We start from the raw sequence: 72089 nt of genomic DNA, 5'->3' as shown, positions 1-72089 counted from the left end.
AGGATGCATTTGTAAACAGACAAGACAAACAAGACAGGAGCAGTGCATCACACATGAGGGGGTGAACACCTTGGACAGGGAGGATGTTGTGGAAACTAAGTCCCATGTGTCTCCACAAGGCAGCAGCGTTTCTCACATCTCCACCCATGGAACTGTCTGCACTTCTTTGTCACTGCCCTTGGAGTGGCAGTGGTGAAGGTTGGGCACCTGGAAGAAGCCCCCCCCCAGGTTGAGCAGCATGTCCTCAGACCGGTGCAGGTGGTGATCAAACCCATGGTAGACTACCCTGTGCACAAAAACCAGCAGCTCGCCTCACGTGACAACTACTCCTACACCACCGCTCCCAGAGGGGGGGCCTGACCCCATCCCTTAGGGTGGTACTACCCTACACCCAGGTAATGCAGGGCCAGCAGGGAGGTCACCACCAGTCTGGGACCCAGATGTGCTGGGACCTGGTGCCACAGCCGGATGAGGTAAAGCAGGCAGATCAGCCAGAATCAGCCTACCTTTACGTGCTGTAGTAAATGAGGTATAGCAATAAGGTTAGTAATAACCAAACCATTGTTAGTATCATCAGAATGGAATATCATATTTATCAATCCAAATGTATATTAATGTATATTATGTATAACACAACATTAAGTAACCTAACAGTCAGTATAACAGCATGCCTGTAAGAATTAAACCATGAGACCAACAAAACAGTTAAAGAAAATATGTTAATATTAAATCATAATAAAACATAACAATAATAAATCACAGTTTACCAAAATATAGTTAAACAAAATATGTTGATATTAATTCATAATAATAAACAATAATAAATAAATGAAGATAAGGGGTGGGGAGAGTGTGAGAGAAAAACATTCCATTAATGACAATGCAGGTTATATCCCTGAAAACAGTGATATTAAATACTCTACTGGTGTGTAGTGTCAGTTTTGAGTACAGTGAGTATGATTCTCCTATAGCTGATGTAGCGCATACATACCTCTCAAGCTGTTAGCATGGGTCAGTATGGGCCAAGCAATAACAAATGCAAGTACACAACTACACAGAACACTTTCACATAATGTGGACTTATATAACTACCAAGGCATTCTGTAAGTGGATTCGGTAATGCATTGCATTCCAGGTAATTATATTTCTGGTAATCCTGTGACAGATGGATTAGGCAGTTTTAATTACATTATGAGAACTATTGACACTTGAGATGCGTGTATTCTACATAAACTAGACACCCATCATGCCTTAGTTGGTTGGCATGGGAATAGAACCTAATAGCTGTGACTGCAGGGGACATCTGCAAAAAATGTAACAAACTGACTGCAGCGACTAAGTACAGGCATGCAAGGAATACAGCCGTACTGGAAATATTTAGACAGCATTATTTAGGAATCAACAATGCTGTTTAATACTTTATTCCTATTGCTGATAAGTGTGAAATGAAACCACAATCATATCTTCTCATAACATGACAACCACAACCATATGCCTTTTGTTCCTGGAGTGGAAGAAAATGAAAGCATTATGTTACTGAATTCATTTTGCATTCTAGAACTATTACAGTGTTATACTTGACTGCAGTGACAGTAGAACACACATGCATGGAATACAGCCATACTGCATTTATTAAAACAGATTATCAATTTATTGATATTGTTTATAAGTATCTCATTCAAAACTAGGGCTCCTTTACCATAACAAGAAATTCCTTACCTCTGAAGCCAAGATTACTCTATCTCTTACTTACATTCTACCCAGTCTAATGTACAGTTCTCAAATTCTCACAAATCTTAACTCAGCATTCCTGACCAAACTCGAATCTACCTACAACAAGGTAACTAGATTTGCTGCCCAACAAACCTACAAATTCAATCACTGTCTATCTCTGAAACACCTAAACTGGCTTGAATTACCCACCCAGCTTCTTCTCTCTCAGCTCCAGATCATCCATTCTATCCTATATCAGCCTTCCTACTGCCCAGCATTATCCCCTCTCATCTCCCATTATTCTCCCTCCAGACCTCTCCGAAGCTCTAACCAAGACCTACTACAAATCTACAAACCCAAGTCTAAATTTGGACACAACATGTACAGCTATCACCCCACTACTGCCTGGAATAGGCTCCCACTAGAAATCAGGACCCTAACATATCCTAAACAATTTAAGACAGCCACCAAAGAGCACTTTAGAAGTCACTGGTCCTGCCGCTGCACTCTCCCTCCTTAAACATCCCCTACTTCTCATACCTTAATCTACTTTCTGCCCTCATCTCACTCTTCTCACTAGCTCTCTCTAATCTTCCTTGACTACTCTTTCTACTGTTTTCTAAAGTCTATTAAGCAAATTGCCCCAGAGAAACATTTTATTGTAACTGTCTTGCCTTAATGCAACTACATCATGATAAAACTGGGTTTTTGTAACCACTTAACCCAACAACTATACTCATCTTAATGATATATTTCTTTTTATACATCTTGAAATAGTTATGCTATACTCCTGATTATTTATAATGTATAACATTGTATTGCTACTGAATGCCTTGTAATAATCATGTAACATTGCAGTTTAATGCTAATTTAAAATGAAAATTGTATAATATGTTGGAGCTTTTCTCCCTGGGCCTCCACTGAAAAAGAGCTCTTCAGCTCAGTTGGACAATCCTGGTCAACAAATGTAAAATAAATAAATAAAGTAAAATAAATCTGTGAACTGTAAACACAATCATATCCGGTCATAACATGGGCTACCTCAACCATATACCTTTTGTTCCTGAAGTGGGAGAAATGAGAGCATTATATCACTGAATTTGTTTTGCATTCTAGAACTATTACAGTGTTATACTTTACTGCAGTTACAGTAGAACGCACATGCATGGAATACAACCATACTGCATTTATTAAAACAGGTTTCTTTAGGAATCAACAATGCTCCTTAACACTTTGTTGGTATTGCTGATAATTGTCTGTGAAGTGCACACACACAGTATCTGCCCATAGAGTGGGCTACCTCACCCATACACCTTTATTACCTGGAGTAGGAGGAACAGAGAGCATTATGTGACTAATATCGGCCTGGAGACAGTGTTACACTTAACTGCAGCAATCTTATCATAGACAAGCAATGCATACAGCTCTACTGCAATGGTTATGGCAACACAATTCTGCTCTGCACCGTTTTGCTTGCTGTTACTAGTATTGTTTATTCTTTATTGCAATACAGTTGTTATTGCACTACAGCTCTAATTGGCCATGTATTGCACTACAGTTCTACTCACCCATTTATTGCACTATAGTTTTATTGTGTATACTTTATTGCAGTAAATGCTTTACTCTTTCTTGCTTATTGCACTACAGTTAGCATTATAAATTTGTACCTAATACACTCAAGGTGCGACCTGGCCAGGCACCTGGCATGGGACTCAACATTGTGAGGCCTCTTAGCTGCAGCTGTTGAAAAAGAAGCACACCATTATGCATACCAGTTTTGCAGCCATTCAGCTTGCAGTTTGATAAAATAGTGGAAAACATACTTACATATCTGTGGGGCACTCCCAGCCCATGCCTCATGAACCTGATGTCCAAGGTTCCCCTCTTTCTCCTCTTCAGATCATCCTAATGGTGACGACACTGCTCACCAGTGTGAGGGATGCCAGTAGCACTGGTAAGTTCCCTGACCAACCAGTCCCAGGCCTCTGCCTTACATTTTGAGCCCTGGAAGCTGCCCTGCATCAGCCTGGGTTCATATTTTTTTTACCAGAAGCCCAACAAAGATCCTGGACTCCTGAACACCCCATCTCTGCACCCAAACTATGCACTTTCACCAGCACTGCCTGCCATATCAACAGCTGGTTAGACTCTTAGGAACAGTGCAAAATTCCTAATTCCTGCCTACTGGCCTTAATATAGGCTGTTTTACCACCCTTACACATCATTGAGCATTCAAAAAAGTGTCATACTGCTTAGCATCTCACAATCCAGCTAAGCAGAGCTAAGTAACTTGAAAACGTGCACAACTGAGGTTTTAGCTAAGCTTAGCACCACAGAAACAGCAGTAGCTGTTAGCATAATTAAGCAGTGCTCAGCACAAACCAACAGTGCCATATTTCACAAATTTGCTTTTAAAATTAAACAGATATAATAAATTAAATTGCAGACATCTTATGACTGCTATGGACTTGAACCTAGGACCTACTAAGTAATAGGCTGGAACTCTATCAATTTAGCTACTTGGATATTATGAAAACTAGTATACCTTCACATATACTACTGGGTTACCTGTCAGCATTGCTAAACACTGCAGTGCACTGCACAAATATTCTTAAATAAACCCAGACATAGATAATTAATTATATCCTGTTTCTATTTTTAGATGTCTGGCAGCTGTTGATTATGTATGTATGAGCGCTGCTTGGCTCTGCAGTGCTGTTCACCATGCAAACAGCAATTTAAAAAATATATATGTAATTATGATAATTAATTACATCTAGTTTCTATTTTTATATGTGTACCAGCTGTCAGCTGTCTATATGTCAGCACAGTTTGGCATTGCTGAGCTCCATGCCATGCAAATATACAGAGAGGGAAAATAATTCATAAAAATATAATATTGCTCATTTGAAACAATTCACAGCATTTCAACAGTAGCAGAGAGCATTACAGGGAGCCTCAACCTATACATAACATCTGACCAGATATCCACAACAATGGGTAGCCTTTACACTTCTCCCTACATAGATTCTATATCCCTGTTCCTATGCTCTCCCTTAGCAGTGCACCATGATTAATATGCATGCTGCACTGCCAAGGGGGGACCTTGGCTGCGTACATGGATACATTCCATGTAGGCTCTACATGGTGCCTACACAGATTTTATTAAATCCTGGGGATGATGTTAATTTTTCTTCTACCATATCAAATACTCCTATGGTTTAAATCTTGAATCCAGTAGAAATGAGACTGAAGGAGTACAGTTATGAGATAGGATACTAATGGACGTCTTTGTCTAGTCCCACATGAAATATTGATTGGAGGGGAAATATTCCATTGACTGCTTAGCAAGTAGTGGTAGATTTATGGAAAGCTTAATAGCACTGATATATTTATCAAGAAAGTTGAATTTTAAGCACTTCATAAAAAAGAATCATGAATTGAATTAAATGTTTTCCTATTATTTATTGAAAATACAATCATCAGACTATTTTATGATATAAAATCAGTTGTACTATAACTTTGAAAATGTTGAAACACAGGTGCCCAGTAAGAAGGTAGCTGGAATAAAGAAGATGAACCACAACATAAGATGTTCTTTTTAATATAAAATGGTGAGCATTATCACTGTGAAAGCGCTCACCGTTTTGTATTAAAATGAAGATCTTATGTTGTGGTTCAGCTTCTTTATTCCAGCTACCTTCCTACTGGGCACCCGTGTTTCAACATTTTCAATGTTTGGGTTGGTTTGGATTTATTTGTTTGCTGCTTGTGTACTATAACATTGTTCATTTGGGTTTGTCTCCTTTCTATGAATTCAAATTGAAATTTTGAATATGTTTTTTGACCTTTGTCTTAAAACACTTAGCTAGGATTGTAGTGTGAAGTTTTACATCAAAGGTAATCAATGATATTGGGCAATAATTTTAATTGAGATAAGGTCAATGTGATGCTTATAGATAAAGATTGTCCTACACCGTTCATATATTTATCTCATAAACCAAAACTAATTTATTTTAATAACATGAAATAGTTTCTGGAGGGTAGGAAGTAGCAGTATTATATATTTCTGTAAAACAAAACATCAAAATAGTTTGGACAAAGGATATTGATCTGTATTTTAAGGAGTTAAAAGCTTCAGAAACTCCCAAGGAAGGAAAGGGCGTGGCCAAGGATGAACACAGGATAGCAGCAGATTTCTTCAGCTCCACCAACATAACTACATTAACAGGAAATTATTACTTCAAAATTCAACTAATGGAATAATTTTCTTTCTAATAACGTTTGGAATATCAGTATCTTGAATAATATCTAAAAAAGAAAGAAAATTTAACTAATTTTCCTGTCAGAAATCTTTTTGGAAATTTCTCTCTCATCACTTTTGTTCAGAATGAGTTCCAGCAAAGCTAACAGCCCGGATTCCAGCATTAAGAAAGAACTTCATACTTTACTATCAACTACTCAGCAACTAACAACTAAAATGGACAGACTGGATGTTAAAATTGATAACTTTATAGAGAAAACCACAAAACAAATGGATGTGCTGCACCAAGATCTACAACATCAGAAAGCTCAGATTACAGGTATAGAAGAGACACTTAATGATATGGACAACAGAATTAAGGAAGAAGAAATAAACATTGAATTCTTATTGAAACAAAACACACACCTTCAATTCAAACTAGATGACTTGGAAAACAGATCCAGATGCAATAATATAAGAATTTTTGGACTGCCAGAAAATATAGAAGGTAATAACATTACATCTTTTTTAAATACTTGGCTTCCCAAAACTTTAGATCTGTCAGATGCATTTTCTTTTGGTATTGAAAGAGCCCATAGGTCTTTATCTAATTCTAATACAAATAAAAAGTATCCTAGATCAGTTATTGTAAGATTTTTATCATCTTATGACAAGGAGATGGTATTAAAATCTGCATGGGCTAAAGCAAATCAAATTAATGAAGCAACTGTGCGCTTTGACAATGACTATTCTTCTTTAGTAATATCAAAAAGAAAGGTCTTTTTACCATTAATAAGAGAGCTTAAGAAAGCACAGTTCAAAACTCATCTTTTATTTCCTTCCAAACTAAAAATCTTTTTACCTGATGGCCCTAGAATTTTTGAAGACTTGGACTCTGCTTTGCTACATATTAAAAAAAAATAAAATACTAGATAAAATAGAGGATATGGAATGGGCAAGTCCTTCGTTAAAGAGAATGGCAACAGGAACTTCTTGGAAGACATCAGAGAAACAAAAAAGACTAAAAAACAAATGACATGTTTTATATTTCTTTGAACTCTTTAATTACAGTTACTGCATTTACAAGAAAACAACACATATTTTAATGATTTGTTCAAAGTTATTTCAATGTGCAAGAACTGAATTTTGTTTTATAAATAATCAAACTTTCTGAGGAACAAATAACCTGATATGAATCAACTTGTTTCTCTTTTGTGACAAAGAGACCTAAGGTTAGTAATTTGATACATTTCCTTTCTTTTCTTGTTTTAAATAATGGCATTCTCTTTAAACTAAACATCTAGAAAAGGGTGGGGGAGAGCAGGGAGAGGGGAAGGATGAAAAGAAGGAAATAAGGGGAAAAATAATCTATTATCTCTTTAAAATTATTTATGCTGTTTAAATATTACTGCTATTTATTACACCATGACTAAATTGCTTAAATATATGATATCAAATAATATGTCATGATATAACTGCAGTTGACTAGAACTAAAAGTGTCTGAAAGTAATATGTCTCAGGTTTTACTTTATTAAAACAAACAGCAAGTAAATATCTTTGTAGGTACTTTTTTTCTCTCTCTCTCTCTTACTTATAAGGTAATAAGGTTCTGATAATAATGATATGTGCATGTAACAAACTCTGAATGAGAAAATGAAATGGGGCATATAAAAATAAGTTATGTTTATGTTAAACAATTGAAGGCTTGGTTTCACTGCCATAGAGACTGCAATGACTTGTGAAGTGCTTTGAGAAGGTTTTACACTGCATAGATCCATTTGTACTACAAAATGAATGTCTGTCACTTACTTTTATTAAAATTCCCGCCAGAATGTTATGGGAGACAATTTGGGTGTGGGTATCCTCGTGAATAGTGTCCTTGAGTCGTTTTTAAAGCTTCAACATCCAGAAAATATGCAGAGAAGCTGAAAGCAGCCATTTTGAACTTTGACCCCTGATTTCACAAGACTCATCGCAAATTCAAGAAGTAAACTGTTTCAGGAAGTAGAACTGCTGTAAATGCGGTATTGTGATGAAAAACGAACTTTATGACAACAAAATGTGAGTGTTTCTTTATAATAATTTACTTATTTAAGATGTAACTTATAAAATATAAAAGTTATAATGATTTTAAATGACTTAATATGCCATAGTAAACAAATGAGATAATTTAGAAGGCATAGAAGGTAAAACTCATGCACATATGTTTTTGAAAGCTTATATGACTGCTGCACCTTAAAACATATAGATGCATATGATTTAAAGATATGTAATGTCATAATGCATCTGCCTTGACTAAAAGACAAGTATGTGCATTATTATGATTATATTTCAGAAGAAAATGTCATGTGATACATTTTAAAGCTGCAGTGCAGATATATAGGATACAGATGGCTTTCATCAAATGATTTATGTATAACTAGGGATCAATATTGCTGTGTAGTATGTTCTTTTAACTTATATATTGTGAATAATCATTTTATTTATATGATAAGAATGAGTATAAGAAGGAAGCTTCTAGTGCATGTAATTTAAAGTTTTAAAACTACTAACAGTACTGCTATGACAGAAAATGGGTATACCCTAATGTAAGTAATGTCTGAGTCATAATAGCTTGAGATAACAAATGTTATTGAATTCAGCTGAGCATAAACATATAATAAGAACTTATTATTACAAATTTTTATTAAACTACCATATGGGTATTCTTTTTTTCTCTCTCTCTCTCTCTCTCTCTTCTCTGCTCCCACTTTCAAGATTGTTAGAATGCTATTATGATTATGAATTTATTATATAGAATAGATGTACATAGCAATATTAGTTGATTATAAATGTTTTATATGATTATATGAAGCTGTTATATAAGTTGTTTAAGCTTCGCTATAATAGATAATCAAATTAAATGAGGTTAACTTTAGTTAATAATAGTTAGTATTGAATTAATTTGGTGGCAGCGGAGTACTGCTGCTTAGGATAGGGGGATAACTTGAGTGGTATTTGCTACTCGAAGTTGGAGTTCTTAACTCCAGGCTGGATGCATTGTTTTATCCAAACAATATTTTCACCTGATTATTATCATGTGTATATAGTTTAGACATCCACATCACATTTTATAAACTCATTGTCACTACAAACAAGAGTTAGAATTACACAAAATTCCATAAGATTTTCATTAAATACAGTTGTAATTAATAGAATACCTAAAGGAGGAGACATAATACTACTTATTTTAGTAAATGTTACTCTGATTATGAGTTTTATATGTTTATAAAAGTTAAATGGTAACTTTAAAAGGAATTTCTTTAAACATTAATGGATTGAATAACCCATGTAAAAGGGCAAGTTTAATGAGATATATTAATCTACACAGAGCCAATTTAATATTCCTTCAAGAAACACATCTCCTAAAAAAAGCTATAGATAAATTAGCCACTAATAAATATACAGTCTTGGCTAGCTCAGAACACACACAGAAAAAAAGAGGAGTGGCTATTTTATGGAACAAAAATATGCCCATACCTAAAACTATTAAGTCTTATAAAGATGATAAAGGAATGTTCTGTATGGTTACAATACAGATTAATGGGAAAATATATACATGAATTAATGTATACTGGATACCAGGAATTGGCACTAATACAGTGAAACACCATCTCAATAAGATTATATCATTCTCTATAGGAGATATTATTTTAGCAGGAGATTTTAACTGTATTCTGCATGAAAAAGATACTACTACTATAGGAAAAAGGAAAATCACATCTAATGCAAAACATTTAAAGGATTTCATTAACTTATATCATTTGAATGATATTAATAATCAGACAGATTCTAAATCATTACCATACACTTTTTTTTCTAATAGACATAAAACTTATTCAAGAATAGATAGAGTCTTTATTTCTAACCAACTGGTAACAGACTTAATTAATTCTAAGATCATTTAATGTCCTATATCAGATCATAATTCAATTGTCTTTGAATTTATGGTAAATAGTACTTATAATGTTCAGATCAAAAGAATGCCAGCATACTTAACTCAACTAAAGGATTATAAAGATTATATACTTACAGAGGTGCAACATTTCTTAGACTTAAACACTACACCTGACGTCTCCATTATTTACATTTGGGATGCTCTAAAATCATATTTATATGGACAAAGTATCAGATGGTATAATAATAAAAGGAAATCTTGGGACAAAGAATTAATAGACATTCAAAACAAGTTAGACTCATATAAACATAATAATAAAGAAAATATTATGGACAAAAAAAGTCATTGAGGAAATAAATAAATTAAATGAGAAATACAAAGAAATTTTAAGTCACAAAGTCAAAATAACATTAGAGAAATATAAATTTTTGTCTTACTCAATAAGTCCCAAATATTTACATAGACTTAAAAATAAAACAAAAAGGCTGAATAAACAAAATCACATCAAAGAAATTTTCTCTCCAAGGAAAAAGAAGAACGTCTCTAGTTTACCAGAAATATTAGATGAATTTAGAAATCACTTTCATAACATTAACCATAATAACATTAATATGGATTCTAAAGACAAAATAAAGAACTTTATAGTTACAAACATGAACAAAAAACTTAATAAACACCAGACTAAATTAATAGATAAAAATATTTCATATACAGAGGTTATCACACAAATAAATAAACATAAATCAAACAAAGCACCAGGTAATGATGGTATTATTCCAGAGATTTATAAAATTCTTCCTAAGAGTACTTACTCATTAATACATAAGGTTTTCATTTCAGCTCAAAATGAGTTATCAACTCCCCCATCCTGGCAATACACATTTATTTCACCAATTTTGAAACTCAATAAAGACCCAACCAGATGCATTTCATATAGACCTATTTCATTACTTAATGTTGACTATAAAATATTCATGAATATATTTGCTGACAGATTAAAGACAATTATTCCAGGTATAATAGATATAGATCAGACAGGCTTTATTATAAATAGAAATACTTTTGATAATATAAGGAGAACCTTAACACTAATTGATTATGCAAACAGAAAAAAGAAAGACTTGACACTCATTAGTCTTGATATAGGTTCAGCATTTGACTCAGTAAGTTGGGACTATTTGTTTATTTTATTGAAATGTACAAATTTCTCTGATGCATTTGTGAATTTAATTGAACATCTATATAAAGGAGCATTGGCTTACATTAAAATAGGAACATATGTCTCACAAAAATACCCATATTAAAAGGTACAAAACAAGGGTGTCCACTTTCACCATTATTATTTACTTTAATAATGGAGCCTTGGGCTAATTTGATTAGAAACAGCAATGATATAGAAGGATTTGATATAGATGAAAATACAATATCTAAAATCCAACTTTTTGCAGATGATGTTCTAATTACATCAGCAGGAACAAATTCTTCTATGCGCACATTATTTGACAAGATGACAGATTTCAAGAATATTTCTGGTTTGGTATTTAATGAAGAAAAAAACTAAAATATTACCGATATATGCACGGAAAAATGTTCTCAATAATGATTTTCTCAAATATATACCCAATTCAGGTCAAATAACTTACTTAGGCATAATATTAACTAAAGATATAAAATCCACTATACATAATAATTATAGTAATTGTCTTCATAATATACAAAATCTTTTCAATAGCTGGAACAATATGTTTTTTACCATGGAAGAAAGACTCACAATTATTAAAATGATAATATTCCCTAAGATATTATACATAATACAATCAATAATACTCCCACCTACAAAAATAATTATTAAGAAATTGAATTCACAAATGTTAAATTTCTTATGGGCACCTAATAGACCTAGGATTGCATAAAGCTCAGAATTCCTCTGAGCGAAAGCGCTTGTGTGTTATTATTCTGTGGTTCTGAATAAAGGAATTATTTGAATTTGTTTTGGTGCCTACCTGGATTTACTGAATCTGCCTTGGTGAACTTACAACAAGCTGTTCCATTTCCTGGCTGTGTGTGCATTTACTTCCTGGTTTGGTTCTCTGCTGTTTGTTTGACTTCTAGGATTGCATTAAAAAAACATACTAATAGTTGGCCTCAAGGGGGCATATCATTTCCAGACTTTAATTTATATGCTATCTCTTCGATTATAAAAGTTATAACATTGCTAATAGATCAGTCATTTGTTGCAAAATGGAAGGAATATTGGGAAGTAATTAGCATGCACTTCACGAAAATATCATTAATACACAAAAATACTATTGTAAATAATCCCATGTTATTGTTACTAAAAGAGTTTTGTACCTCATCTATTACACCAAAATATATAGCTAGTTATCCATTAAATATTATTATTAGATATCGTAATTTTATATTTATGCATCCTAAGTATAAGGAATGGAATTTTATCTTATTTCCTATAATGTATACACAAGGTATTCTTTTATCATCCACCTCTGAAAGAATTCTTCTAGTTACAGAGAATGATTTAAAGTATTGGTATCAGTTGCTGTCTGACAATAAAGCAAAAAATTTAGACTTCTTAAAGCAAGAATTTGATTTGAGAGAAACATGTTGGTTAGAGATTCAGACTTTTAGACAACATCTTATTAATAAACTTGATTTAATGTCTTTAACAGTTAAAGAATCTGTCCCAATTCTGATTGATTACTTGATATTAAATTTACAACATAGGGTTTCTGATAAAGGTAAGCTCTCACACATACATAAAATTATTAGAGATGAAACACATTACTGTTCAGATACTTACTGGAATTATTTCATTTCCATTAATGGTGAATCACCAAAACAACAAGATAAACAATATATACTGGAATCTGCTTATTAAACTACTTCTTCTATTAATTGGAGACTTTTTACCTGGACATTTTTACATAGATCTTTCTATACACCCTTAATGATGAATAAAATAAACAATAAAGACAACATATGTAAGAGATGTAATGTAGAAATAAATGCTGATTGGGCTCATATGTTTTATGACTGTATAAAATTGAAGGAATATTGGATGTTAATCAATGATTTTTTGCAGCCTCTTTTCACAGATAATTTTACAGTCTCTAAATCACTTATATTATTTAACACTCCTGTTCCTAAATGTGTTAAAAAAGTTAAGCTTCCCTTATTATGGTCTATTCTAGCAGTGGCTAGAAAAATAATAACCAGAAATTGTATTTCAGATACTCCTCCTTCATTTAATGAATTTAAAAATGTTATGATTGAAGTATGTCATATGGAACTAATGACAATAAAGTCAAGGACCATTAGGAAAACATCTTACTATAATATATGGGATACTTTACAAAATTTGTTAAAACAGTCTTAGTTTCATTAGTAAGATGTTACAGTTTAATTAATTGATTTGATTTGCAGTGGATGTCTTTGTAAATACTTTGGTTGTTTTATCAAATGTTATAACTGTTTATATATTAACTGCTTGTATAAGATTGCTATAATATTTATTTTGTATGTTAAAAATAATAAACTTGTTTTAAAAAAAAAAGAAACTCCCAAGGAATAAAAAAAAGCACTTGGTTTTATGTGCTTCTAGCATTGCTTGGGACTTTAGTGTGACTGAAATTAGTCAAACATTATTTATATCATATGAGTTAATATAAGGGCTTGTTAGATCATATATGGTATAGTAAGTAAAACAAACAACTGAAGAATTTCTTAAGGTTTACAATACAATGAATTTTTCACAGGTCCACAATAGGCTATTGATCAGATATTCTATTTATAGGCTAACCGCAAGATCCTATTTCATGAATACCCTACATCACATGGTAATTGCAACCTAATATCTTCCCATACCTCTCAACTGTACTGATTTTCACATAATGTCCAGATTTTTGGCTCACATTTCTGACCTGTTCATCATACAATTTGTAATTTTCTGAGAAATTGCTGGGATAATCTGAGGATTGAAGTCACTAAATAATGACATACATTTGAGTTTTAGATGTCAAATCCTTCAGAAAATATATGTTAAAACAAACCCTGTTACTCTAGCAACTTTCTAAGTTTATAAGAGCAATATTTAAAATATGTCCCTATTTTTGGGCCTTTGTCCCCCATTTTGTTGGGCTTTGTCCAGATTTCTTGTGCTAAGAGGTTGAGAGGTATGTATCTTCCCCTTTCAATGTGGGTTTGAGGGACCAGATTAGGGGTGAATTTACAATTTCCCATCCATTTGTCCAGACTGCATTTGAAGTGGATCAGAGATCTATTTTATTTTCCGTTTAAGAGAAGTCTGTTCAGCAAATGTGGATTTTTTTGAGAGAGCTATCTATTTCTCCAGTAGGTTCTTTTTATGCTGCTATGGAAATTGCATTTTTTTCAAGTAGGTGTTTAAGGTATTGCTTGTTTTTTGGATTTGTAGTAGGTTACATAAGATTAGATAGTTTGAGGCTCTGTAGAAGATGCAAAGGTGCACTCTCAAAAGCCTGTAAGAAACAGAGAAAAAACTAAATGCTTTGAAGTGGTCTTTGTAGCATTTAGAAGACATGCCCTTGATTTTATTTGTGAGGAAGGACTGTGGTCTTTTGAGATGAATCATATGTTTAGACAAATACATGCTAGAAGGGACATTATATTCTGCTATGGATATAAGTGAGGTGTAGAGAGGTATAATACATTCCACTGACCTACAGGACATAAGATAAAACAATTTCCTAATGACAGCAGATGCATGGTTGTCACAAAGGATATTCCTTATCAATGAAAATGACAGGTCTGTAATAAATGCCTCAGATTCCAAAGCAATGTTATCTATGTGGTAGGTGCATTGGTACCAACATTTGCCAGGGGGCACAATACTACATTTCTTGGCATTTAGTTTAAGGGTATGGATTTAGCACCATTTACTTGTATGCATAATGCCATCCTGGTGTATCTGAGAATAACCTTGAGACTTTATGATAGTGCTGAGTCTGCAGTCATCCACAGGCCCTCAACATTGGCATTGATATTAGAGATCGAAATACTGAAGAAAAGTGGCCCAAGGATCCATCTCTGAGGAACATCACTACTAGTGTCCCTTTTGGATGAGAACAATGTCCCCTATAGTAATCAACTGAGTTCTGCCAGTAAGCAAGTTTGCGATCTTACATGTTATATAAGGGTCTACAATGTAGAATAATGTGAAAGGACTTCATCTGGTCAAGGTAAGTGGTTTGTGTTAATTTGCCTGTACCCAATGCATTGTTCAAAGAAGTCTACTAAGTAAAAAAGGCAGGATATACCATTAATGAACCAAAACTGGTTTGAATCAAGATATTGTAGACTGCTAATGTCCTTGCTAATAAATGCTATAATACTGTGTTTTATTATCTTACAAATAAGGCTGCTTAGACATATAAGTCTATAGTTATCAGGGTCAGTGATGGATCCTTCCTTTTGCAGTGGTTGACTACAGCATTTCTCCACACCTCAAACATGAATTAGTGAAGAAGCTAAGATTAAAACTATTTAGAAGCAACTCTATAAGGCCATGTTTGGTGTTGACAAAAACACAGCCTGAGACATTGTCTGGAACCATGGTGCTAGTGTTTTTGGCTTTGAAAAATGATTGGGGAGGGGATGGACATGCTAACATGTAGTGAGAAAGGTAGGGGAGATATAAGTACAGTGTTATAGCTAAATTTATCAGCTAAAATGTTGGCTATGTCTTTTGAGAATTACTCTGTATTGATATGTATTAGTTCAATGCATATATTATGTCTAAGGTTTCTGACATAGCTGTAAAAGGGTTTGTGGTTGTCCTTTATGGAAACAGTAATTTTCAGTTAAGCATATCTTTGGAAGATTTAATTTTTATTTTGCTATTGAGTTCTGGGTGAACTATTTAGTTTATCGTTAGAAAAATGAAATTCTTGCTTTTATTGTAGAGGTTGTTTATACTGGGATTAATCTATAGTGGTTTATTCCTTAAATTAGAATTATATTTCTTTCTCATGGGGACTGTTGCCTCAATGCAAGCATTAAGGTCATAAAAGAAACTGTCCCTGAATGTAGCAGTGTGTGAGATAGCGTCATCGAAGAGATGGGTTAGTTAAATGTCACCATGTCATTAGCTAGCTATAATAGCTTTGTCCTTAAATAATCTCTAAAGAATCTCTAAAGGCAGATGGGTTTGGTGGTAGATCAGATTTCATCCTCACAGTGAATATTACTTAGCTGTGGTCAGATTTGACCAATGATGGGACAAATGCAGGTGTATAATTTAATGGCATTTTATTGGTGATTACCAGGTTGGTCTAAGGATTTAGCACATATGAAGTATAGGAAACATTGTTGTTACTGATTTGAGTAATGTAGATTTCCCAGGTAATGGAAGGATAGTTGAAATCCCCTAGGAGAGTATCAATGGGGAGGGGATCCACCTTTTCTGGATATGCCTCATGGGCTCTGGGTATCACAGAGAAAGATTGATAGTTGGCTATTATATGGTACAGATGTTTATTGAATACAAGTAAGATATGGAGGAGCTCAAGGTAACTGCCTTGCCTTATGAGTCTTGATGGTAAGCACTGCAACTCAAGGAGGCACTATCACTACACTGAAACAAAGTTAATGTAACAATTTAGATGTCTATATTTTCAAAGGTTAGGAAGACCTATAAAGAGTCTACCTTTTTATTCAGGCTTTGAGCATTGAAGACTACTTTTAAATAGCCTTGATTTTGTTTCATTGTGTTGGTAGTTTGAGGAGAATGACTATGCCTAAAACAGGAACTGTGTGGATGCAGAATGTTTTGGCCACTATATGAAACCTAAGAATGGAGAATTGCAGGCCATCCTTAGCAAAACAGGCTAGGCTGTCAAACATCGCTTCCTGGCTGATATATACTAGATTCCTTAGAATAACACCAATAACTAAGCCGGCAGTTAGTAGATTATCTTTTGTTTGTATCATGGCATCATTCTTGGTGGTAGTAGGGTGTTGCTCATGACTAGTTTCATACCATCCTCATACACATATTCTGAGAGCTCCATCGTGTCCCCATTCCTATAATCCAAGGATGTGTATCTCATATCATTCATTCCCACATGGACAAAGACCAATTCATATATGTGCCTTGGGTGTAGGGATTTGGGGGCTCCAGTGACATGGTAAATCCATCACTTTCTTTAATATAAATAATATTTTTAAAGTTGTGGTTAAGTTTTAGGATACTAGTACACACTTGTAGGAGGCATTTAGTACAGATTTTTTTTCTCAAGAAATTGATTGGCTACTAGCTTGTAGACTTTTTAAGGGGAAAGTAGAACTGACTATTTTGAATCTTTTTTTTAGTATGTATTCATCTAATTTAGAAATCATAGCTAATTCGGTTATTTTCTGAAGTTTTACATTTTTAGATAAGATTCTTGACTAAGTATGGACTCTCTTAATGTAACTTTAAGTGCCACAACATAATATCAAATGGCAGTTTGCTGATTCTGGTATAATGAAAGTAGAAATCCATGACATCAGAATAGTATAATGGATGCCATTTTCTTTTAGCAACTATGGCTTGAGTTAAATATGAGACTTCAGGCTGTATGAAATGTTATGTAGAGAGTGATTTAATAATGAGTCTGGTCCTGTTTTGTATTTTGCAAGTAAAAAAAAGAAAATCAATTCTCAACTACATTTTATGTATTGCAGACACCAAAAGTCAAACTTTTACATCTGAAATAAAGTAATTAATATGAGTCAAATAAGTTATTCAAATTCATAATTTTTAAAATAATAATTTTTGTTTTCTTGAAACAAGATTCAGATCTATGCCTCTCATATTCAGAACCCAGAATTAAATTCCAGTCCCCTGCCAATATGTGGCTGTGACTGACAAAAGTCATCAATGTATCAAAGAGTTATCTTAAAAGAACTGACCATCATCACATGAACCATTATACTGAAACTAAAACTGATGGTCTAACAATAATAATATTTTTCAATCCATCATAATAAACTTCCCATCTGGGTCATTAATTTTAAAGGAGAGGTTTATCGTGTGCATTATCACTCATTATTTTTGTTAGTAGACATGTTATCTGAAAAACATATAACTTTCGAGTCATCAGATTATGAAACTTGCATATGTGACCCTGTACAAGTCAATTTATACTTGATGTTCATTCGTCTACATTCCTTGATCCCTTTGTAATATGTAGTCCTTGTTGAAAAGTGACTTTAGGAAAAGCACAGTGTTTAAAAGCTAGTAATCATTTTACTATATAACTCTTATCTGCCAGAAATAGTTGCCATAAAACCTGATAAATGTCATACAGTGGCACAAATTGTACAATGATTATTTTCAGTTTAGCATCTTCCCATTTAGCTATACTTAAGAGAAATTGATAAGTTCTCTTTATTTTAAGTGACATCTTTACAATCCCAACATAGACTTTGTTTCTACAAATTCCATATTGTTTAGGTCCCATTCACCTTCTGGCAATTCACTCACCCACATATTCTTTCTCTTTACTTTATCTGAAAGTGTTGTTATCAATTGGTCAGTGTAAACTGATGCATTATGTGGCTCGATTGCTCTGTGTCCTTTTTCAAGTTTTTTCTTTTTTATTGGCAACATGGAATTATATTTTTCATGCAAGTGTGAATCCACAACTTTATAGACAACTACCCTATAAAATCTAACTTGCAGCACTGATAAATGCCTCAAGGTAAGGCATGTAAAATCCCTTCTAATGTTATTTAATGTTCATCATTTTATACTAATGGCCTCTCATCATCATTGTCATCTTCTAATCAGGCCACAGCCTCCTCATCTACCTTGTACTTCACTGTGTATTTCAGAATTGTCTATGAAATTGCGATACTTTTATATATATGTACAATTAAATTAATAATGAATGATCGATTTTAAAGACAATTGTAGTTTTGCAAGATGAACTGACTAGAGGAGACATCAAAGAACTGTTCCTAATAAACACACGGAAGCTGGGACTCCTGCTTCAATAGGTCTTTCAATGTAAATTAAGAAAATAGTTCCAGAAGATTTTTAGATTGAAAACTGCCCCGAGTTCTTGTACCATATTAAAAAAATTAATATAAACCTGATAAGAGTAGTAGGAAGAGGTAGGATATCAATTTTTGTTTTTATTTCTCTTTTGTTGACCGCACTAGTCCTACTAGGCCAATGGCCTGTTTTCAGGGAGCACATACAGTGGTATTTATACTACAAGTAGAAATTTGGGCAGGACATTGTGGAAATTTCCCATCTCTTTGAAATTGTTAGATGGAACCAGAGGGCTCCTGCAGCAACAAAGAAGAAGCCTAAGAGAAGCAGCAGCACAGAGAAGGTGAAAAAGCAGTGGAAAGTTTGAAGTTGGTAAAGGAGAATTTAGAGGAAAATTTGTTTGAAATGGAGTATCAGAATGGTGATGAAGATTTCTGTATGGTGGATGATACAAATAAACATTGTTTAGCTGTCTCAATGGAGAATGAAGATAGCAAGTCCAATAAAGTCGTGCAGATAAGAGAACTGTCATCAGGAGTGGCTGCAGATGATGCTATATTGAAATTAATCAAGCAGGAACATCCAGGGGACAGTTCTGCTCTTTCATGGTGTGAGATGGCAGATAATTTTTTCAGAAGTGCTGAAGATCGTAATGGTGAGAAGAAACCAGGTGTTGTGGCAGCAGAGAATGACACAGTTAAAACTTATTTAGGAGTGATAGGAAGTGAAAGAACAAAGCAGGAACAAACTGATAAGGAGTCTGTTTTTTTGCGGTGGCAGCAGTCAAAAAAAAGAGAGTAGTAAGAAACTTCAAGTAAAATAATTTTTTTTTAAATAAGGGATGCCAAGTGTGAGGATAAGAACAAAAATTACACTCTAATAGACAGCTATGTATGGAATAATTTGGTAGCTCTTCTGGGATGGAAAGCTCAAGAAATTTGGTCTTATCTATATATATATATATATATATATATATATATATATATATATATATATATATGTATATCTAAGGGCAGAGACTTTTGTGACTTAACATTTAAAACTGAGGGAATGATGAAGAAAATTCTGGAACTGTGTAACAAAAAGAAGGACATTTTAGCCATAAAGTAATTATTTGTTTTCTGGTAGTAAATCCAATGTTAACAATGTAAAATTCCCCAAAGCAGGCAAAAGACAGCTCAATATGCAGCTAAATCCAAAAACTTGATGAACCAGCAAGTTGCTGTTGTTGTTGTGTCTTTCGGCTTTTCCTGGTTAGGGGTCCCCACAGCAGAACTCTGGTCCGCTAATGATTGGCAGTAGATTTTTACGTGCCGAGTTACCAGCCCTGACGCACAACCTTCAAGGAAGGTACGCCCATTCATGCATGTCTCCAGACAGAAGACGCTCTAGCTGAGAATCGAATGGGACAACGTCTTACTGTGAGGCAACAGCACTACTGCAGCACCACCACCATAGTCTAATAGTACCTAAAAACTTTATTGCAGAGCAAGAAAGTTAGCGCTTTCATGGTAATGCCATACCGCTTCTTCAGACAAACATGAATGGGGACAGAAAATACAAATAACATCATCTCAAACAGCTTAACAGCCAATAAAACAAACATTCATGCAGCCACATTCTCAGCTTAAAGGCATATGAAGTAGATAATATTTACTGGCATAAAATCTGATAAAAATAAAAAATAATAATAAAAACATTAACACAAATAAATAAAACATGAACAATATTCATAAATATATAAACAAACAACAATAAATGCCCAACAGCCATTTATTCCTTAATACAGGCTTAATGGGGGCATGATCATTCAACCCCATAGCTAGGTGTGCCCCCAACCTCAAAGATCCACTCCAACTCGACCACCTCAGTATGAGTCACTATATCACAACCTCGCAGGCCTGGGCTGATCACACATAATACCTGGAAGACAAAGTTGTGATCAGGGCCAGTAGACAAAACATGTTTCGCTAAGGCACTAAAATCATATTGCTTCTTCATGCAATACACACGGTCCCTAATTCTTTCTTTTAAGCTCCTGTTCATCTTACCAATATAGAATGTATAACAGCACTGACAGTGTGCTAAATAAACCATATTCCTGGTGGAGCAATCAGCAGATGCCCTCAACTTCTACAAGTAGCCTGTGACAGGGTGCCTAAAGAACCTAGTCTCATCTATAAAATGACAAAAATTGCATTTATGACATTTAGATGTACCCATTAAAACTTGGGATCCAGACATAACATGTCTAGGAAAACATAACTGTTGCCTTAAATTACTGTGTTTCTTATATACAAATCTAGGGCCATCTGCTAATATATCGGAACATCTGCTGTCAGTCTGCAAAATATGCCAGTTCCTGGTAACTATATCTTTCACCATATTTAGACCATGGGAAAATTTCAAAACAATGGGAGGACAACAATACCTATGAGGTGATCTGATTGATTGCCTATACAGAGCAGAAAAATATGGACATGCTCTACTATCACGATCGTTGGTTATTCTGGCACAAGCTTGATCAACTTCAACTTGGGTGTAACCCCTGATGGCAAACTCTTTCTTCAAATCTGACAAACTTCCTTCAAAGTCAGAAGTAGTACATGACAACCTCGAGACCCTGAAGGCTTGACCTCTCACAATATTCCCAAATATATGTTGTAGATGCATACTCCGCCTATGGAGATATGACGGTCTATAACAGTCCTTCCTATGCATCCTGGTCAGCATTTTGCCATTCTCCAGCCAGATGTTCACATCCAAGAAATCAACAGTGACTTGGGAACAAGTGAGGGTAAATTTCAAAAAAATTACTACTATTATTTAAAGAATATAAAAACATGTCAAGCTTTTGCTTGTTGCCTTTCCAACCAATAAACATGTCATCAGCAAAATGTCTATATATGGCAATATGACCTCTATGTTGTCCCAATACATGATGGAATTCCCATTCCGACATCACCAAATTGGCGTAAGAATTAGCGCAGCTGATCCCAATAGATACTCCAGATTGTTGCCAGTAACATTTATCCTGAAACATAAAGATATTGTGTTCAAGGACCAGCTCTAGAAGCATGCACAGGAAGTCAATATGCTTCATGTCAAATTTATTACTCCTAGCTAAAACTGCCCTGACCATACTAATGCCTTCCTGGTTACGAATGCACGTAAACAGGGATACAACATCTATCGTGACTAAAAATTGAATATCTGAAACATCCCCCTCACTGGTCAAATTATATAAATCTCTCAAAACGGTTTCAGTATCTTTCAATACAACTTCACTCATATCAAGAGCTATTCGAAGTTGTTTGTACAAATAAATGGACATAGCCTGAGTCAACCAACCACTCCCAGCTAAAATCAGTCTAAACTGTGGGAGTGTAGGGTGTTTGTGGATCTTGGGTAAGCCATGAATCTGAGGAATAACAGGAAATTCAGTAATAAAGTAATCAAATAATTTCTTGGTAAGTAGACCTAGATTAAAGCATTCAAAGGATTTTTGACTGGAAACAGACTGCATGCCTTGCTTGGATTACTTTTGAATACTTAGTAATGCTGTACAATTATATATTTTCTATTATTACTTTTTGTTTTGTTTTGACTTGACGAGTTTACGTTTACTACTTCCACTACTATTGCCTGATCTGATTACTATACAGTGATTAACTAGAAATATATGGACTGAAAATCTTCCACACAGAGAAGTTTCTTACACTGTTTTGTTTTTGGACCCACTACACTTTAGTGGGTTGTTTTGAGACTTTGGGGATACCAAGGAGATTACTTGTTTCAAGTAAAAAATTATCTATTCTGTTATTCATCACACTCACAATATCAGCTTCCAGAGTAGTATATGTATAAGTATCAGACAACATCTGATTCATCATATCATAATAATATCCAGAATCTAAAATCACTACACAGTTTCATTTATTGTGTCAGCACACAATAGGAACACCTATCTAGATCTTTTGGCCAGTTGGCAGAAGATCAATTTGGACACAGGTTGTGCCTATTTGAAACTTTTGATCGTGTCCTTCTCACCTGTTGAGGCTGAATTAGCCAAACAGATTAGAGAAGAGCGATGTGAGCTGACACAATATTTGGGACTGGATGCTTCAGATATCTTTCTTAATGACATCATAGAAAAAGTAAATGCATATGAACAACGTCTCCTAAATGTGAAGAAGAAAAAGCTGGTTTGGGACATCAATGATTTTCATAACCAGCACGTCTTTGCATGGCCTAGAACACAGCATACTGCTAATCGTACTGACGATAGAGATTCTTCTGTTCCTACTGAGGGGACAAAGAAGTGGATTTTGGCATCATCCACTTCAGTTTCAGCCCCTGTGTAGGGGGCTATTTTTGAGGCCCAGATACCATGGACATGGGTGGGAATTTATGCACTGACGTGACTTCACCGGAGCCTCAGACTTTGGTGTACTCCACACCAATGATGGACTGTCCTGGTGTTACCAAAAGTACTGAACCAGCTTCCTACAATGACTTGGTTCTACTGGTTAGAAGGAAGATACTGCCCCCACAGTCTCAGCTGGATTTTCCAATTCTGCCCCTCCCTATTCATAGGGGGAGGAAATACTCTTTTGACAATGAAACACAAAAAGGACAGAAATGCAAAGAACCCCCTTCTGTCCAACAGAACCGTTCCTTGAAAAAGATGTGGGGGATGGGAGCCACAACTTAGTTTGGAATATTTCCAGACATGTTTTAACACAGCATGAATTATCAGTATTGTCAAAAGGGTTATCATTTATACCCACAGCTAAAGTGGATTTTGTTGACTGTATGAATAATTCATGGTTGTTTGTACGTAATTTGTCTTTACGTATGTTTTTTGATGATGGTCCTAATATTTCTAAGATGCAGGATACTGAATTTAAGGTTTTTAGGAAACCCAATGTTTTTACACCAGCTTTTACACCAGCACTTAATGTCTTCCTCACAGTTTGTCATTAGCTCTAGAAGCTATATCAAGTCATTAATAGAATACAGATGACAAGTTGTAATAATCTGACTAGATTTGAACAAGCCTTGGATGATTTGATTAAGAATGAAAATATAGCTATCCGCCCAGCAGACAAAGGTGGCTGTGTAGTGAATTTAGATTCTGGATATTATTATGATATGATGAATCAGATGTTGCCTGATACTAATACATATATTAGTGTGGAAGCTGATATTGTGAGTGTGATGAAGAAGAGAATAGATAATTGTTTACCTGAATGCTTTAATCTAGGTCTACTTACCAAGAAACTATTTGATTACTTTATTACTGAATTTCCTGTTATTGTTCGGATTCATGTCTTACCCAAGATCCACAAACACCCTACACTCTCATAGTTTAGACCGATTGTAGCTGAAAGTGGTTGGTTGACTCAGGCTATGTCCATTTATTTGGATAAACAACTTCGAATAGCTCTTGGTATGAGTGAAGTTGTATTGAAAGATACTGAAAACTTTTTGAGAGATTTATATAATATGATCAGTGAGGTGGATGTTTCGGATATTCAGTTTTTAGTGAAGATAGATGTTGTATCCCTGTTTACATGCATTCCTAACCAGAAAGGCATTAGTATGGTCAGGGCAGTTTTGGCTAGGAGTAATAAATTTGACATGAAGCATATTGACTTCCTGTGCATGCTTCTAGAGCTGATCCTTGAACACAATATCTTTATGATTCAGGATAAATGTTACTGGCAACAATCTGGCATGGCTATGGGGATCAGCTGCGCTAATTCTTACGCCAATTTGGTGATGTCGGAATGGGAATTCCATCATGTATTGGGACAACATAGAGGTCATATTGCCATATATAGACATTTTGCTGATGACATGTTTATTGGTTGGAAAGGCAACAAGCAAGAGCTTGACATGTTTTTATATTCTTTAAATAATAGTAGTAATTTTTTTGAAATTTACCCTCACTTGTTCCCAAGTCACTGTTGATTTCTTGGATGTGAACATCTGGCTGGAGAATGGCTAAATGCTGACCAGGATGCATAGGAAGGACTGTTATAGACCATCATATCTCCATAGGCGGAGTATGCATCCACAACATATATTTGGGAACATTGTGAGAGGTCAAGCCTTCAGGGTCTCGAGGTTGTCATGTACTACTTCTGACTTTGAAGGAAATTTGTCAGATTTGAAGAAAGTGTTTGCCATCAGGGGTTACACCCAAGTTGAAGCTGATCAAGCTTGTGCCAGAATAACCAACAAGCGTGATAGTAGAGCATGTCCATATTTTTCTGCTCTGTATAGGCAGTCAATCAGATCACCTCATATGTATTGTTGTCCTCCCATTGTTTTGAAATTTTCCCATGGTGTAAATATGGTGAAAGATATAATTACCAGGAACTGGCATATTTTACAGACTGACAGCAGATGTTCCGATATATTAGCAGATGGCCCTAGATGTGTATATAAGAAACACAGTAATTTAAGGCAACAGTTATGTTTTCCTAGACATGTTATGTCTGGATCCCAAGTTTTAATGGGTACATCTAAATGTCATAAATGCAATTTATGTCAGTTTATAGATGAGTCTAGGTTCTTTAGGCACCCTGCCATGGGCTACTTGTGGAAGTTGAGGGCATCTGCTGATTGCTCCACCAGGAATGTGGTTTATTTAGCACACTGTCAGTGCTGTTATAAATTCTACATTGGTAAGATGAACAGGAGCTTAAAAGAAAGAATTAGGGACCATGTGTATTGTATGAAGAAGCAATATGATTTTAGTGCCTTAGCGAAACATATTTTGTCTACTGGCCCTGAACACAACTTTGCCTTCCAGGTATTATGTGTGATCAGCCCAGGCCTGCGAGGTGGTGATATAGTGACTTATGCTGAGGTGGTTGAGTTGGAGTGGATCTTGAGGTTGGGGGCACACCTAGCTATGGGGTTGAATGATCATGTCCCCATTAAGCCTGTATTAAGGAATAAATGGCTGTTGGGCATTTATTGTTGTTTGTTTATATATTTGTGAATATTTTTCATGTTTTATTTATTTGTATTGTTATTATTATTATTTTTTATCAGATTTTATGCCAGTAAATATTATCTACTTCATATGCCTTTAGGCTGAGAATGTGGCTGCATGAATATTTGTTTTATTGGCTGTTAAGCTGTTGGAGATGATGTTATTTGTATATAAGTTATTCTGTCCCCATTCATGTTTGTCTGAAGAAGCGGTATGGTATTACCATGAAAGCGCTAACTTTCTTTCTTTGCAATAAAGCTTTTTTGGTAAGATTACTTGCTGGTTCATCAAGTTTTTGGATTTAGCTGCATATCGCGCTGTCTTCTGTCTGATTTGGGGAGTTTTACAGTTTTACAGTTTTGTTTGGTTGCTGCAGTTGGGTTTGTTTTTGTTGTCCACTGTTAAAAATATTGCTTTGCTCTTTGGAACTGATAAACTTAAAGATATTAAAAATGCATGCATAGTTTGCGTGAAACTGTTGATAACATTATGAAAGTTAGAGATGAGAGGAACTTATGGAATGGAGGGTGGATGTTGGAAGCTGTTTTAAAATATGAAAAGAACATTATGGAATATTTTTCAACTGTTATTTTTAAGGCTGGTCTTAGATGGACATTAAGATATGCTGACCATACAATGTAAGCTGTGTGGGAAGAAAGGACATACATCAGCAAGGTGTGTGGCTGCATGAAGGTCATGTAAAAATAGAGACAATTGTGGATGGACCATCAAGAAAAATGGTAAATAATGAAAAAGATGTGGAAATGGAAGGAAGCACACATGAGGAAGGACGATAACAAGGTGCTGAGGGAGAGGGTAAACTAGCTGAAGAAGAAACTTTAGTAGAAGAAAAATATGGAGAGGGAAAAGGCAGGAGAGAGGTTACATATATGAAGAGAGGTCAGGCGAAGGGATTGGCAGTAAGAATGTTTTTGAAGTTCTAGTTGAGTGTGGATTTGTGTCAAATGCCTTGGCCAGGTCTATTTAGTCGGGATGCACAGTCTTTCCCTCATCCATGCCCTTGGTGATCTTCTTTAAAACATCAGACAGATTTAACAGACATGATGTATCCTTAACAAATCAAACATGGGTTGGGTACACAGTTGGAAGATTACCTGTGTTTTTTTAATTTTGTATAAGTTCCATGATCCTTTCTTTGTCTTAGAGACAGGCTTATGGGTCTATAATTCCCTGGGTCAGGTGATGGTCCTTCCTTTTGAGAAAGATGGCTGTTGCTGTACATCAGTTTGCCAGGACATAGCCTGCCTGAGGCTGTGGTTGAGTAGGGATACAACTGTGTCTGCTAGGTCAGGTTTTAAGTTATTGAAAAAGCAACCCAGCATGATGTCAGGGTCCATTGACAACATGTTTTTAGCTTTAGAGAGTGCACAGGTGAGCTGCTCTCTTGAGAAAATAAACTGAGTAATGTTTGCATGTATACTTTGGGTGATGTCTGGTGTAGACAGGGGCATGAAGTTTGATCCAAATATTTCTGTTAAAAGCTTGTCTATTTCCTACAGTTGAGTATGGGTGGTGCTATTCATAAACGGCTCTGCACTTAGTTGTATATTCCTCACAATATTTTGTACTTCTTTAGAAAATGATTTGTGACAACACCTCCAAATTCAACCATGGGTATGTATCACATGTTACACAGTGGACATGTTCACAAAGTCATTTAATTCTACCTATGTCAAGTAATTATATCAATTGCACATCATACGCATATATGTATTTCACTTGAAAGTTGTATGTGCATGCCCTGATACCATGTATCAACCCATTACAAATGAGGTGGATGTGGTTCATACAGAACAGTTACTGACACAAAAGCTGTCAGTCACACAATACTTCTGGTGACCAGCCTCAGTAATCATTGTGAATAGAAACACAATTGTGCATAGAATTAATTCAACAGAGTTGCAACGGAATCTGGACTACTTATATGTATGCGTATACAGCAGCACTACAAATTGTGGATGAAACAAGATGTTTGTACCCATTTAATCAGTATAATGTTATACTGCTGTATCTCACAAATCGTTTAATAGTGGTAGGTATACTCATGCACACCTGTGCCATACTGCAAGTGTCCCTGTGATGGTTGAATGAGAACTGCAAACAATGTTGGTATACTATATACACTACAAAAACACATGTTTTGGTAAGGCAGCAATATACATAGCATCACCTCATGTCAACAGTTCTCAGCAGGCATATTAATGCACCTGTTATGGAAGGAACATGCAATCAAGTGACAGCAGCATCTCAAATCACAGATTGGAATACACTATTGTAGGTCTGCAACACATCCACATTTCAACATAGCAAATTTAGATGACAGCAGCATTGACGTGTGCAATGTTCATAGGGTCATAGGACATTACTAGGCTAATGGCCAGCATCACATAACAGTCTAGCCATTATTATGGCTTTAAACAGCAATTGCTAATCTATATGATGGAAGACATGTGCATGTGTTGCGTGTGTATGTGTTTGATTGTGTTGCATAATGACTCTGTCCATATGTGACTTGTGCACCACCCCATGTCAGAATTAGCAATCACACATCCAGTGGTCTGAAGCTGGCTTGCAGAACATCATGGAATGACTCTGCTTCACAATGTCAGCACTTTGGACAGCAAGCGAGTCTGAGTAAATATGTGTTCAGTCAATAATAAGCCCCTTACTTTTGGTTGTGTTTTTATATGGATTTTGATGGGATAAAGAAAAACACCTCTTTGTGTAATGCACCACTGAGCAACTGCTTTTTGAGAACAATGGCAAAATGTTTGGGCATGTGAGATTCACATTTAATGAATGCAACTTGAACTTGAGAAGTAGTTATACATATATGCTATGGGAGAAATACCTGACAGACACTATTGTATTCACACTGTAGTTTATATTGTAAATGTTGTGTCATACCTTTTATGATATTAAGAACTTTTGCTATTGCCTTCCCTGTTTGCACGAAGTTAAGTGACAAGCACACACAGCTCTCTGCTTAAATGGAAAAAATACTATTATTTCTATTGGTTTGCTTTCCTTCATGCAAACATACCAAGCAGTACTTTGGACAGCACTGAGTGTAAAAAAGTACACTTGCTGCCTAGTGTTCCCTGTATCAGCAGGTGTAAGAGCAATGGGCTCATGTTCAGAGGGTAAATGATGCTCATTACATTCACATCACACATACCAATAAATGTATATATCTGAAGAATGGTCATCAGTAAGCAGAAAAAAATGCTTACCATGTTTAGATGACCCTGCACTTTGTAGGGAGGATGGCCCTGGAAGAAATGAAACAAGAATAGGAAGGCAATTAAACACCACAATGGGGATAACACAGAAGAGCAGTAAATACACAATTCACAATTGTGTATATGTCCTGTAAAAAAATAGTTGTAACTGAAACTTGGCTTGTATATCCACCCACAGCCCATGAGTAATGAACAAATGTGCCATATAAGTGTGTTTACTTATTAATAGGTACAGAAAAAAATCCTCCAGGAAGTATTACTCAAAGTATATATTTTACTATACAAACAAATCTAAAGCTTGCCATGTGTAAGCTTACCTGGAAGCTACTCCTGGGACACAGTTGTCCTCCCAGCTATATCAGCACTGACATCAATCACATGTTGTTGTGCAATTTCCACTAACTGTCTGGTTCGCTGGCAGTGGACAGGAAGTGGTTCGATGATGCACCTGATCATAATTCCTGGTGTGACCCCCTACTGTATTGACATTGTTCACTAACTGGTTCCAAATCTACAATCTGGCAGTCATATCCTCATGTCCTTTCTCAAGCAGAAAGGTGCTTGAATGTCTGGATTATCACTTCATTTTCAGAGTTACTGAAAGGGTGTTTACATGGATTTGTAATCTTGTGTGCTATAATCTTATGTGGCATAAAATAGAGAAAGATTCAATACACAAATATCACCTAACAAGTCTTGCTTATGTACACATTTGCCAGATTTAAGCAGTTGAAATACACTTTTCAGTTATTAAAACTGAAGGTTATGTGGTTGACCCACCTGACCCTCACACACAAACCAAAGTTTGTCCAAATAATGGAATACCACATTAGTAATCTATTATGTTTCCCACTGAAATATCAGGATGCCTACAGATTCTGTAGAGAAAAGCACTTGAAACGCACTTTTGTTCTGGCAACACACAAATGGTAGGTGGCTCCCTCACCCCCAAAACAGCAAACAAATGATAGTTTGTACAAACCAAGCAAAACCACAGAATTAAATTGGTATATATACTTTCCACATAATTATCAGAATGTGTGCACATTTACAACAGAAAAGTCAATTTCTGATTGCCAGTCACCTCTCACTGTGCCCACCACTCCCCTTGTGGTGGCCCTGGACCATCTCAGAAGCATAACACCTGTGTCAGTGACATGTACATTATCATTTCTCTCCAATAACTTAGAAAGATTGTAAATACAATTTTAGCAGTAATACTTGTGGGGAACATGAATAACCTGTCTATCTGAGAAATATAAATACTTGCCAAAAATACCTTTGGGAGAAGAAAGACACAAAAGCAATTCAGACTACCCTCCCTACAATGGATGCGTCAGTCAGATTGCCCCTACAAAGTGTAGAAGTAACTTTAGCAAGCTTTTAAATGGAACTAAACAGCACGTTTATCATTTTTGTTCAATGGTAAACAAACTCTCCTGCCCATGCTGAGAAATGTTTTTCACTGTCAAATACTTTTTCTCATACAGTTAAAGGAGAATACTACAAAACACAGTATAGAATGCATGCCTGAGACTACAACAGCGAAAAGGGATGAATGAAGGAGGAATGAACACAAAGAAAGAGAAGACAGAGCTGCAATTTTGCAAAGATCTTCTTAAATGGTTGTGTGATCACTCATTGCACTAAATATGTAAGCCACACGTACAACCAAGAACGTACAAGTGTATGTCCTGTTATAACTCTAGTGGAAATGGAAATTTCTTGTATGCACATAATTTAATTTCCTGCTACAATGCTGTGTCTGTGGCATGGAGATAACATACTCCCCACATGTGTCTTGTAATATAATTAGTATGATAGTTTCAATTTAAAACTTTTTTAAATATTAATATTTGCACCTAGCATGGCTTAGTGCATACACAGTGAAATGTGTCAGCATTTAAAATTTAACATTAGTTGCCCTAAGAAGCACAATCCAACTTGGCACCATTGTTCCACAGTCAGCAACTTGAATGATATGGACAGCATATATTACACCTGTGAATCAAGTGTGTATGCAGCACACCTTGTAAAGACATTGAGACACACAGGACATAAGATAGTTAGACAATATTTCAAGTCTCACATTATTTTTTAAGCATAAATGATATTAAGCATTTTTTTTACAAATAAATTATATTTGCCAGTCTCATCTGCTCATTGTTCACCTGTGTGTAAAAATGGCTTACTGTTCCAGATAAAAAGATACATTGTTACTTGCAAAAAAGATGTGATTTCTATCATCTTTGTTTGTGCAAACACATTAAGTCACATTGTGAGGCTGTCAGCACTTATACACAACACCTGCAGACAATAAAGATACAGTGTTACTTGCAAAAAAAGATACGTTTGGTCATTTTGCCTTCTTTTGAGCAAACACGATAAGCAGTGTTGCACGGTGGTCAGCACTCTGGACAATGATGATTATAAAAAATACATCTGTGGCCTAACTTTCCCTCTGGCACTAGGTGTAAGCTTATGGCCACAATCTAGATAAGACAGGGTTCTAATCCAGCCCACTCCAAATTTTATTAACGCTCTTCCATGGTAATTTATATAAAGATTAACAATATATTAATAATTTTACATAAAGATAACAAAGTATAGCAGTTTATATCATATGAATTACATGTGTAACTGGGGATATCCTGACAATTATGTTCATATAAGTAAAAAAAAATTCTGTCCTGGGATGGACTTCAAACTTTACTGATAGTCATCTACACAATTCACACAACATAAGAATAGCTGTGAAATAGAATGTATTGTGTGGTCTGACCCAGAACTCAGAAATCTAACCTGAAAGTAATACAAATATATGCACTTCTAGTATATTGTCACACATTACTCCAACATAACACATGAGAATACATAAATCAGGACATTGTCGGGTCACATATAAACATGGTTAACTGAAGTGAAGCACCATTCACTCTTTGATGTGTCTGTATAATTAATGACCATGTCTGATAAACACTTCTGTTGCAATGAGAAAATAAAACACCTATGTGGAAGAATATGTATTCTCTATTCTACATAGGTTTGAATCTCATATTGTACAAATTACTTTTATCAGTATGTAAGGTCCACAAAATATGTGTCAAGTCATAACATTTATACCACCCAATTCAATGCTTAAAAGTCCTAACTTCCTCTCTGTTTGACAATGTTGCTCACTGAGCAACATTGTGCAAATGCAGTTGGCATGGTTGGGTGGGTTGGCACACTGATTATAAAATGTAATATCATGAATTGGTGGGAAAACACTTTAATTATTGTTGGATGACCTTTGCAGACATGGTAGGAGCTGGCAATGATGGTGCCCAATTCAGGGCTCAAAGATGGGGTTTACAGGAGTCATGAATATTCACTCCAATCCATGTAAATCTCTACAGCCATAGGCTACTGCAAGGGAACTATACCAGGTCTCCGTATAACTCTGAGGCTTGAAACAGTCTATCCAAGGCTGTCTCCAGTGTGACTGGTATTCCTCACACTGGGGAGCAAATCAGACATTGTTCCAAATAGACGAAATGACACAAAAAGTAACAACTCAGCATGGCTTGATGGGTATAGGACTGTTGACATACCACAGTTTTGTAAGTATACAGATTAAGCAACATTAACTGACATAGAAAGATGTAGATACCCAAAACTGGCATGCATAATGCTTTTATATATCTTTTACTATCATTCATTATTTTTCGGCTGCTTGGGAGATTTCTTTGAACAAGGAGGTCCATGCTAAATGCTTAGAAAGACTCAGAGAATCAATGGGTATCTATGCAGTACCAATTAACATTATTTTATTAAAATTATTGCTCTTCCATATATTCTTAGCAAATGAACAATGCATATCTTAACTGTAAAAGCAAACAGGTATGCTTTATTCCATAGCTCAAGGTCATAGTCTGCTCTTAAATCGCATCTAAAATCTCACTGGCTCTGTCCTTGTCAAAATCCTAACTAAATCCAGGATTTACCAACAAATTTTTAATTTCTTCTTAGATCATAACTCTAGTGTCAGATAAAGTGTATTCTAGGCATTCTTTTACCTAGTAATCTTGTATGCTGTTTGTATATGTATATACTTAAACCTTAACACATCTTCCATTGTATTTGTCATGCTAACACCATTTACCACTGTAAAATTATACTGTCTAGTCTGTATACCATGTTATCTATATGTAACTTTCTGTGGAGTTTTTTTCTCCGGGCATCCTCTGAAAAAGGATTTGTGTCCAGTCGGACTTTCCTGGTAAACAAATATAAATAAATACATAAATTGTAGGATTCATGTGTAATAATGTATTCAGATGGGGTGGGTTAAAATCTCACAAATACATACTAATAAAAAATATTTAATACATAATTTTAACAAAATTGGAATAAATGTCATGTTGTTAACTTAATCTGTAGTATCTTTAAAGGCATACAGTATATGCAATATGTGCGTTTTACAAGGATTATTTGAAAAAATTCTCAGTCCTAATTTATTTTTAAAAAAGAATAGCTAAATAAAAGTAAAAATATATTTTTATTGTACTAAATTATTGCATGTGACATATGATGGCTCTAATTATCTTTTATTCTTTTTCTCTTACCCCACCCTTATCTTGCTTTCTTATTTTATTTGTGTGAGCACATCATTCTAATATCATCATTTTCTGACAACAAATAAAATGATTTCCAGCACAGGAAAGTAGGCCAACTACTTCAACTCAACAGGCCACCCCTACATCGGTTGCTGCAGCAACACCCAGCACATATGGGATACGACCTGGCAGTACTGCCTCTGCAGCCTCTGCACTACCTGGACCCTCAACATCAGGTAGCTTTGTCCAAGCAGCTGGTGCAGTGGTACCCTCCAGGAGTACTAGTGGGGGTGAGGATTACATCACATATCAGGAGCTGCCAGGCATGCTGAGTGAGGTCATAGAAAGTAGCATTTGTGCATGCCACAGCAATCTAGAGACTTTGCTTGTGGAAATGCAGAAAAAAAAAACAAGTGACTTAATAGGAGTCTGACAAAAGGGGAACATGACAACAGTTCTCAGGGTAAGGACTATATTCTCACTGTACCCATGCTTGACAGGCATGTGCCTCCAATGTCTCTTCCCTATCCCCAGTCATGGTGTCTCCCAACCTTTTGTATCCCTCACCATCCCTGTATCTGTCTTGTTAGTCCTGCTAGTTTTCACCTACTTCCTCATCTACCCTACCTATTTGACCCTGCTATTCCTACTTACCTTCCCCAAATTCCTCTTTTTTGAAATAAAACCAAACAAAGAAAAAAGAAACATATCATACAAAAAAAAAAATTGCCCAGTACATAGCACTCAATTTTGCACATGTGTTTTCTTGACACACATGATTCTGCCTAGTTGGCTATAAAACATGATTCCTTTGTTGTCATTCATCTGTTTTGTGGTGACAGTCCAAATTCATCCAATTGTACACTGCTGAAGAAGTGGATAACTATAGTTCTTTCCTAATTCTCTTCAGCAAATTCCTATATTCAATCCCCTTTGTTCTTCCCCCTGGTCCCCCCATTTCACCACTTTACCATCTACCCCATTTTCACACCTTTAATCATTGTCTTTCGACTGTTCCCGTTAGGGGTCACCACAGTTTATCACCTGTTTCCATTTCTTCCTGTCCTCTGCATCTTGCTCTGTCACACCAGCCACCTGCATGTCCTCTCTCACCACATCCATAAACCTTATCTTAGTCCTTCCTCTTTTCCTGTCACCTGGTAGCTTCATCCTTAGCATCTTTTTCCCAATATACTCAGCATCCCTTCTCAGCACATGTCCAAACCAATGTAATCTTGCCTCTCTGGCTTTGTCTCCAAACCTTCCAACCTGGGCTGACCCTCTAATATACTTATTCCTAATCCTGTCCACCCTCGTCACACCCAGTGCAAATCTTAACATCTTTAATTCTGCCACATCCAGCTCAAACTCCTGCCTTTTTGTCATTGCCACTGTCTCCAACCCATATAACATAGCTGGTCTCACTACCCTCTTGTAGAACTTCCCTTTCACTCTTACAGGTACTCGTCTGTCACAAATCACTCCTGACACACTTCTCCACCCACTCCATCCTGCCTGTACTCTCTTCTTCACCTCTCTTCCACACTCACCGTTACTCTGAACTATTGACCCCATGTATTTAAACTCATCCACCTTCGCCACCTCTACTCCTTGCATCCTCACCATTCCTCTATCCTTCCTCTCATTCACACACATATATTCTGTCTTAGTCCTGCTAACCTTCATTCCTCTTCTCTCTAGAGCATATCTCCATCTCTCCAGGGTCTCCTCCACCTGTTCCCTAGTCTCACTACAGATCACAATGTCATCTGCAAACATCATAGTCCATGGGGACTCCTGTCTGATCTCATCTGTCAACCTGTCCATCACCATCGCAAATAAGAAAGGGCTCAGAGCTGATCCTTGCTGTAACCCCACCTCCACCTTAAATGCATCCGTCACACCATTTTCACACCTCTAATGTGGTCAATAAATAGACTCACACACCACACACATGGCAGAAATGCTCCCTAATAAAGCCTCCACTTTTAGTCCTCTGTGTTTGTGAAGAGTTTAGCATCATGCACCAATGCTGAGTGACTATGAATATCTCCTCATATCCATGCACTAGTGCAATTAATTCCACGCAATGCTGTTTTAGAGGAACATAGTGTTAAGGCAGAGTAAAGGCAGTACTTTGAAACATTTACCCTGACTGTTATTTAGACTGCTGAATGTAACAAAATGCAAATTCCTACGTGGACTATTGACATAAATCACTTGACTGATGTATTTTTGTGTTGTTGGTGTTGTTACAGGATTTTCAAGGGTTTGATTCCAGATGCATCTCTTATCATTTCCTAGTGTGATGATATAGGTACATTACATATTTCATCACAGACATATTAAACATTTCACAACTTATGATTTCTCATGGAGACATATTGATTGCTGCCCACTCATGAGTATATTAAGTGATATCCATCCCCACTGCTATCACATACTTAGCTAACCTTGTTCTGCTTGTCATAAGCCTGTTGTCCAAATCATAAGCCTCCCTTAACCCTATGATACTCACTTCAAGCTATCCAGCATGCAAAGAAAATAAAGATAAACAAAAACATGACTATTAATGTTCCATTAAAACAAACACTGCTGGGTGTATGTTCATCCCACCTTGTATTCATCATATCCATCCAAATACTCTGTAGGTGTCTGGCTGTATTAGGTTGATGGATGGTGTCTACAGACTGACTTGACTATAGTTATGCATAATACTTGCATTTTACCTCAAAGCAATGATTTATCGTTGCTCATGTTCTATGGAATATTGTAACATCACCTATGGGATTCTGTTAGTGACATGTTCCAGTGAAAATGGATGAAATTGTTATCTAATGTCATGTGCAAACTGTTCTTACTGTGAAGGGCATATAGCACATGCTTTTCATGATATACAGCCAGACACAAATAGTTACCATAATTGCTGAGTCAGAAATAATCATTTCAGAACATGAACCACCCCTGATCATTTGTAAAAAGCTGGACACACTATTAAATTGTGTTTTGAAGTGAGGCCTGCAAAACAGCTAGTAGTTGTACAACTGTATATAAGTAGGCATTAATGATAAAAATTTTAGAAGACACACATACTTCACTGTAGTCAGCGCCTGTCACATCTGCAGGACTTATCAAATTTTCTTTTGTAATGCCATCCTGACACCATATGAAAAAGGGGAATGAGCTGGATTTTAACCCTGTGTTATCTGTGCTCTGAACATGAGCTCAGTGTTCTTACATCTGCTGCCCCCAGGGAAAGCTAGGCAGCAGGTGCATATTTTACAGTCAGCACTGTCCAGAGTGCTGAAGGCTGTGATATGCTCCTTAGTGTGTTTGCAATAAAGAAGGCAAACAAATAGAAATATTACTATTTTGCAAATTAAACAGAGAACTGCATTTGTTTGTCGCTTAACTCGGCACAAATAGGGAAAGAAATTGCAACAGTTTTTAATGTCATAAAAGTTATGACACAACAGTTCCAATATAAACTACAGTATAAACACAATAGTATCTGTCAGCTATTTCAACCATAGCATAAATACATAACAATTCTCAAGTTCAAGTTTTATTCATTAAATGTGAATCTCGCTGTAATGCCCCTGCACTGGCCCAGTAATCAAGGAGCCTCAATTCTCACCACTAGCACCAATGAGGGACATGCACATTGGGAGGATGACAAGTACACACAAAGTAAAGCACAATTTCCCTTAAGAGCACACAGAGGTCACAGTCAGATGGTTTCTCCCTCTTTCTCCAGATCCCCAATAAGACTCCCCACTGGCACAGCTATAGGGTTAAGACCTCAGCTGAGTAGACAAGCCAAAACCTAAAGAACCCTTTCTGTCCAACCAGTTCTTTGTGTCCCTGCCCAAGTTGCTGACACACACACACACACACACACACACACACACACACACACACACACACACACACACACACACAAACACTTTGAGATTTGATTTATACACAAACACACACCTGGGAAAAGGCTAGCACAGGTTTACTAGCTATGCCCGCTTCTGCCCAGACCATAAGATAGTTACCACTGCCACCAGAACCCTTTATCAGATACTTTAAGGCCCTTCCCAAAAGTTGACCAATCTTACTGTGTAATGTTACTATTATCCAAATGGTAAGTGTGACTAAGACTTGCAAGGCTATTTAAGAGTGGCCTGTACAGTGTCACCAAATACATATGCAAGTAATCTAAGAGCTTAAATATCTCTAAACAAACCAACCACAATTGAAAGGGTTTAAATATATTTAATAATAAAAAATAAAAGCACTAGACAATACTCAATAACTCAGCACAGTGACAACAGAGTTCAGAATAACAGGAAATAGTTTAAAACAACATTGCAGTGTAGTCTCACATAAATACAGAAAACATCTAAACTAATCTTACTGTATTCCTATCTATCTCTAAGAGAGATTACTGTAATTGAGTACTTAACACTAGCAAGGCAGAAGTGCTGATGAGGGGATGTTTCTAGGTCCAAAGACAAATACAAAATGCCCAATCTCTGACAGAGTTCCCAAATTAATATGAAAACATTTCTGCTGGGTCAGCTGGATGACATCACTATTTGTCACCTGCTTCCAGTTATCAGGCTAAATAGATATCAACAGAATTTAACCTTTCTATGTAAAAAATACTTATATCTCAGAAGTTTGCCTAGAACTGGAAGTTGTAAAACAATTAACACTTTTACATTTGGAACCTAGTACTTATTTCTGTTTCCAGACAATAGGAAAACCTCTAGCTATAGACATTGTGTTTGCTTGCTGCACTGAAACAGTCATAAAACTCTACTTTCCAGCTTATTTTCATGAAGGTTTGCAAGTTAACTCTGTATGTTCCAACTTCTGCTATTAACATAGTTTACATACATTTCTGTTCTTTTTCAGTAGGGTACAATGTGGTTACATTCTTGAACCTCAGTACATAACATACAGTTCAACACACACTTCTGCAACAGTAGTTTAATATACACATAACATATAGTTCTTTTACATTTGTAAGACAAACCTATGGTTCATATTAATATTCACAAATGACATATGATTATTTACAAAATTTCAGATAGCTGGGCAGGCAGTGTCACATTTCTATATAAACCATATTAATATTTTCAAGTGACATATAATTATCTACAAAATTCCAGCTAGCTGGGCTAGCAGCATTTCGGTTTGTCACACCCCCCCTCCCATGAGAACTGAAGCTAGTTTTTCAAGTAACCCTTGAGAAATGTTGCTTGAGAGGGTTGAGCCTATGTGGATATACCTTACCCCATTTCCTGTCTTGAGATTCCGCCTGCCTTGGCATTGCTGACCCCAGTACTGTGCTGCACTGTCCCATCATATGCCTGCAATCCAAGGCTCCACCATAGTAATTTGGAATTTGACTAGCTTGTTCCCGGTAGACATAGAAACCCCTCAGACTCCTCCTGCCTCCTATTGCCAATACATAGCCCAAAGGCCTCCCCATTGTGGTAAGATTTCATCATGTTAACATGGTACAATTTGTGCCCCTGACACCTGCTTAGCAGTTCTACCATTAGTTAACATCACTGACCTTCCTTACCACCTTGTAGGGTCCCTCCAAAGCTGCCTGTAGCTTGTTGTGTCTGACAGGAATGAGAACCATTTCCTGCTGCCCTACAACATACTCTCTAGCTCGAACATTCCTGTCATATCAGACCATTTTCTGCTGTTGAGCTTCTGCCAGGTTCTTCTGGGCCAAGCCCATGAGTTCCCTGAGCCATGTCCTGAAGTTTAGGAAAAACACCACAACAGACTCCTTGTTCATAGGTTCATACTAGGCTATTTGCCCTAGGGCATTTATAAGCCTAGCCAGAGTGTGTTTGGCTTTCGCCACCCATTTTAAACTAATTTTGCTATGCCCTTTTTCGAGGTTAGTATACTGTGCCTCTGTCTAACAGTGACACAGAAGTGATACCCGGGGTAAACTTACGATCTCCCATCCACTCATCAAGATTCCTCTTGAAGAGGGTCAGTGAGGGACTCTGCCTAACCTGGACTGGGATTTTATTCCAGAGTGAAGGGAGCCTCTGGGTTATGAATCTGTCCCTCCAGCATGTCCTATTTATTTCAGTGCTGAGGTTCAAGTCTCTCGAGCGCATAGCTCGATGGGATTTGGATTTTCTGAGGTCCAGCATGTCCATTAATTCTGGGTTGGATATGGCTTTATACGTCAGGCACAGATCGCCTCTGAGCAGGCAGTATGCCACTGAGTAGAGCTGGAGTTTCTTTAACCGGGCAGCGTATGGCATCTGTTTGAGCCCTTTGATCCTCTTGGTGAGGTACTTTTGGGGTCTTTCCAGTTGCTGCAGGTGTCTGGTAAGGTACATCCCAAAAGGGGCATTGTACTCAATTATGGGCCTGATGAGGGATGAGTAAAGAGGCACAATGACCTCCCCTGATCTAGATGTGAATCCCTTCATGATTAGGTGGGCTATATAAAATGTTTTTCTAACCACTTTGGCCACATGGTTGTCAAATGAGAGATTGCTATCAACTTGGGTCCCCAGGTCCCTAATTACTTCTTCTGTACTTAATGGATTACCACCTATGTGGTAATTTGTGGGCACTTTGTTTTTGCCAAAGGGGATGACTATACACTTTTTGGCATTTAGCTTGAGGCCATGGTTCTGGCACCAGTTGTCTGTTTTTATGAGGCCCTTTTGGAGGATGCTTGTGTCGGCTGGAGAGTCGATTATGGTGCCCAGTTTGCAGTCATGTGTGAACTTGGTCAGCCACAGTCCTGTTGGCCTGTACCTCCGAGAAATATATACCGAACAAGAGAGGTCCCAGGACTGAGCCTTGTGGGATGCCACTTGTAACTGGTTTGGAGTCTGACATGGCTCCAGCAATTCTAACCATGTGGGTCCTGTCCTTGAGCCAGTTTACAACCCATCTAGTGACATAGGGGTTTATATTTAAGCTGGTGAGCTTATCTATAAAGCCCGAGTTGGGTATTGCATCGAAGGCTTTTGCGTGGTCCAGGTAGGCTGTGTGGACCAGCTTCCCCTCGTCAATGGACTTGGTGACTGTTTCAAAAAAATTGACCAGGTTTAAGAGGCAGGATCTGCCCTTAACAAAGCCGAACTGGGTAGGGTCCAGTGTCTGTAGGTCCCCAATATCTTTATTTATGAGGTCCATGATGATCCTTTCCATAGCTTTGCAGACCAAGCTAGTCAGGCTTATGGGGCGATAGTTTCCAGGATCCGTTGAGGCACCACCTTTGTGGAGAGGGACCACTGTTGCTGTACGCCACTCTCTGGGTGCATATCCTGTAGTAAGGCTGAGATTGAACAGTAGGTTTATGTTTGGGTTTAGCTCTTCTTGGAGTTCATGTAGGACTCAGCATGGGCCACCATCTGGTCCCATTGATGCTGTGTTTTTTGCTTTGGAGAGGGCAGCTCTTACCTGAGCATCTGAGATGTCAGGGGGGCAGCACTCTGCTGGGATAGATATTTGCCCTTTTGGTGGGGAGAGGGGGGGGACGTTTGCGCTGAACCTGTCAGCTAGGATGTTTGCAATGTCTGTGGGTTCGATGTATTTTTTGTCATTTTGGACTAATTCTGAGCATATCTGGGAATTCCCAGCCAGGTTCCTAACATAACTAAAGAAAGCCTTGTGATTATCCTTAGTGTCCTGTGCAATTTTTCTCTCGAAGCTGGCCTTAGACAATTTTATGAGTGCCTGTAGTTTGTTGCTAATACTAATCAGAGATGCCTTCCCTTTTTGGGATTTTGCTCTATCATGTAGTAGCTTTCTCCTTCTATTGTATAGTTTGTTTATGGCTGGGGTACACCAGACAGGACGTCTGCCATTGGAGGATTGGGTCTTGGTTTTATTTGGGATTGCATGATCCATGCATTCCTGAAGGTGTTCATAGAATGTGTTTATAAAGGATTCTGCGGTATGGGCTGTATTTTCCACAGGCTCGGGAGCTTTGAAGGATTCCACCTCAGTTTTGAGGAGTGTGAAATTTGCTTTAGAGTTTTTCACTGTGGTTTTCTGGGCAGGGGGTGGGGTCGGGATGTGAATATCCAGTGAGATTAGTTTATGGTCTGATCTTACCAGTGAGGGATACACTTCTGGTCTGGAGCATAGAGTCCCCATGTTGGTGATGATCAGGTCCAGTATGTTTTCCCCTCTTGTGGGAGTGGTAACAAGTGGTTCCATAGCATTTGAGTTTATAAATTCTAGGAATCTTTGGGCTAGGGTGTTGGAGCTAGAGTAATGCTCCCAGTCTATGTTTGGGTAGTTGAAGTCGCCCAATATAATGGTATTTGGAGAGACCTTCATATTTTCCAGTGTTCTCAGGAAGGCTGAGTGGAGTTCCTGGGTTTGGGAGGGTGGTCTGTAGCAGGCTATAAACTGGAAGGCAGTTTTACCCACTGTTAGTTGCGCATGGATAGTCTCTGATGCTTCATGCTGTGCCACCAACCTGGAGGTGTGGGTATCTTTGACGAATATTGATACTCCCCCTCCTTTTGTGGTTCGGTCCAAGTTTTGGGGCCGAAAAACATGGTATGAGGTATAACCTGGTAATGCTGGGGTGCTCTCGGGAGCCTTGAACCAGGTTTCTGTTACTGCACAAATATCGATGTTCTCCATGCTAAGGAGAGTTTTGAGTGCATGCATCTTGAGATTTAGACTTCTGGCGTTGAGTAGCATTACTCTTAGTTTCTTATCCCTTGTGATACCTATGGAGGTGGGTTTGTTTTTTGAGCCTTGCCTAAGAAAGGCACTATGGGGGTAGCAAGAGCCTTTGCCAATATCCGAAAGCCCAGGGGTGACAGGTGCAAGCCGTCCCTAGCGAAGCATCGTGGCTTGTCGAGCATGTCATCGCAGGCTGACAGGCATTGGATCCCCTTTGAATGACACCAATACTTAAGCCAGTTGTTGAAATTGATCATCTTGTCTTCATATTTTGGCATCATTCTTGGTGAGGGTAAGATGCTACTCAAGGTCAGGGTCATACCGGCCTGGGCTACATGCTCAGACAGCTCCTCTATGTCTCTTTTCATGTAGTCCAGGGAGGTACGTCTCAGGTCATTCACACCAGCATGGACAATGACCGAGTCATATTTGTACTTGCCTTGGAGTGACCTGAGTGCTTGTGTTATGCGGCGGATCCTAGCGCCCGACAGGCAGCTCACCGTGACCTTCTCCTTGTTCAGCCTGGTGAGTGGGATGTCAGTGTGCCTGATGATAGAGTCACCTATTACAAGTGTATCAGATGTGTTGTTTAGCCTTAAGGGCTGTGACTGTTCGGCACACTGGCTTTGTGAGCTATGTGTTGCACGTGTTTTGTTTTGAGGTAGCGGTTGCTTGGGTGTCTGCTTTGGAGGTCTCTGCTGCTTAGGCAGATTTTTATTTAGAGCCTCCGAGTATGTTTTTGTGTGTTTATGTGTTTGGTTTGCTGTTGTGGTAGGTCTATGTGAGACTGTAATTATAGTGAGTGTGGTTTCCTTCTCCTCCTGACTGGTTACGCCAGTACTGAGTTGAGAGAGCTCAGCCTCCAGTTTGGCGATATGGTTGCATCTCTCACATGTGTTGGAATTTGTTGGGAGGAGGAGAGTGTTGTCTGTGTACATGAGGCAGTTGTAACATTGCCTCAAGATTCCCAGATTCACCAGCTGGACCGGAGAGGAGATTCACAACTGACCTTTGCATATGCTAGAATAATATTGGGAAGTCCTTTAGAATTGAAAAAAAGGGCCAATGGGGAACAAGGTACTCAAGGGGAGTTTGTGAGGGTGTAGTGCTTTTAATTTTTTAGTGCTGACTTATATAATTGCTTTAGTGAGCAAGTGCCAGGTAACTTAAATGCAATGTGTTACAGGTAACTTAAATGCAAAAACGACAAACAGTAACTTTCTTGCAAGTGAAACATGGAAATAAGTACAGTAAGCAATGCAGATATCACTAGGGATCCACAGAAGCACTGAAAAGCCGCATTTTTAGGTGGAATTAGTGTTTCAGGGAAATAAGCAAACAAACAACAAGCATACAAACAAAGCTAAATTCAGCAGGCCTGGATCTAGTCTATGCTACAGCAAACAAGGTGTACCAATTTCAGTAGGAAACAGTTCAACTATGCAGGCACTATAAGCCTTTAACCAGAAATTTCCAGCTCAGAAGGGCAGAGTCCAGCCTCTCCTCCCACAAGAGTGCAGACCACAAACCTTCTTAATGTAAAATAACTGGCCTGAAGCCCAAGTGCTTAAACCAGACCTAATACACTTTTAGAATAACAGACACTGAGCCCTCAATCATCAGTCCCCAACTTAGAAGGATGTAAGCTACCTGTCCTGCCACCACAGTGCAGGCCACAAACCTTCCTAATGTAAAACAACTGGTCTGAAGCCCAAGTGCTTAATCCAAAAGACTTAGAATGATAGTTACACTTTAATCAAGTTATTACCAAGCAGTAATAAATACAATTGAATACTTTAAAGAATGCCTGGATTAGTGCTCAAGTTATACAAACAAAGCTAGATTCAGCAGGCCTGGATCTAGTCTATGCTACAGCAAACAAGGTGTACCAATTTCAGTAAGAAGCAGTTCAAATATGCAGGCACTATAAGCCTTTAACCAGAAATTCTCAGCTCAGAAGGGCAGAGTCCAGCCTCTCCTCCCACAAGAGTGCAGACCACAAACCCTCTTAATGTAAAATAACTGGCCTGAAGCCCAAGTGCTTAAACCAGAATTAATACACTTTTAGAATAACAGACACTGAGCCCTCAATCAGCAGTTCCCAACGTAGAAGGATGTAAGCTACCTGTCCTGCCACCACAGTGCAGGCCACAAACCTTCCTAATGTAAAACAACTGGTCTGAAGCCCAAGTGCTTAATCCAAAAGACTTAGAATGATAGTTACACTTTAATCAAGTTATTACCAAGCAGTAATAAATACAATTGAATACTTTAAAGAATGCCTGGATTAGTGCTCAAGTTATACAAACAAAGCTAGATTCAGCAGGCCTGGATCTAGTCTATGCTACAGCAAACAAGGTGTACCAATTTCAGTAAGAAGCAGTTCAAATATGCAGGCACTATAAGCCTTTAACCAGAAATTCTCAGCTCAGAAGGGCAGAGTCCAGCCTCTCTTCCCACAAGAGTGCAGACCACAAACCCTCTTAATGAAAAATAACTGGCCTGAAGCCCAAGTGCTTAAACCAGAATTAATACACTTTTAGAATAACAGACACTGAGCCCTCAATCAGCAGTTCCCAACTTATAAGGATGTAGGCTACCTGTTCTGCCACTACAGTGCAGACCACAAACCTTCTTAATGTAAAACAACTGGTTTGAAGCCCAAGTGCTTAAACTAAAAGACTTAGAATGAGTTACACCAGGCAGTAATAAATACAATTGAGTACTATTAAGATGACTCAAAAGCAAAATAAAGTAGGAAGAAACACAAATACAGTAAAAGCAGATAACATTTTTTTTTGTGTGAGCAAATGAGATGGGCCCAAGAGTTACAGGACAGAAACAAGTGCAAATGCAGGCCTTTAAATCAGAAAGTTGAGAGAGATGGAAGACCGCCCAAATGGCCAATAATTACAAATTCTGGGCCAGAACCACTCCTTATGTTGTAGACAGGTTACCTAATGCTTACCACTCCCACTGATAAGCTAGAAGGCTTCCCTCCAACACAGAAAAGCTTGGGGGCTCAGAAGCTTACAAACAGTCCTGGATACAGCAGGAGATTCACACTCACCTTCCCATTCATCTTGAATCAAATCTAGAGGTCCTCTCACCCTATGCAAAAGCAACAACTCAAAGGGTGAAAAACCTCTGGATGCCCGGGGCACCTCTCTGTAAGCAAACAACAGATGGGGCAAATATTTGTCCCAGTCCTTCTTTAACTCATCTGCAAATGCCCATTGCATCATATTGAGTGTAGAGTTTAACCTTTCAATAAGACCATTAGTCTGGGGATGGTAGTGGGTGGTCTTTAGGTGCTTCACCCCACAGTACTTCAACAGACAAGCCATCAGGTCTGACATGAAATTGGCACCTCTGGCAATCAATATTTCTTTTGGGAATCCTACCATGCTGAAAATCTCTAACAAAGCATTTTCCACCTTTTCTGCCTGAATGGAGGACAGAGCTACTGCCTCAGGATATCTTGTAGAATAATCTATTATTTATTTATTTATTTATTTATTGACATTTGTTAACCGGGTTAGTCCAACTGGGATTTTGTCCCATTTTCAGTGGAGACCCGAGGAGAAAAGCTCCAGATAGTACAATAATAAAAAACATTACAGTAGTATACCAGCACAGGAAACAACAGAAATAAAACTAGTCTTACAGTAGTAACAAATCGAAAACAACCATAGTTAGATGCCAGCACAAGTTGTTTTTTTATTTATTTATTTATTTTTTTTTCAGATACTATGTAACTGTGGTAGTGGGGATAGAGTTCAAGGTATGTCCAGGATAGACTGAGTGATTCCAATGTGGGGGGAGGACAGAACTATGTAGGGTCATAGCAGGGGCAGATTTTGGTATTGAGTAGATGTGTTTTAAGTTTATTTTTAAATAGTGGGGTGTGAGGGATTGAGCGAATGTCAAGGGGTAGTTTGTTCCAAGCAATGGCCACCGAGTTTTTGTAGAGTAACTTACCTACTGACTTATTTGGGTGGTAAATGTCAAGCAATTGTTGATTAGAGGTTCGGAGAGGTTGAGATGGGGTGTAGACAGAGACAAGATGAGATAAAGATGGACAGTTGGATGGTTTAAAGAGCATAGAGTGTAGCATGTGAAACTGATAGAGATGTAGTAGTTGATGGAGTTCTAGCCAGTGTAGAGACTTTAAAGCAATGCAGTGGTGTGTGTTATTTGGGGAGTTGGTGATGAATCTGGCTATTTTGTGGTAGGATTGTTGGAGTTTATTCAGGGTAGTTTTTTGGATATTTGTTATAACAGGAGCAGCATAGAGGAGTGAGGGGAGGAGAAGTGCTTGTCCTAGGGTAAGTCTAGCCTCGGGACTGAGATATCTTTTGTTTCGGTATACTAGACCTAATTTCTGATGTGTTTTCTTTATACATTGTTGTATGTGTTGATTGAATTTTAATTCATCATCGATAATGACTCCTAAGAGTTTTGTGTGGGTGACAGGTAGGACAGTTGTTTTATTGTGAGACTTAATGATAAAGGAGGATTTATGATGATTAAGAGAGTGGGGCAGGAAGAGTAGGAGTTTGGTTTTAGTAGGACTGAGAATCAGTAGATTTTCTGAAAGCCATTGTTCAGTGGAAAGTAGAGCTGTTTGGGTTAGGGAGTTTAGGTCAGAGATGTTGTTGGCTGTAGAAATGATTGTGGAGTCATCTGCATATTGTATGAGTGATGACTGATGGCATGAGGTGAAGAGATCATTGGTGAAGATGTTGAATAAGAGGGGACCCAAGATGGAACCTTGTGGAACACCAGTGGAGATAGGTAAGAAAGGAGAAGTGGAAGAGAGCCATTTAACTGATTGTTTGCATTCAGAGAGATAGCTAGCAAACCAGCTGAGGGTGGAGGTGGAGATTTGAAAAATTGTAAGTTTAGATAGTAGTAGTGGGAGAGACACTGTATCAAAAGCTTTGGAGAGGTCTAGAAAGAGACAGAAAGTAAGTTTATTGTTGTCCAGAGATTCTACAATGGTGTGAGTGAAGGAGAGTAGAGCAGTAGTTGTGCTGTGAGAGGGGTGAAAGCCATGTTGCGTAGGGGTGAGTAAGTTTTGATTGAGAAGGTGATCCATAAGCTGGGTGTGGATACATTTTTCTAGTATCTTAGATAATGGGGACAGTATGGCAATAGGTCGGTAGTTTGAAGGGTCAGTGGAGTTACCTCCTTTGTGGAGAGGGATAGTGTAGAAGGATTTCCAAAGGGTAGGAACAGTAGATTCTAGTATAGATCTATTTATTAATATTGTAACTGGGTAGGCAATGGATTCAGCAGCAAGTTTGAGGTAGGTAGAGGGTAGTTTGCCAGTGGAGGGGGAGCAGGGTTTGAGTTTGAGCAGTAGAGATTTGATGTAGGAGATGGGAACAGGCTTGAAGTAAAAGGGTGTAGTGATGGGGGTGGGTGAGGGGTCAGGTAAAGAGGAAGAGGTAGGTTGAGAGGGTAGTAGATTTTGGATGGAGGAGATAAAATGTGAATTAAGTAGGGTAGCTGTTTCCTCAGGAGCTGTGTTTGGGTAGGGTGAGGGGTTAGAGGGACTACCAGGGTAGAGGATGCTGTTGAGTGTTGTCCAAAATTTATGAGGGTTTAGATTATGATTGTTTTGGCCAGAGCTATAGAATGACTTCTTGTCAATTATTGCCTGTTTTTTAGCAAGATCACTGTCTGGCACTTCTAGCCAAATACCATGATATTCTCTTTGCAGTTCATATTGGATGGAGCCTGTCATAATCTAAACCCTCATAAATTTTGGACAACACTCAACAGCATCCTCTACCCTGGTAGTTCCTCTAACCCCTCACCCTACCCAAACACAACTCCTGAGGAAACATCTACCCTACTTAATTCACATTTTATCTCCTCCATCCATATTACCACTAGAACATACTTTTTCCTTGTGGAACTTGGGGTACTCAGAGGCCCCACAATATCCATAGCTACCCTCTGAAATGGCTCCTCAATCACAGGCAAAGGCAACAAAGGAACTTTCAACTTGGCTCCTGCCTTGGCTACCTTTTGGCAAGGCTCACGGGTCCTGCAGTATCATGTTACATCTCTGGAAATCCCAGGCCAATAAACGTTCTGCATAATACATCTCTTTGTATATTTTGTGCCCATATGAACTGCAAATGGAATATCATGGTATTTGGCTAGAAGTGCCAGACAGTAGGCTCTGGATATTACCAATGGCTGTATTCTCTCACCCTCTAGCCCTCCCTCAGGGCTCCACTCTCTATAAAGTAACCCTTTGTCCCAGTATGCAGATTCCCCCTTCCCTTGAGAATCAGGAGTCTCACTAGCTACCTCCTTCAGGCCTTGTAATGTAGGGTCAGAGAGCTGAGCCTGTCTCAATTCTGTCTTTGTAACCCTTCCCAGCTCCCTTTCCACAGGACGTCTGGCATCCTCTGATAGCAGTGCTTCACTGTCAGCCTGGGTACTACTACTCACCTCTGCCATTACAGTCACTCTTTCCAAGGGAACATCAGTACCCACAAGCAACTGTGTCTCACATTCAGTCTCACTGCTACAGGGTAGCTCCTTCCCTGAAGTAACAACCTCACCACTCCTGACTGCAAGTGTGTGGACTATCTGGGTCTCCCCCAGGCTACCAGACCCACTTGCTTGTTTCCAAGTCTGACTGCATGCAACTGCATGCACACATGGTACTGCATTATCAAAATCATTCTCTATCAAGACATTTGCAGGGATATATATATATATATATATATATATATAGATAGATAGATATATATACATACATACACATCCTGAAACACACCTACTTGCTGGCTTCCTTTTCCACCCTCCTAGTCAAGGTGAACCATAGCCAAAGGTATTTAGAATGGGGCCCCTCCTAAAGTTCTGACTGGAGTAGACTGCACAAGCAAGTAGTTATCCTCTGTAACCATTGCAAGCTTCAGAATGGCTAGGTCAGAGGATGTGTCTCTCTTAGACGTGGCCTCCTTCCCATTCACTAAGATAGGATATAACCTCTTGTGGTAGTTCAGTACCCTTGTTGTCTTGAGACAGCCCACTGTTGGCATTTTATCATTCCTACTTACTGCCTCTCCCACCTTTTGTTCCCCACCTTGCCTCTGTTGACATCTATATGCTACATAGTCCCACTGGTTGCATTTAAAACATTTATCCCTAGGTTCTGGATGTGTACCTGGTCTAGTGACTTCCCCTGCCATTGATGAACTCTGTTGGGGTTGTCTGGGCTGCCCACCATGGGTTCCCTTAGACCCATGAGCAACAATGTGTGTCCCTTTCCTGTGCAGTGATACCCTGCTTGCTAGGTATAGGTCTCCATTCTTCCCCAACTCATCTATAGTAGTGCATTGTGCATCAGCTAACCAAATTCTCATGTCCTCAGGCAAAGTGCTAAGGGCTTGTTCCCTCACCAAAAGGTCTGCCAGCCATTCAAAAGTAGTGACATGACATCTACTCACCCACCTATGAAAATAGGTACTTAGTAAAGCAACATATTCACACACACTTGCATGTGACTTGAGTCTATGCTCACAAAACTTTTTCCTATAAGTTTCAGGTGTTGACTTAAAAAATTCTAGCAAACAGGTCTTTACAACACTATAATTTAAACAGTTAGTATCAGACAGTTTGGAAAGAACAGTTAAAGCTTTACCATGGAGTAAGAGGGTCAGGAACCATACCCAGAGCCCTTGGTAAACATTATACTGTTTACATACCCTCTCAAACATATGAATGAAACTTTTAAAGTTATGCCCCTCTAAATTGTGGAAGAAATTTACTGACATTTTTTGATTCTGGGATTCGATTACTCCCTTCCCCATTACCTCTATGACTCTGGCAAAGAGTCAGCATCTCCTTTTCATGTTGCCTCTGTGTCTCCTTCTCCTCAGCTTTCAGATGTCTCAGTCTCTCTGCTGCTTCTATTTCTAAATGCTTGGCCTCCAACTCAAGTCTCTTTAACTTCAAACAGATTTTTAAGTCCTCTGTGGAAAGGTTGAGCTGTCCATTTTCTGAGATTTGTACATCTCCACAGCCGGTCTGATTGTCCTCCTGGTTGCTATTCTCTGATGCAGCTGTGACTAAAGCTGCAGTCATGTCTGCTTTAGTCAGGCTGGCATGCACCAGTCCTTTTGCTTGGCACATCCAGCCAATTGGCTCCTTGTCAGCCTGCCATACTCCTCTGCTGACATGCTTGCCTGCTCTCCCTGACTAAGTTAACAAAAAAGTAAAACAATTGTGATAAGAACTCAGAATGTTCACTGTGTGGCTGATTGAGACTACAAACGCCTTCAGTAATCACTGTACACAGGCTCCAGGAATTCAATATCCATACCACTACAAGGCAATTAATATGTGATGTGCCTATCTCACCACTGCCAAACAATTAATATGTGATACCCCTGCACTGGTCCAGTAATCAAGGAGCCTCAATCCTCCATGGTAAAGCTGTAACTGTTCTTTCCAAACTGTCTGATACTGACTGTTTAAATTATAATATTATAAAGAACTGTTTGCTAGAATTTTTTAAGTTAACACCTGAAGCTTATAGGAAAATATTTTGTGAGCATAGATGCAAGGCAGATGAAAATGTGTGTGAATATGTTGCTGAACTAAGCACTTATTTTCATAGGTGGGTGAGTAGATGTCAGGTCACCACTTTTGAAGGGCTGGCAGATATTTTGGTGAGGGAACAAGCCCTTAGCTCTTTGCCTGAGAACATGAGAATCTGATTAGCTGATAGAAAATGCACTACTGTAGATGAGTTGGGGAAGAACGGAGACCTATACCTAGCAAGCAGGACATCACTGCACAGGAAAGAGACACACAATTCTGCTCCAGGGGCTAAGGGAACCCATGGTGGATAGCCCAGACTGCCCCAACAGAGTACGCCAATAGCAGGGGAAGAAACTAGTCCAGGTACATGTCCATAACCTAGGTTTACATGTTTTAAATGCAACCAGTGGGGTCATGTAGCATATAGATGTCCACAGAGGCAAGGTGGGGAACAAAAGGTGGGAGAGCCAGTAAGTGAGAATGACAAAATGCCAACAGTAGGTTGTCTCAAGACAACCAGGGTGCCAAATTACCAAAAGAGATTATTTCTTATCTTAGTGAATGGTAAAGAGGTCATGGCTAAGAGAGACACAGTCTCTGACCTAACCATTGTGAAGCCTGCAATGGTTACAGAGGAACATTACTTGCTTGGGAGTATACTCTATTCAGAGCTTCAGGATGGACCCCATTCTAAATACCTTTGGCTAGGGTTCAAATTGACTGAAAGAATGGAAAAGGAAGCCAGCAAGTAGGTGTGTTTGAGGATATCCCTGCAGATGTTCTGATAGGGAATGATTTTGATAATGCAGTACTGTGTGTTCACGCAGACAGGCTTGGAGCAACATGTGGGTCTGGTAGCCTGGGGGAAACCCAGACAGACCGCACACTTGCAGGCAGGACTCGGGAGGTGGTTACTTCAAGGAGGGAGCTACCCTGTAGAAGTGAGACTGAAGGTGAGCCACAGCTGCTAATGTTCCCTTGAATAGAGTGACTGCAAGGGCAGCGGTGAGTAGTAGTAGTACCCAGACTGACAGTGAGGCACTGCTGTCAGAGGATGCCAGACTTCCTGTGGAAGGGGAGCTGGGAAGGGTTACAAAGAGAGTTGAGACAGGCTCACCTCTCAGACCCTACATTACAAGGCCGGAGGGAGGTAGCTAGTGAGGCACCTGATTCTCAAGGGAAGGCTGAATCTGTATACTGGGACAAAGGGTTACTGTACAGAGAGTGGACCCCTAAGGGAGGGCTGGAGGGTGACAGAATGCAGCAGTTAGTAGTGGCTAGAGCCTACCATCTGACACTTCTAGCCATAGACAATGATATTCCCTTTGCAGGTCATATGGGCGTAAAATGTACAAAGAGATGTATTATGCAGAACTTTTACTGGCTTGTGATTTCCAGAGATGTAGCAGGGCTCTGTAGGACCTGTGAGCAGTGCCAAAAGGTAGGGAAGGCAGGAGCAAAGGTAAAAGCTCCATTGATGCTTTTTCTTGTGATTGAGGAGCCATTTCAGAGGGTAGCTATGGATACTGTAGGGCATCTGAGTACCCCAACTTCCACAGGGAAAAAGTATATCCTAGTGGTAGTAGATTATGCTACCAGATACCCTGAGGCAGTGGCTTTGTCTTTCATTGAGGCAGAAAGGGTGGCAAATGCTTTGTTAGGGATTTTCTGCAGGGTAGGTTTTCCAAAAGAAATACTTACTGACAAAGGAGCTAATTTCATGTCAAACCTGCTGACTTCGCTGTGGAAGTACTGTGGGGTGAAGCATTTATAGACCACCCCCTACCATCCCCAGACTAATGGTCTTGTTGAGAGGTTAAACTCTACACTCAAGACAATGCTATGGGCATTTGCAGACCAGTTTAAGAGGAACTGGGACAAATATTTGCCCCATCTGTTTTGCATACAGAGATGTGCCCCGGGAATCCACAGGTTTTTCACCATAGGAGTTGCTGTATAGGCATTGGGTGAGGGGACCTCTATATTTAATTTGAGATGAGTTAGAGGGTGAGTGTGAATCCCAGAAGGAGTGTGCTGTGGCATATGTCCTAAACCTCAGGACAAGGCTCAGGGAACCCATGGGCTTGGCCCAGGAGAACCTGGAAGAAGCCCAACAGCAGAAAAAGGTCTGGTATGACAGGAATGCTCGAGTTAGAGAGTATGCTGTAAGGCAGCAGGTAATGATTCTCATTTCTGTCAGACACAACAAGCTGCAGGCAGCTTGAGAGGGACCATACAAGGTGGTAAGGAAGGTCAGTGGTGTTAACTACATGGTAGAACTGCTAGGCAGGAGGCAGGGGCACAAATTGTACCATGTTAACATGATGAAACCTTATCATGATGGGGAGGCCCTTGTGCAACGTATTGGCAATAGGAGGCAGGATGAGTCTGAGGGGGATCTATCCCTACAGGGAACCAGCCAGCCAAATCCCAAATGACTATGGTGGAGTCTAGGGTTGCAGGCATATGATGGTACAGTGCAGCAAGGTACTGGGGTCTGCAATGCCAAGACAGCTGGAATCTCAATACAGCGATGGAGTAAGGTATTCCCAGATAAGCTCAACCCTCTCAAGCAACGTTTCTCAAGGGTAATTTGAAAAACTAGCTTCAGTTTTCAGTGGGGGGGGGGGGGATTGTGAGGCTGTCAGCCCAGGTATCTGGAATTTTGTAAATAATCATATGTCATTTGTAAATACTAATATGATCCATAGGCTTGTCTTACAAATGTAAGAGAACTATATGTTATGTGGATATTAAACTACTGGTGCAGCAGTATGTGTTGAACTGTATGTTATGTACTGAGCTGCTAGTATGTAAACACAGTGTATCCTACTGGAAAAAAAAACAGAGTTAAATTGCAAACAGAGTTAACTTGCAAACCTCATTTTACCTAATACAGGGAGAACATTTGAGAAGGCCAACCCACTTAGTTCTTAACCTTGAGTTATCTTTTTCTCCACCTTACTCCATTTCCACTTTACAAAAAAAAAAAAATTCTAAACTTGTTTCCTGCCTATCCTGTAAGTAGTCTAGTCCAGATACAGATTTGCTGTATCCAGCATTGTTTGTGAGCTTCTGAGCCCCCGCTGCTTAGCTAATGTTAAACTATTCCCAGCATCATAAAGTCTGCTTTTCAAAAGTTCCCTTAGAACTAGCCAGTTTTTTTAGTTTTAGAACTCCAATAAGTTTCTTTGAGCTCAGCACTTGTTCAGAACTCGTTGTAAGCACTAAATAAGCTACAAATTACTACAGCACTCAACCTTCCTCACTTGCTTAGAGGAAAACAGGTTTTAGTACTTAATAAATATCCAGGCATGTCTAAGGGTCAGCTCCCGGTGTTTTCTCCTGTCTACCTGATGAATCTGGGCATCTTGGGGCAATGCAGCAATTGCCTCATGTACACAGACAGCCCTCTCCTCCTACCACCCAACGCTACAACCTGTGAGAGATGCACTTATATAGCCAAACTGGAAGCAAAGCTCTCTTCACCCAAGACTGGACTAGACAGTCAAGAGGAGAGGAGAGGGTAAACACTTGCACCACACCACACTCATCACATAGTCTCTCAAAACCTGCACCACCAATACACATACATAGAATCACAAAACACACACCTACATTCACGGAGGCTCTCAATAAAAATCTGCCCAAGCAACAGGGACCTTCAAAGCAGAAACGCAAGCAATCTCCACCCCCCAACACAACCCAAATGACACATAGGCCACAAATTCAGTGTGTCACTCAACCACAGCCCATAAAGCATAACAAAGTACCCAACACTCTAGTAATAGGTGACGCTATAGTCAGACACACTGATGTTCCACTCACCAGGCTTAACAAGGAGAAAATTACTGTCAGCTGCCTTGTCGGGTGCCAGGATCCACCACATAATGCACACACTGAGGTCACTCCACAACAAGTACAAATATGACTCTGTCATTGTCCATGATGTTGGTGTGAATGACCTGAGATGTACCTCCCTGGACTACATGTAAAGAGACATGGAAGAGCTGTCCGATCTTGTAGCCCAGTCAGGTATGACACTAGCCCTGAGTAGCATCCTGCCATCACCCAGAATGATACCACAGTACAAGGACAAAATGATTGGCTTCAACAATTCAACAATTGGGGGGATCCATTATCTGTCTGCCTGGGATGACATGATCAACAGATCATGACCTGCACCTGTCTCCCTTGGGATTCTGGATACTGGCTAAGTCTCTTGCCACCCCTATAGTGCCTTTTTTAGGCAAGGTTCAAATGACAAACTCACCACCGTAACAGGTACAAGCAAGCAAAATCTGAGGGTAATGCTACTCAGTGCTAGAAGTCTAAAGTGCAAAATGCACTCACTCGAGACACTCCTTAAAATGGAGAACATCGACATCTGTGCAGTGACAGAGACTTGATTTAAGGCTCCAGAGAGCACCCCTGAATTACCAGGCTATAATTCATATCACACCTTTTGGCCACCTAACCTTCACCAAAACACTAAAGGCGGAGGCATGTCCATATTCATTAAGGATATCCACACCTCCAGGCTAGTTGCTCAGCATAATGCATCCGAGATTATCCAAGTGCAACTAACTCTGGGCAAGACCGCAATCCAAATTGTAGCTTGTACCGATCCTCCACCATGCCCAGGATTCCCACTCCTCATTTCTTGATACTCTGGAAAATATTAGGGTACAACCTAACACCCTAATAATGGGAGATTTCAACTACCCAACCATTAGCTGGGAAAACTACTCATGTACCAACTCTTTTGCTCAACGTTTTCTGGAATTCATAAATTCCAATTCCTTGGATCAACTTATCCACACCTCCATCCGGGGCGGCAATATCCTAGACCTGGTCATTACCAACATGGGCAATCCGTGTTCCACAACAGAGGTCAATTCCTTGTTGCTCAGATCTGACCACAAACTAATCACCCTAGACATCCACATCCTGCCTCCACACCCCATTAAGGAAACCACCATAAAAAAATTTCTCCAAAGCCAACTTCATGCTTCTTAAGGCAGAAGTGGCAAACTTCATGACACCCATGCAAATGGACAATAGAGGTACGACAGCTGAGTCCTACACAAATGCACTTTATAAGCACATACAAGAGTGCATGGATTGTGCAATCCTTAACAGAACCATCCTCCAAAAAAGGAAGCCAATCTGGTGGTCCTCTGCCATAAACAAACTCTACAACAGAAGAAAGAAACTGTTGCAAAAAAGAGTAAAATCCCATGATTGGTGGAACTCACTGGTCAGCCTCAGTAAAAAGCTGAGATCCCTCATAAAATCCTCCAAAGCTAGTTATGAAAACAAAATCACCACTGATTCTAAAGACAACCACAAAGCATTCTATAGCTATGTCAAGAATCTCAATGACAACACTCAGATCTGTTCTGAGTTACAACACAATGGTACTAAATATACAGAACCAACTGATATTGCCAACATCTTGGCAGATAGGTTCAGTGCTAACTTCACTCCCCTCTCAACCCCTAAAGGGCCCATCTCTATACCGGAATAATACAAAGTTCCTGTAATCATGGCTGCACAGGTAAAAACCACACTCTCCAATGCCATGAACACAGCATCCATGGGACCTGACAACATCCCAGGCTGCATTCTACATGAACTACAGAATGAATTGGCACCCCACCTAAATACCATGTTCAATTATAGCCTCGCCTCAGGCTTTGTGCACACTGAATGGTGAGCATTGTCAGTTATCCCACTCCACAAAGGGTAATCCACCATGGACCCCGGGAATTACCACCCCATTAGCCTGATGAGCCTGGTCTGCAAGGCTATGAAACGTATCATCATGAAACTTATAAACAATGACAATGGCAATCTCCAAACTCTGGACCCCACCCAGTTCAGGTTTGTAAAAGGCAGATCATGTCTTCTAAACCTAATAGACTTCTTTGAAGTGGTCACTAAAGCTGTAGATGAGGGTAAGGTGGTTCACACATCCTATCTAGATCTCAACAAGGTTTTCAACACCATCCCCCACTCTGGAATTATAGATAAACTCACTAAACTAGGTATAAATTCCTATGTCACAAGATGGGTTGCCAACTGGCTCACTGACAGAACCCACACTGTGAAAGTAGCAGACTTCAAATCTGAGTTCAGACCAGTGACAAGTGGAGTACCACAGGGTTCAGTCCTGGGTCCTCTCCTATTTGGTATCTACTTCTCAGAAGTACAGGCTAACACAGAAGGTCTTTGGCTAATGAAGTTTGCAGATGACTGCAAACTAGGAGCCATAATCAAAACTCCTAACGATGTGGGCATCCTACCAAAGGGCCTCACTGAGACAGATGCCTGGTGTCAAAGCCATGGCCTCAAGCTCAATGCCAAAAAGTGCATTGTCATCCCTTTTGGTAAAAACTCTGTACCCATGAACTACCACACAGGCGGTAGTCTACTTAACACCAAAAGTGTGATAAAAAACCTTGGGACACAGGTGGACAGTAGTCACTCCTTTGATAATCACATCGCCACAGTAATCAGGAAATCCTTCTAAGTGGCACACCTCATCGCAAAAGTTTTCTCATCCAGGAAAAAAGAGGTCATTGTTCCCCTCTACTCATCACTCATTAGACCTATTATAGAGTACAACGCCCCTTTGGGTAAGTACCTCACAAGACATCTACAACAACTAGAAAGGCCACAGAAATACCTCACAAAGAGGATTACCAGCCTCAAACAGATGCCCTACGCAGACCATCTCAAAAAACGCCAGCTTAACTCCATCGCATATCACCTACTCAGAGACGATCTCTGCCTAACATACAAAGCTATGTCAAACCCAGAGCTGTTAGACATGCTCCACTTAAAGAAATCCCAATCCCTCCGAGCTATATGCTCTAGGGACCCAAACCTTGTCACCACAATAAACAAAACATGATGGAGGGATAGATTCCTGTCCCAGAGACTTCCTATACTCTGTAACAAACTACCTATCTATATCAAACAAAGCTCCTCATTAGCACTCTTCAAGAAAAATCTTGATGATTGGATGGGAGATAGGAAATTCACCCCGGGGATCACTTCTGTGGTTCTACTTGACGAGGGCACAGGAAAATAATTATCTTGTGTGGCCAAAGCCAGGATACCTTTTTGGGTAGGCTTATATAGGCCCTACGGCTAATAGCCTAGTACCTGCCTATGAACTTATGAACCTATGAACTCTAAGAAAATCAGTGAATTGTTTTACAGTTGTTTTTATCTCTCAGTTTCACTGAAGGAGACAGGATGTCTATGGCTAGAGGTTTCTTCCTATTGTCTTGAAACAGAAATAATTACTAGGTTTGGAATGTAAGGTGTTTTTATTGCTCTGTGACTTCCTAGTAGCTGCACATCCAAGAGATAAGTGTTTTTCACAGAGAAGTGCTAATTCTGTTGGTATCTGTTAGGCTTGGAACTGAAGGCACGTGAAAAATAGTGATGTCATCCAGCTGACCCAGCAGTAACATTTTGCTATTAATTTGGGAACTCACTCAGAGACTGTGCATTTTGTATTTGTCTTTGGACCTGGAAACATCCATCTTCAACACCTCTGCCTTGCTAATAGAAAGTAACTAGGGAAAAGTATATTTTAGATATAGATAGGAATATAGTAAAGATTAGTTTAGATGTTTTCTGTATTTATTTGAGGCTGTCTTGCAATGTTGTTTTAAATATTTCCTATGTTTCTGAACTATGAAGTAAATGTGTCTATTATTGAGTATTGTCTTGCTTTTTATTATTTATTAATAAATGAATTTATACCTTTTACTTGTGGCTGGTTTGTTTAGAGATATTTAAAATATCAAAGAGTATTTGCATATGTATTTGGTGACCCTATATAGGCCAGTTCTAAATAACCTTGGCCTTGGTCACATTTACCATTTGGATAATAGTAATATTACACAGGAGAATTGATTGCCCTTTGTAAGGGCCTTATAGTAGCTGATAAAGAGCTGGTTGGTGGCAGTGATAACTACCTTTTAGTATGGGCAGAAGAGGGCATAGCTGGTAAACCTGTGACAGCCTTTCCTAGGAGTGTGTGTGTGTGTGTGTGTGTGTGTGTGTGTGTGTGTGTGTGTGTGTGTGTGTGTGTGTGTGTGTGTGTGTGTGTGTGTGTATATGTGTGTGTATATGTGTGTGTGTGTGTGTGTGTGTGTATGTATATAAATCACATCTCAAAGTTTTGGTGTCAGCTAGCTGGTAGGGACACAAAGCACTGGTTGGACAGAGAGGGTGCTGGAGATTCTGGCTTGACCACTCAGCTGAGATCTTAACCCTGTAGCTGTGCCAGTAGGGAGTATTTTTGGGGATCTGGAGAGAGAGGGAGAAACCAGTCCCAGACTGACTGTACATAGTCCATACACCAGTGTCTTACAACCACTAAGACATAACCCTAAACCCAACATATTAGTCATAGGAGACTCCATTGTGAGACACACAGATGTGCCTCTCACCAGTTTGGATAAGGAGAAAGTCATGGTTAGTTATTTGTCAGTGCTAGAATCTGCCATATCACACATGCACTCAAGTCTCTCAACAACAGGTACTGTTATGACTCTGTCATACTCCATGTTGCTGTGAACGACTTGAGGCATACCTCCCTGGACTTTATGAAGAGAGACATGGTTGAGCTCACTGAATATGTGTCCCAGGCAGATATGTCCCGAGCCTTAAGCAGCATTCTACCATTACCCAGAATGATCCATCAATACAAACAGAAAATGATTGACTTTAACAATTGGCTTAGTTTCTGGTGCCATTCCAGCGGGATCCAGTACCTGACATCCTGGGACGATATGATCAACAGACCATGATGATTTGCTAGAGATGGCCTGCATCTGTCTCACTTGGGCTTTTGGCTTCTAGCAAAGGCCCTTGCCTCCCCCATAGTGCTTTCATTAGAAAAACTCATGAGGTCAGTACTACCAACATAAACATTTCAACAAAACGCAAATTAAAGGTCATGTTGCTAAACGCTAGGAGTCTAAACATGAAACTGCACTCATTGTAAGCATTCTTAACCCTGGAAGATGCTGACATTTGTGGAGTCACAGAAACCTGGTTCAAAGCTGGGGAGAGCACCCCAGCCTTACCTGGTTATTCATCCTATCACACATTCAGACCCCAAGCTGTGGGCAGCAAAGCCAAAGGAGGTGGAGTTTCAGTATATATTAAAGACACACACACACCTCCAGGCTGGTCAAACAGTATGACGCAACTAAGACACTCCAGGTGGAGATAACCATTGACAAGACCCCTATTCAAAATATAGCTAGTGACAGGCCCCAAATCTGACTCAAGATGCCCACTCCCCCTATCTAGACCTCTTCAAATCTGTCAAGATTCAATCCTTTGCCCTGATCAGGGTGACTTTAATTACCCAACGATAGATTGGAAAAACTACTCATGTCAGAACACAAATGCCCAGAGATTCCTCAGTTTTTTCATTGCAAATGCCTTGGAACAGTTAGTCGATACCTCCACAAGAGGTGATAATATCTTGGACTTGGTATTAACCAACATGAGTAACCACTGCAGCACCCCTAAAGTATCATCCTCTCTGGTAAGATCTGACCATAAAGTGATAATTTTCAAAGTCACCACCTCCCCTAACCCCCCCCCCCCTAGCTAGGGTCAAACAAAAAAACTTCTCCAAAGCTGATTACAACCTCCTGAGTGATGGTATAAACAGCTTCCCAGCCCCCTCCTCCATTGTAGAAACTGGCACCAATCTTCAGATCTACACCAAAGTTCTATACGAACATTTATATAGATGTATTGAGTCAGGAATACCTGACAGGACAAAATCATCCTCCGCATGGAAGAGTAAACCTGTCTGGTGGGCATCTGAAATAAATAAACTATATAACAAAAGGAAAAAATTACTGTCCAGGACCAAGAAGGAGCAGGTGCCCTATTGGAAGCAATATCTCCTTAGGCTGAACAAGGAAATAAGAGCACTAGTGAAATCCTCTAAAGCCAACTTCGAGTCCAAATTGGCCACATCTACTAGAGACAGTCATAAGGCTTTCTTCACATATGTCCACAATTTCAAAGGAAGCACCTGGATCTGTTCAGAACTGGTGGTCAAGGACACCACAGAACATCTCCAGTGCTTGACCCCACCCCTTATCTCTAGGGAACAGGTCATCACTGCCCTCTCAAAGGCAAAAACTACAGCCTCCATGGGACCTGATAACATCCCTGGCTGCATCCTACATGAACTCAGGCATGAACTTGCAGCACCATTAGGCACCCTATTCAACCAAAGCCTGAGTACTGGCTTTGTCCCAGCTGAGTGGATGACAGCCACCATCCTCCCTTTATACAAAGGTGGAGCGTCCACTGATCCAGGAAATTATAGAACCATCAGCCTAACTAGCCTGATCTGCAAGGCCATGGAACAGTTTATCATGGACCTCATTAACAGGGACATTAGCAACCTCCAAACACTTGGGCCACACAGTTTGGCTTTGTTAAGCTGAGCTCAGTTCTGTTAAATCAATCCATATGTTACCAGATGGGTAACAAATTAGCTCACTGAAAATAGGGGAAGGCACCTCAAGCAGTTGACCCTTAATGAGTGGTGTACCCTAGGGCTCAGTCTTGGGGCCTCTGTTATTCGGGATATACTTCTCTGAGGTGCAGGACAAAACCAGTGGATTATGGCTGACCAGGTTTGCAGATGACTGCAAGCTGAGCACAGTCATCAATTCCCCAAGTGATGTTAATGTCCTCCAAGAGGGTCTCATCCAAACAAATGACTGGTGCCAGAAACATGGCCTCAAGCTAAATACCAAAAAATGCATCATCATCCCCTTTGGGGAGACTGACATCCTCATGTATTATCACATTAATAACAATCTCCAAAGTACAAAATCATTAGTGAGGGATTTGAGCACCCAGATTAATAGCAACCTGACTTTTGACCACCATGTTGCTTCCCGTTGTATGGAAAGCTTTCTACATGGCCCACTTTATAAGTAAGGGTATCTCATCCAGGGACAAAGAGGTCATAACATCCATGTATCCTTCCCTTATAAGGCCAATTATTGAGTACAATGGCCCCTTCAGCATGTACCTCACAAAGCACATGCAGCAGCTGGAAAGTCCACAGAGGTTCCTCAGCAGGAGAATCCAGGGCCTCAAACATCTACCCTACAGAGATAGGCTAAAAGCCCTATCCCTCTACTCAGTTTCATACAGACTCCTCAGGGGTGACCTCTGTTTGGCATATAAAGCAATCTCAGACCCCCCTTGATGGGACTTCTGCATATCTGTGAGTCAAGCTCCACTCAAGCAACCTGTATGCTTGACCTCAACCTGGTCTGTGATATCAATAGGACTTGTTGGCAGGACAGATTTGTGTCCCAGAGACTCCCCCATCTGTAGAATAGACTCCCTCTCCATGTCAAGCAGAGTACCTCGTTATCCCTTTTTAAGCACAACCTGGATAACTGGATGGGAAACAGAAAATACACCCCTGCGATTCCACCTGTGTCCCTGCTGGACATGGGGCTTTGGGTGCTGACTTTTCTAAACATGGGCTAAACTCTTTGCTAGGCTTATAAGGGCCTCAGGGCCAATAGCCTAATAACCTCTTATGATCCTATGATCTCTGTGTGCTCTTAAGAGAAATTGTACTTTACTGTGCCTTTACTTGTCATCCTCCCAATGTGCACATCCCTCACTGGTGCTAGTGGTGAGGATTGAGGCTCCTTGATTACTGGGCCAGTGCAGAGGCATCATGGTCAGCAAAAGGTACACTACAAAAATAAATAGTGCAGATAAGCTGGTACATTACTTAGACCGTTATACTGACAATAGACAAATTGTCTTTTGCATGTCTTACTGTGAACATCAATTCATCACAACATGAATGCACGTACAACACTTGCATCCATGCTGTTGACAAAATATGCGTGTGTGTGTGTGTGTCTGTGTGTGTGTGTGTGTGTGTGTGTGTGTGTGTGTGTGTGTGTCTGAAAGAGTGTAATGTAACTTAATGAGAAACAGTTGTATGTACATCTCAGTTCTGCAACATGCATATATGACAGCTTATTGCATATAGTTTAAGAAGCTGCCTTTTAAAGTATATCTGCACATTGCAAGCAAAACCAAAAATCTAAAATATATACTTTGCACAACAGTCTCATAACAGTATATGGTACCTGCAACATATAATGATGATGTCATCCACAATAAAGACCACTTTGATAAGGAAAAAGCAGACTTTGGTAATGGAGCAAATATTAACTACTGTGTAATGCAGATGGGAAGTAAATAGTTAGGCAGGGGGTCAATTAGCACAACAGCCAAATTGTGTGCATGTGTGTGTGTGTCTGTATGTGTAAGTGTGTGTGTTCACATAGTGAGAAGAGCTTGAGTCAGTGTCCTACTGTCAGCAATCAAGTCTCATGGAGAACAAAACGTTTTTAGTTGCACATAACTACACATCCATTTCAAACAGGCCTTCCAACATCTTCTTCCAAACTTACGGTGATGATGCCATCTGCTATAAAATGTTCTGCAACAGTGTAAAAGTCAGATGTGTGCTGTGGCACTTGTGTTAAGTACTATGCTCTGTAGATAAGTATGTAGTGGTTCTTGTCTCACTGCAGTTAACGTGTGTGTGTGTGTGTGTGTGTGTGTGTGTGTGTGTGTGTGTGTGTACGCGCACACATGTGTGTTCAGTTAGCTGTGATTGTTGAGACAATTTTAGAACAGTGTGTCACACAGTCTTCCTAATTTATTATTCTCAACACATACTGATGATGCCATCTGCTACAAAGTGTAATGCAACAGTACAGAAGTCAGACTTGTGCCATGGCACTTGCTTTAATTATTGTGTTCTGTAGATAAGTAGGTAGGGGTTCTAATCTCACTGCCATCAACGTGTGCGTGTGTGTGTGTGTGTGTGTGTGTGTGTGTGTGTGTGTGTGTGTGTGTGTGTGTGTGTCACTTCTGTAACTAGATAGTTAATGATTCTAATCTCATTGCAGTCAACTTGAGTTTGTGTTCATCCAAATAATACTTTGGAGACAATTTTACACTGAGGTGTTACTCCATATCAGTGTCAAACACTTCTCCAAATATCTTCTTTTCAGTATACATTAGTGCTAACAGCTTCTATAAAGTGCACTTTTACACTGTTAAAATCAGACATATGTGGTGGTGCTAGACTTGCATTGCATGGAATCCACACAGGTTTAATGTTCAAATCTGACCTCAGTCAATTGCTGTATGTGTGTGGTTGGTGGTGTATTACTGTTGTATGATCTTTTGAATCTCTTTCCATTTGACTCCTACTCCAGAGAACTTTTAACATAACCACAAGAATCCAACATCCCCTTTTTTCCTTCTGTCCACATGAAATTGTTTCTGCAGAAGATTGAAGTATATCATCATCTCAAAGATGCATGTGCACATTGTGAAGAATGGTATTTCCATGAACCTCTACAAGCCATCTCCAGATCAGTGGATGTGTGATTATTTCAGTCATGGAGTGGTGTACAAGTTGCATAGAGATATAAACAGTATATAATACAAACTCATACGTGTTGCAATTGTTTAAATGCCATAATAATGGCTAGAATTTTATGTGATGCTAGTCATTAGCCTAGTAATGTCCGATGACCCTATGAACATTGCACATGTCAGTATTGCTGTCCACATGTGATATGTTGAGGTGTGGATGCACTGTAGGCCTACAACAGTCTATTTCAATTTGTGAGGTGAGGTAATGTATTGCTGGCCATTGCTGCCATTTCATTACGTGTTCCTTCCATAACAGCTGTATTAATATGCCTCCTGAGAACACTTGACATGGGATGATGTTATGTATATTGCTGCCTTACTAAGGTATGTGTTTTTGCAGTGGAGTATATCAACATTCTATGCGGTTCTCATTCAACCATCACAGTGACACGCAGTGTGGCACTGGTGTGCATATGTATAGCTAACATTATTAAATGCGCCATGACATACATCAGTATAACATCATACTGATTACATGGGCACACACATCTAGTTTCAGCCACATGTAATGTTGTTATATACACAAACATATAAAAGGTTCAGATTTGGTTGCAACCTTGGTGAATTCATTGTATGCATAATTGTGTTTCTATTCACAAGGATTATTGAGGTGGTCCACAGCAGCATTGCATGACTGTCAGCATTTGTGTTAGTAACTGTTCTGCATGACCCACATCAACCTCATTTGTAATGTATCCATATAGTGTATCAGGGCCCTCACACACAGCTTTACAATGGAAAACATATATGCATATGACATGCGACTGATGTAATTACATGACATAGTTAGATTTATATGATCTGTGTGAAGACTTCCATGTGAGGCATATTCAAGGTTGTATTTGGAGATGTTGTCAAAAATATTTTTTTATAAATAAGTATGAAATGTTAAGGGGAATACTGTTTATGGATGGTACCACCTATACTCAGTCATAGAAAATAGACAATCTGATAGCTGACAAATTTGTATCAAACTTCACTCCCTGTCCACACTTGATATCACCCAACGTACACATCCAAACATTACTCAGCCTGTTTTCTCAAGTCAGCAGCTCATCTGTGCAGTCTGCAAGGCTAAAGAAATTGTATCAGTTGTCCCTGACAACAACCTAGGTTGCCTTTTTAATAACTTAGAAACAGACCTAGCAGTCACAGTTGGATCCCTACTTAACCACAGCCTCCAGGCTGTGCTCTGTCAGAAGGGTATACAGCGACAATCATCCATCTTAACAAGGGAGACCATCACATGACCCAGGGAATTACAGACCCATAAGCCTGACTCACCTAATCTGTAAGGCAATCAAAAGAATCATCATGGACCTTATCAAAAGACACAGGTAATCTCCTGACTGTGTTCCCAACCCATTTTTGATTCCTCAAGGATACATCTTGTCTGTTAAATCTGTTTGACTTCTTCAAGAAGGTCACCTAGGGCATGGATGAGGAAAAGACTATGCATCCCACCTAACATATCCTGGCCAAGACATTTGACACAAATCCACATCAGGTATTACAGAGAAACTGTTTCAGCTGGGCATAAACATCTGCATCACCAGGAGGGTAGCCAAATGGATCACTGACAGGACATGCACTGTCAAGGCGTGTAAATTCACCCCTAGCAAGAGGCCAGTGATTAGGGCCATAACACAGGGTTCTGTTCTAGACCCTTTTCTGTTATGTATTTAATTTTCAGAAGTCAAGACGTTAGACGGACTTTGCCTTATCAGCTTTGTGGATGACTGCAAACTGTGGACAATTATTGAATCCACAAGCACTATTAATATACTGCAGAAGGTATTAATGCACAAAAATGATTGGTGCCAGAGCCATAGAGACACACTGCATGAACCCAAAACCATTATTATTCCCTTTTGGAAAGCAAATACCCAAGCTAATTACAATGTGGACAGCACACCCCTATGAGTAGGCCCAGTGTTATTTGAACTGGGTAATCAGGTAGATAGTAATGGGAACATTGACCTCCATGTGTCCACAGTGGTGACAAGTCCCTTGTATGTGGTACAACTCATAAGGACATTATAATTCCATTGTACAGGGCCTTCATCACACCAGTAATTGAGTACAATGCACCCTTTTGCATGTATCTCACCACACATCTGCAACAGCTGCAGTAACTCAGAGTTTTCACACAATGAAGATACATGGAGTAAACATCAAGTCATATGCAGAACATTAAAAGCCCTATCAGTATTATATTTCCAAAAGACTACTAAGGGTTGATCTTTGTCTGGTCTACAAGGCAGTCTCCAGTCTGGCCCTGATGGAAATCTTGCACATTGTTAACACAAACTGCACAAGAATTACTTGTTTCAATGATGTTAACCTAGCCTCTGACATAATAAATAATATTGGAGAGAGAGATATATCTCTCAGGCACTCCACCTTCTCTAGAGCAAGCTTGCCATTCACGTAAAGCAAAGGCCCTTCCTGAGCTTCTTCAAGTGCAACATAGATAAATGGATGGTTAATCATTATTGTACTCCTGTTATTGCACCCATGTCCCTCATGGATAGAGGCAGTTGGCATTAGATAACATAGCACAGGCACATACCTGTGTGAACATTGTTCACATAGCTATTGAAAATTGTATAACTCATGTTAAATATAGCTAGGCTTTTATGGGCAGTACATCATGTCAGTATTACCACTTGATAGTTTGCATGAGCACATATGCACTCATGTGAGGATTTCATGGTAGTATAAAATGTTCCATGTCAATGTCACGGTGACAGTGATCATGTGGCACACATCTTGAGTTTCACATGTGTTGACAGAAAGTGTGCTCCATGCATTGTTTGGTATGTGAACAATATTACAGTGACAGCTTTCTTGCTCATTAATGCTAGATTTGCAATGCTGTGGTTTCTGTGTACATGGGCATAACTGATGCATTGCCATCAGTCTCACATAGCGCTGTACCATTCTTTATAATGGATCACTTCTTAATTCACACATCAATTGCACATGCTGCAGACAATATCCATAGCTATGACATGTTGCAGATGCATGCACTAAACAGCTGTGTGTAGGAAATCTAATGATAATAGTGTGTTGTTTTTAAGTGTTGTTATCCATAATACCAATACCTATGAAACCCAGGAATGCTTTACTCAAGTGTATCCCTTTGTCAAAGAGAGCTCTCCCACACCTCTTGTTGGCCACACAAAACTGTTGTTTAGGATGTATAACCATTAAACGTTGACAGTGCAAACTTCCCTTCAAGGTGTTCTACAAAATGTACATGTGATACATCTTTCTGTGTTGCTTAAGTACATAGCTCAGTGACAACATTCATGGCATAGGTTAGATTCTTGATGGTGTGGATTATGGCTTATGTGACATGTAGACCTCTCAATTAGGCAGGATTGCCCTTAAATGAAACTACAGGTGTAAAACTGTCCCTCTTATCCCCTCCAAAACATGGTCATTTTTTGAGGAAGGTGTGCTGAATTTCCCTTATAGAATACTGACAAATGATTACAGTTGTACAAGTGTGTTCCTGCAGAACATGTATAATTTACAATCACATATTTATGTCAAGGTCACAGATTAATGGTTATATTATTTTAAAGCTATCCATGATTGCGCCTGTTTCTGTCTAACGTTGTTCATGACCCTGTTGCTATGTGCCCCTGATTGGATGAGAGCTGTGCTGACATTTCAGTCATATTCAAGACACTCATTTTGCACACCTTCACAATAATCATATACCCCAATCGTTTATACCACCCTTGCTAAGTGTCCTCTCCAGTAATCAGGTCAGGATGTTTATATCACAATCATTCATCTCCATTGATATGTAACCTTGCATGACAGTCACATAACATACTATTATGTGTAATGATATAAATATAATTGCACAGGAGGTGTAAACAGCAGTCTGTACTGTGATAAGTACTTATGTTCTTAATTTTATGCTACTGACTTGTCTTTGCAGTGTCTTTGGAGCATATGTACACTGACTTGTCCTTATCTAATGTATAATGCCATGTGTCATGTGTTCTCTTCCTCTTTCTTTATTCCTACCTTTTATCTCTGTGGCCTTTTCTAAACACACACTTCCCCAGTCTAGTGTATTTCTAGTGCATTCTATTTATCCTTATTCATCACCATGACATCCTTTTCTTCAGTATGGGAAAATGTGGGTTCTAGTGTACATTGCACTGAATACACATTTCTATAATGTGTTACAACTGCAGTCATTACATTAATTTTAGGCCTGGTGATCATTGTGGTAGAATGTGCAATTTTGCAGAGCAAGTTTGCCAGTAGGTAAACTTGTCTGCATTTGCTATATGCCTTCTTACTGCCCTACTCAGTTTGCTGGCTGACAACACTAGTTCTGGCCATGAAACCCCACTTGTATTTGTGTATGCACAATGCCTGGCATGCTTTTGCAATTAGAGCTGCCACTCATCATGCAAACATGGAAAATCCATGTAGACTTTGTGCTAAGTCTACATGGAGTTTATTGAATCCCCAGGTAAGGAAACCAAGATATCTACAAGTGTGAGGAGGGCCAGTATAACCATGAAAAAGGGAGGAAGTCAAAAATGATGTGCCCATCTTTTTGATTAATCTATTCGGCATGATTTTAGCTACGGCATATGCAGGAAGACTGAATGACGCCTTGCCAAAAATAATACAGGTTGGTCAAAGTGACTTTGTGAAGGGAAGGAAGGCATACAAATGGTGCTACCTGCTGCAGTTTATGCTCATGAAGGAACAGAGGTAGGAAGGAGAAGGTGGAATTGTGCTCTTTAACTTTCAGAAGGCTTTTGATATAATGAGGAGGGAATTCCTATCAAAGACACTACAGCAAAGACAGGTAGGGGAAAAGTTAATGCACTGGATACAGACCATATACAAAGACCTTGAAAATGACATGAGGACCAGACAGGGATGCTTGTTACTGCAGGTGTGTTCACACTTCTGATTGAGGAGCTGGCAGTGGATGTCAGATGGAGGTGGGGTGACATGATGGCTAAGGTCTTCAGCTTATAGACACAAGGTACAGGGTTTGATTCTGATCTTGGGTTCTTGGCTAGGCTTAAAATGGCCCTTTGGGACAGTTAGCCTAGTATTCACCTATGAACCTGTAATTTAGCAATGCTTCAAGAAAAGAACAGGCTAAAATCTAATTTTTGTAGTATACACAGATGAGTACTTGTTAATGTCAGGGGATGTGTCTAGAGCAATAGAAACTACAAAAGACACATTTGAGAAGTTTATGGAAATAGATGGATTCAGGTACAATAACAAAAGACAGACCTCAACGTGCAAAATGGGAAAAAGAAGGTTGATGCTGATATTGCTGATGCTGAATAACAGTGAGATTAGGAAAAAGAAAAGGTAAGAATGGAACAGGAGAGAGAAATTAGCTCCCCAGTACCTAGGACCTTATGTTGGGAATAAGGTGAGAGAAACACTGCTGAAATATGGTGCACTATGCATGAAGTCTATTTATGATTGTAATACACTGTATGGAGTTAATAATGCTTTAAAAATGCTAGTATTAACTTTATGTATATCTAGTAGCTCCTCTGCTTAGTTCATATTGCATAATGGTATACAATAATTCAACACACATAAAAAAACTGGCAAACAGAATAATATAGATTGTTTTTAAAATCACATTGTCTGGGGTTAGTTTAAAAGCCCTTTATGTCTTTCACACATGGAACTATTGAATTTAACATATGTTGTTGTTGTTGTTGTTGTCTTTCGGCTTTTCCCGGTTAGGGGTCGCCACAGCGGAACTCCGGTCCACTAATGATTGGTAGTAGATTTTCACAAATGCCGAGGTGCCAGCTCGATGTTCAACCTTCAATGAAGGCACACCCATTTACACATGTCTTTCGAATGCCCACCCAACTGTGGGGAGGACATGCAGACTCCACACAGAAGGCACTCCCCACACTAGCCGAGAACTGAACGGGAGAACCTCTTGCTGTGAGGCAACAATGCTACCGCTATACCACCGCAGAAGTCATTGAGTTTACATATATGTTCATCATAAATGAATAAGGTTCAACATAATAATCCTCATTAGGATATGTTAGTTTCATAGTCATAGATGGTTTTATTTTTATGTTTTTTCTACTTTGAAAAAGATGGCAGAAATGACAATAATTTTAACCAAAAAATCTTCATAATTGACCCAGTATGGATACACTTTCTACTAATTCATTGAAAACTATTTCTTGCATGCATTTTGTCAATTTCATATTCAGGAATGACTGTGTAAGTTTTGATATCTTTCAGTGAGTTTTCCATAGCTTGAACATAGTAAAAGATGATAAACAGACTAATGGCTCTGCCCTTACCTTACTTTGTTATACATATATTATTGCTGTTTTTATCTCTTAACAATTCCAAAGTGAAATTCTTCTTCAAGTTAAATTATAAAACGTATGCATGCATTCTACTTCATATACTTCCTGAAGCTACTGTTTGCATATGTACTTAAATGTAGCCACAACAAAATTTAATATACATATAGAAGGTTTGACTTTTAAAATATCTGTTTACTTAGGTTTCCACATTAGAAATAGAACAATTCTTATCTCATTTCTCCAACTTACAATTTCATTGGATCTCTGTTATAAATTAGCACCCCCATTAAGCAGAGATAATAGGGAGTCTTATATTATGTACTAGCTACTCACTAGATATCAGTTCTATGATTAAATATGAACATCTGACTCAGAATCTAAACTCATTTTCCAATCTAACTGAGATAAAAATGTCCTGCACCTAATGAGAAAAACATATAACTTTTTTGCAACAGGCAACCACTATGTGCTCTTCATCAGGGGTACATCCCCAACCCATTATTTAAGTGCACACTAATATCAAGGTTATGCAAAGAAGGGAAAAGTTAACAGCATACAGTGGTGAAAACAATAGCTTTGTTTCCTGTTGTCTCAGAATCACTTAATTTAATAGACGCTAAAAGTAAGATAATCATAATGTTGGGAAAATGGAATTAGGTGTTAAACACTGAACTACTTGTTTATTGATCAGAAGTAAGAGAACCATCAATTCATTTAATAGACAGTTAGGCAGGGGAAACAACATTAGGGGAAATAGAACTGGGGAGTAAACAGCTAACAACTTACTTATTGATCACAAATAGGATAACCATCAGTTCAACTGAAAATAAATTAACACTGGTTACTAACTGGTAAATAGTGCATTTCATGACTTAGCAGATTATAACAGCAGCAGCTTTCCATTTGTGCACCCATGCTGGTATTGGCATTTTTTTATTTTTTTTAAACATGGTATTGAACATTTGTGTTTTGTGGTCCCCCTTTTATTTGTGTTTATCTTAACAATCTGGGAAGCTACTTTAGCAATTATTATTTTTATTTTCATTTGTACAATTCCAGAATAACCTGGGGCCGTTTCATCATTTGTTATGATAAATTTGCATTTTAGTGGTTCCA

The sequence above is a fragment of the Protopterus annectens genome, chromosome 7.part0 (assembly GCF_019279795.1).
Source record: "Protopterus annectens isolate FY-2018-M chromosome 7.part0, PAN1.0, whole genome shotgun sequence".
Classification (NCBI taxonomy): domain Eukaryota; kingdom Metazoa; phylum Chordata; order Ceratodontiformes; family Protopteridae; genus Protopterus; species Protopterus annectens.
The sequence above is the reverse complement of the archived record's forward strand: the minus strand, read 5'-3'. Positions refer to the sequence as shown.